Source organism: Amblyomma mixtum, chromosome 8, assembly GCF_055824585.1.
Source record: "Amblyomma mixtum isolate Tamu chromosome 8, ASM5582458v1, whole genome shotgun sequence".
In the NCBI taxonomy this organism is placed as follows: domain Eukaryota; kingdom Metazoa; phylum Arthropoda; class Arachnida; order Ixodida; family Ixodidae; genus Amblyomma; species Amblyomma mixtum.
In genome coordinates this window covers 90,199,163-90,271,251 of record NC_143019.1, presented here as the reverse complement: position 1 = coordinate 90,271,251, position 72,089 = coordinate 90,199,163, and the positions used below count along the sequence as shown (strand labels likewise).

The 72,089-nt window shown below is 46.5% G+C and overlaps 1 protein-coding gene across 1 annotated transcript; it reads left to right on the top strand.

Moving 5' to 3' along the window:
- The first annotated feature begins 34,222 nt into the window (after positions 1 to 34,222).
- Positions 34,223 to 59,552, top strand: LOC149333459 (arylsulfatase B-like). Its single transcript, XM_089556059.1, has 9 exons — positions 34,223 to 34,338; positions 44,624 to 44,783; positions 45,286 to 45,398; positions 49,759 to 49,869; positions 51,779 to 51,904; positions 54,293 to 54,419; positions 55,201 to 55,497; positions 58,229 to 58,752; positions 59,318 to 59,552. The coding sequence occupies exons 1-9, from the start codon at positions 34,246 to 34,248 to the stop codon at positions 59,477 to 59,479; spliced, it is 1,713 nt and encodes a 570-aa protein (XP_089412185.1). The 5' UTR covers positions 34,223 to 34,245; the 3' UTR covers positions 59,480 to 59,552.
- The last annotated feature ends 12,537 nt before the right edge of the window (positions 59,553 to 72,089 follow it).

Here is a 72,089-nt window from a genome sequence, read left to right as displayed (position 1 = left end):
TAGTGATAGTGGTTCGTGTACTGTGAAGTGTCAGTGGATGTTAAGGAACCCCATATGGTTGAAGTTGTTGGCAGCCCTTCACCATGGCATGCCTGATCGCTTGAGTTACTTTGGGGCATTAAACCTCAAAAACCGCTTCCGTTTATCAGTAACTGAGCAGTTTTACACACGGTGTAGATAATTTTTTGTTTTACCCCATGTTTGTGCACGTAATAGGTGCATAGATTTTTCCAGCTATTTCTTGAATGCATTTTAATGGGTTTTCAAACGGTAGCATTTGTGTCACTTGGCAGATTGCATTCTTATGCAATATTCATAATCGCAAGTCGCAATAAATGTTTCACTTTGGCTGAAGTGGAAAAGCTCCTGCCGGAAGCACTGGCGTCTGTAAGCCAGGAAAACTGGCAAAACTGTTGTGTTCATGTGGAGCAAGTTGAGGCTGAAGCATGGCAACGCGATATGATTGTTGACGCTGAAATTGAACTGGTTGTCTTCAGCATTTCTGACTCGTTCAACTCCTCCTCTAATGAGTCGAGCACCGATTCCAGTGATGAATATTTGAGTGGCATCGAGGAACTTGTCTGGCTTCGAATTGATGTGTAATACAAATGCTACCGAGGAAAGAGAGAGGACTCATCGGTTTGCTATGATCACCTTTGTGCGTGTGTGGGTGGAAATGTGAAATATGTGTGCATGTGGGTGTGTGTGTTGATCAGTCTACGGAGGAAATTGTAACATTTTCATCAAATCATTGCATCATTGCAATTCGTTGCATCAAATTGTATTGGGCAGTAACTTGTAGTGTTGGTGGTGAGGTGGTCGTGTTAATAGTGCCTGTATAGAAGTAGAATTTGTAAGGGAGGGCAAATAGTACTTTTCCAATTAGAATACGTATACTGGTACACGTCGTCAATGTGTGCAGTTTTTGGAAGATAAACTGCAGAAAAATACGGTGGAGCTTAATGAAGCGTTGTGTCAATTATTGAGAAAGTATCTAAAAATTTGAGAGAAAACTGGATTCATTTAAAATAATTTTGAACATATACTGTTTGATTCGTTCGACTAACTTAACAGAAATTTATTCAATTATGCTGTCCAAAAGTTCGAACATTCACAAACCCCTAGGCATTGGCCTCATTTTGTGTGTGAGGGTTGGGAAGGGTATGTATGGGTGTCTGATCTTCTTGTCCTGAAGAGGGATTCCTGGTTTGGTGTTGTCTTGCATTACTGTCAATCTCTAGTCGTTTTGACATGTAATGCAGTGCCAGTGTTGAGGTAGCCAGTACTGTATGTTTTGTCCTTAATTTTTCGGAGGTGTGAATGATTTCAAGCTGGCTCTTGCTCAGTTGAGTGTGAATTTGTTTCGAGTCACGTCTTTGTTAGTACATTGGTCAGGGTTTCGTTTTATCAAATAGTGTTGTTCGATGGCTCCACATTTTTTTTTCAGTTTTGGAGCACTTGACTGATTGTGTGTTGGTGTACATCCACTGCGCGTGTCCTTTAATTTGTATGCACTGTGATCCATGCCACTGGCTGTTTCCGGAATAAACCATTTCTCGCAAACACTGCGGGGTCAGCATTCTTTATTGTCCTGTCTCATTTATTGTTGGCTCTTTCGAAATATTTTTTCCTAGCGTTGTACAACTTTTTCTGAATTCTTACTTGACGCTCCCAGAGCTTGGAACTCTTTGTACCTGGCTGCATGAAAATCCTGCCTGAGCAGCTTCTGCTCTTCTAGGAGAGCAGGGAAATCGAGCCAAGCTGACTCTTGAGGCACTACTATTTTTGGTCACTGTGGGAATCAATACTATGTTCAAAATTTAACACAACACGGGAAAACAGGCCATATCGAGGTGGTGTATGCATGGTGTATGGTGTATGCGGTATGCATCAAATGAACAAATGCATGCTGTTCATTTCAGAACACGGAATAATATTCAAGCGATTCTGAACAAAACGAGTTTTCTTATTCAAGTCACACGAAATTCAACTTGCGATGAAAAAAAAATGTGCGTGAAAAAAAATTTAACCATGCGGAATTTGAACCCACGCACTGCCATTGCCTGTCGACCCTCCGGAGCGACGCGTTAGACCACACGGCCACAAAACAGCGCGGAGGGATACACCTCTCTTTATTTTTCTTTGCGGACTACTTCCGTAGCCTTCACAGCGTTGCACATGATGTGGCGTTGGTAGCGTTCCTTCGTGGTACAAAGCAAAATTTAATAACGCATGAATCACTCTAAACCGCTTTAAATCCAAATCTTGCACACTATAAAATGCTTATAAAGGTGTACTAAGTGCAGTATAAAATTCAACAAACCTCGTTTGTCTAATTGCACACGCAATGCACTTGGTGGAGCGACACACAAATGAAAAGTGCACCGGCGGTTGGCTCACGTGACCCGTTCTTTGTAGACCGCCCAAGAAGCCGATGAGGTGGCGCCGATGTGATGATAAAGCAGGGAATACATCCAGATAACCCAATGAAGCTAGAGGCGTGACGATGGTGGAATGTTGTCTTGCTACCATTAGTTCACTCATCTGAGGGCGTCGCCAGAGCTCGGGAAGATTCCGAGTTTCAGCAAACTCGGGCCTTCCAGCATAGCGCCCCAGGACCACCGGAGACGGAGGCGGTCGGTGTATCGTCTGGGGCGCCTTCTGCTCCATTGTGTAGATGTCTTTCGTGCGCTTGCCATGACTTTGTAGAACTGCTTTTCAGGTAATGCTGTCTAGGCTATCAAGTTTGCAACACTATTATTTAGAAAATGTAGCGCGCGCGGTGGTTTCTCGGACTACACGAGAAGTTTGCGCAATTCAGGGAAACTTTTTATCGTGCAGATTTAAAACGACAGCTTCGAAAGAAAGAGGGTACTTAGTCACAATCTTCTTCAAAGAACTCACGAACTGTTAACGAAGTGCACCCGCCAGGGTTTCATTGTCAAAGTGATAAAAAATGTTTGTAACGTTTTGCTTACATGTGTTTCTGTGGGTCGTACTGCCAGCCGCCGGAGACTACCATGCGCACGTTTTGAAGTGTTTGAAAACTACATCACGTTTGAAATGACGCTTGATACTTTCAGAAACTATTATAGGATAAACTTGGTTGTTCTTAACGAAATGATGACATCATAGGCACACTGTGAAACCACAATACTACCTTTAAGCTTTTCATGCCATATATTCCTAAGGACGCTAAACCTACTTTTCAACGCCAAGTTTTCCCTCAGTAATTCCAGCCGGCGACAGCAGCGCCATCGCATTTTGCTGACGTCACACACTGGTTTCGGTCTATACACACCCGTTGCCTACATGATATCCTGAAACGTATATAATCAACCTTCATTGTGAACATCTCAACCGTAGTGGAGTCCAAATGTCCTTTCGTTTTAAGGATCAGTCGGCGCTTCAATCTCCTCCGCCACAAAGCATGCAGTGATATTGGCATATAACTTGTTAAATGCAACCTTTTCTCTCAAATGAAAGCCGTCAAGGATTCTGAAGGGCTGTCTGGGATACTTTTCTGCTGCATGGCCACAGTGAATTGCTCGCCTCTTTCTTTGTTATCCTTAAAGCCCATTTCGTTTAGAAGTAAAGTCGACTCTTCTTTTCGTGCATGCCTTTTCTTTTAGTGTAAGTAACCGAGTCAGCCGAGTGTTTTCTGTGGATAGTGTCGAACTTGCTAATACATCAGGTATCCTAATCTTAAGACTTTTCTAAAAGAAGGCCACGCCACCGCCCTTCTTCAGTTCGCCAATATAACCATAGGTTATCTTGAATTAAATCGTCGTCACCAGAAGAAAACTGAAGAAAATTTCTGGGCAGTGGTGGTGATCTGAGAGCATATAACAACCAATAAATCCTAAACGGGGGTTTGAAATCTCCACTTGTGGTTTCAACTGGATATTCTTTGAGTAATATCCACAAAAGCAGGATGAAAGATTCATTTGCATGCGCTGGTGACACGTGTTGTAACGGAGACCATTGAGGGTCGAGGGTGAAAATGGAAAATCATAAGAGTAGGCGCGAAACACTATGTCCGGCGCTTTCCAATTTATGCATGGCGAGTTGAAATCTGTCGTGACAAACAGATTTTGCAGTTTGTGAAGTAGTTTCTAAAAGTGATCAACATTTTTTATGAGGTCCATCTATCAATCGTTTACTTAAAGTTGCCAGAAAGAGCGAGAGCCTTTTTGCTGGAACTCTGATAGGGGGAAAGGAGAAGGACAGTGCAAGTACAGTATACGCAAATTACAATGCAAATTATGAGCTGAAAAAATAGAAACTTGAGGTTGGATAACATATACAAAGAAAAATAGATACAGGTTCACAGTAGAAGCGCAAGACAAATTACAAAGAACAATAGTAATAATAATAGCAACAATAATAATCAGTTCTTTATTTATTTAACGTGCCCAGGAACGGCGAAACCTTTGCGCTGCCAAAACGCTGGGAGGCAAAAAAGTAATGCAGTGCAAATACAATATATGCACCTAGATACACTACACATAATGAAGAGGAGAGATTGAACATTGCAGTAACATTGCATATACCGGAAATAGAGGAGACCTGTAGTTATCTATACATGAAGGCAGTAAGAACAAAAAAATTTCGGATATAATTTCATAAAAAACGGCTTAGTGTTCAGACACTCATCGAAATGAACTTAAGTTTTTTATATACGACGGCAACAAGAACACGAATAGTTCTGTACCTAACTTCACAGCAAACGGCTTAGTGTTCTTCAATTCATCAAAAATGAATCCACGTGACCTCATTTATTGCTCTCAGCCAAAAGCTTCGTCCTTGTCCAACGTGTTCTTGCCTAATTATGACATGTAACGAGGGAATAATTTCAGAATCAGTGTCACCCAACTTCGACGCACTTTTAAGCTTGAAGTTCCCAGACACCCTTAGAGCGTGTGGAGGTAGCGGTCTTGGACTCAAGGGAGATGCCCTCGACTCAGCGTGGCAAACTCAGCGGAGACCAGCTACCAAGTGACAAGAGGTTTTTGGTCGTTTGGTGTCCACCTTTCGCCGGTCGCAAGCCAGAGAATGGGTCGGAGCCAAAATTTCACAAACAAAACAAAGTTTATACAGCCAAGAGACGATATAGAGGATTACACATTCGCTAGTACAAACACATACAAAGTGATTCACAAAACAATGCAACTCGTGCAAAGTTAATTCCAGAGAGAATACAATACAAAGGCAATATTGCACCTAAAGTGCACTAACACAAGAGAGAGAGAGATAAACAAACAAAACCCAATTTGTTCACCGGGTACTGCGGCAGTCCGACGACCAGAGTTCCACGACGATGCCGTCCCGCAGACTGGCGAACGCTGCCTGGTTGGTCCGATGCTGGCCGAGTGGTGTTTTCCCGGGAGTCGAACGCGAGCGCTTCGATGAAGCTTAAACGGCGGTCCGGACTAATCTGTCAGCGGTAAACGTCCTTCTTTTATAGGCTCGCTCTAACGTCTGTTTGTTCTACGCGCCAGAGTAGGCGCGCACATACACGCAGCATTGGCAGTGCTGTCTCCTTCTCCCCTTCACACCAGCCGCGCGTCCCCATTGGTCAGAGGTCGGGGGTCGCATCTCGAAGGTTCGAGCGTGTTCTGGCGTGGCGCCGTCGCCGACGTCTGAGTGCAGAGGAGGGGGACATGTCTTAGGGCACGCAAGGCTACCACCCTTTTCCCCCGGTTAGCAGTGGAAGCGGCTCGGATGTTCGAGAGAAATCGGCGTGGATGACTCATTCCCACCGCGCACGCGGTGTCGGTGAGCGGTGGTGGAGGGGAGAGGGAGCTACGCAACAGGCTAGTCACTCCGCGGGGGTTTCCTTCTCCCCCGTTCGGCTGGCGCCGGCGAGACGCGTCCGCGCGGCGCTGCTTTTGTTTCTTTGTTCCCAAAATTGCGCCGAATTTTGTGACAATCAGTAACTTCCAGAACCTTGGCGTGAATCTTCGTATCACTAGTTTATGCCCAAACCCACCGGCACTCGGCGTTATAACTATGTTCCGTAAAGAGATATACGACAAGATCTACCTTTAACGATCGCAGTAGTACGAAACTGTTCCTTTATTCTTTCCGATTGTTCTAGCTGCTTTTGGCCCCTTCTCTGTAAGTTTCTTTTTGAAATTTATATTCAGTGGAGCCGAGAGCGATGGTGATTCTCTTCTTTGATGACCGCTGAGAAGCTTTGTTGCTATCGTCTCCGGTGAGTTACTCAGCTGTTAGTTTGCCGACGTCAGCCCAAATGTGTTCAATTTGAAGCTTTCAGCCGACATCCTGACTGCTAAACTGCCGTCACCAACACATGGCATGAAAGTACTGGGCACCCGTTCGTGTAGTGGACACCTCCTACAAGTGGTGACGCCAGCCCTCATTGTTAGACTCCGTGAAACCTGACACCAATGAATCGCGAAAGCGACCGATTACAAGGTGTCAATCCCAAGTTTGGGCCCATCCAGATAATACACAGCAAATAACGCGAGGTCCTGTATCAGCCTTGGCTCTACCTGCTGCTCCTATTGCAGACATTTTGCACAAGCCTAGAGCCCTGCCAATCTTTAAAGGGTGATCACGCGAGGATCCTAAAGGGTGGCTCGAAGAGTTTGAACGTGTGACCATATTCAACTGGGTTGATTTGACAGGAGCGAGCTGCGTTCTTTTAACCCTCGAAGGCGTGCCATTCATAGCACGTCCATGCTGGCATGGACGTGGTAAGAATGCAAGATTCCTGCGCACTTTGCGTTTGTTTAAACGGCAGCTACTGAACGCTTCGCTAGCGTTATGCGGAAAGAAAGAGCGCCGATTCTTCGCTACTGGCCAATTCAGCACTACAATGAGAGGGTCCTCTAATACGTCGAGGAAATGAAACACCTCTTCCGTCACGCCGATGGAGACAAAAGTGAATAAGGGAGAAATTTTGGTGAGAGATGATAAGAGTCGCTTAAAGAACCGATGACAACCGCGGAATTTCCCAGTGGGGCATAATCCATAATTAAGAGAACTTTGAATGCCAGTGCTTGTCAGCTCAAACGACTGCTTCAAGCGCTCCCTCCAAGCCACCCGGAGATTCCAACGATAAACGGGGAAAATACGTAGGGTCTGGTCTATCCTTCGTCCAGGGGAATATGCATATGCCTAGCGCGTTTCCCTCTCCCTACCACCATCGGGCTCACTTTTCGCGTTGCCAGTTGGTATCTAAGAACCGGCAGTGCGCAGTATGTCCGTCAACCCCCGCAGGCGCAAGTAGTAAACACTCTCTTCAGCTGGCTTGCTTTTGGGCGAAATGACGAAGATGTTCCATCGACGACAACACACGGCTAGGCCGCATCCAGTACGACCACGTCAGCAATGACGCGACGCAACTTCGAGATCGCAAGACCTCCTAGTGAAATCGCAGTGATCAGCCCCAGCCGCAGTAACGGTATCTCACGTAGTCGCTACTCGACCACAAGACCAATCTGGAATTCAAGGAGATGAACTGCCGACCTTGAAGGGACTATCAACAGCACGGTAGCTGCTTTGGTTACAGGCGCTGACTATGTTGTCATCAGTGGGCAGCTTGCCACTGAGCTGAAGAAAGCGGCAATCACTTCAAAAGTGACACAGGCTATAAGGGATGCCGTAGTGGAGCGTTCCGGAAATTGCAGCCACTGGGGGTTTTTTAGCCTGCACTGGCATCACGCTGTACTTGGGCATCGAGAATTTTGCCTCCGTCAAAATGCGGCCGGGATCAAACTCACTTCTTTCGGGATAGCAGGGAAGCGCTATAATCACTGTGCTACCGCGGTGGCAGGAGCTGTAGTCGAGGAATCAACTAAGGAACTTATTTTGGCCGGCGTCATTCATTTTCAGGAGCCAGTTCGAACTGCCAAATCCCTGGAACATCGTATAGTAACCCGCGTCGAAGGTCCCTCCAGCTCGATATTCGATCTGGTTTTTCTTAGTGACCATTTTTCTTCAACCCCAGCGGACACTGAAATACTAGAAAAATTGTCGTACCATAAACTTGCGTTGCCCTCACTCCCTTTGACTGTTTCCTTAAAAATAAAACGTGGCAGAACAGAGATACTAGCATTTGCGAAGGCAAATGATGGAGCCATTAAGACATATCTTGTTCATGAATACCGCTCTTCAAAACTGATTAGATATAGATAAAGTTTAAGGCCCTTGTCAGACATTTCCTTGATAACTATATCCTTATCGCAAAAAAACTCACTAGGAAGCAAGTTCATGGATTACACGTGGTGCCATTCGCCTAAAACATAAAATCAAGCGATTAAGGAAATCGAACAAGGTACACTCAATTCCGGACTATCGCTCTCGTCTACAGGCTCCAACCCACTCATTAAAAAGTAAAAAAATTAGAGATCACTCTGGCGACTCGCATTCGGAGCATGCGAAAGCATTGACGCTTCCTCGGCACTGGTCGCATCTCTTTGCCTCTCTTTAATAATTGCCGCCAAATTGAACCAATACCGCTCACATTATATTTATCGATAAATTCATTATTTATTTGTGAATTGATAAAAACTGATCAGTTGAACAATTATTGATCATTTGATTAATTATTGTTAAAGTGATCATTTATCGTCAAATAATTAATTATGAATCGATTGATTAATTGTAGGTCAATTGAATGATTATAGGTTACACAATTAATTATAGGCCTATTGATTTATTATCGATCGATTCATTGATTATAAATTTTTTTCCTTATCGGTCGATGACTGATTACCCATTTCGTTGTTCCAATTCGACTCTTCAATTGCTTTTCCGTTCACTTGCTATATACCCATCCAAACCATGAAACCTTCAATTGCTTTTGCTACTAAATAATTGACCTATTATTCCAAATCAATGAAGTGTTTTTAATCACTTACACTTTGGATTTCACTTACCAAACCCGTTTCAATTCAATTTGAAATTTCATTTTTTTCGCTTATTTTCTACAATTCCCTGCTATTGCTTGCCGTGCGCGCTATTTCGATATTCAATTCCGACTTTTTGACTCAAATTATAGCTTGTAATTAATTACCTAATCATCTTAGAGACATTTTTTTGCGTATGATCCTTATATCGTCCTGTATCGGTCACAACCATTCCTTTGAATGCCATCTCTGCTGAGAACGTTACAACTGCAGCGGACCCGCTTTGCAGACACTGTCTTGTGACACGACCCCGCCGACATATCCTAGAAATACTTTCACATTAAAATAGCTGCTAAAATCAGTACTGTAGTACAGCGCTGAGTGGGTTATTAAAACCTCGCCTCAAAAGTTCTGGAGATATAAAAGTTTACGGCGCTCTAGTGGAAAGACACAATGTACTGCAGAAATAGATGCAGACACCTTTAACACACACCTGCAATCAGTGTTTACACGTTGCATCACCAAAAGAAGTGCATGTATAAACCCACTGACAGATTCTTCAATAATATCAGAAGTGGGAGTGGTTATGATGTTGTTAAACATTATTAATGTAAGGCGGGACTTAAAGCACTGGTAGCTGTCACAAACGCAGCACCGATATCCTAGTTTCGAAGGTCGTAGTTGCCTCGTAGTCTGCCAGGCCGCTGCACTCCTCGTCTTCTTTGACGTCCACGGGTTCGGCGCAACTTCTTCACTACAATCACTCCCCCCTCCAGAAAAGGGGAAGCCATCCTGGCGACTCAGGGCGACGAAATGATGGCGGGGTCATAGTATGGCTTCAAGCGGTCGACGTGAACGATCTCACGGCCACGGCGGCGAAGGTCGCTGGAGTGAGCTAAAGGTTCAACGAAATAGTTGACGGGGGAAGTCTGTTGGATGACACGATAAGGCCCGTGATATTTCGCAACCAACTTGCTAGACAGGCCCGCTGGTGATGAAGGGACCCACAGCCAGGCGCGATCACCAGGAAGGAAGGTATGGGCGGAGGGATTATTGTCGACGAAGGCTTTCTTGTGGCACTGATCTTCTGATGTCAGGGAGCGGGCCAGCTGGCGGCACTCTTCAGCGTGCCTGGCAGCTTCGGAAACCGACGTGTACTCCGAAATGTCCGGTCGGTAGGGCAGGATGGTGTCTAGCGGAGACGAAGGCTCGCGACCATACAGGAGAAAGAACGGAGAGAATCCAGGGGTTGCTTGGACAGCGGTGTTATACGCATATGTAACAAATGGTAGAATCTGGTCCCAATTGGAGTGATCGGAGGCGATGCACATGGACAGCATATCGCCGAGTGTGCGATTGAAGCGTTCGGTAAGCCCATTGGTTTGCGGGTGGTAAGCGCTTGTGGTCCGGTGGACTGTGTGACATTCGTGGAGGAGCGCGGCAACAACTTCAGACAAGAATGATTTGCATCTATCACTAAGAAGCTCACGAGGGGCGCCATGCCTCAAAATGAAGTGGCGAAGAAGAAAGGAGGCGACGTCAGTTGAGGTGGCGGCCGGAAGTGCTGCAGTTTCCGCGTATCGAGTGAGGTGATCGACGGCCACGATTATCCAGCGATTCCCCGCGGGCGTGTACGGCAGAGGCCCATACAGATCGATGCCGACGCGATCAAATGGTCGGTCCGGGCAAGGGAGACACTGTAGCGGGGCAGGAGGATGTGGGGAAGGAGGCTTGCGACGCTGGCAATCGGTACACGAGCGCACATACTTAACGACGAAGGTATACATGCCGCGATAGTAGAAGCGGTGTCGCAACCGTTCATAAGTCTTCAACACTCCCGCATGGCCACACTGGGGATCGTTGTGGTAAGAAGCGCAGACAGCACTACGGAGGTGACGAGGTACCACAAGCAGCCACTTACGGCCATCGGGCATGTAATTGCGTCTGTAGAGGAGGTCGTCACGAAGAGCGAAGTGCTGCGCCTGACGACAAAAGGCACGAGGGGCCGACGAGGGCGACGAGTTGGTGAGGAGAGCGATGAGTGACGCCAGCCAAGGGTCTTTGCGTAGTTCTGCAGGCATGTCGCCAAAGGACAGGGAAGACAAGACGGAGCTGGGGGCAGGCGGCAACTGGACGTCTGAGGGCACCGACGAGCGGGATAAAGCGTCGGCATCAGTGTGCTTACGCCCAGTCCGGTAGACGACGCGGATACATATTCTTGTAGTCGAAGCGACATGCGGGCGAGACGACCGGTGGGGTCTTTAAGTGAAGATAACCAACAAAGAGCATGGTGGTCCGTAACAACACCGAATGGGCGCCCGTACAGGTACGGCCGAAATTTCTGAAGCGCCCAGACGATGGCCAAACATTCCTTTTCGATGACGGAATAATTGGTCTCGGCCTTCGTTAGAGTCCGACTGGCGTACGCCACGACGTATTCTTCAGCGCCAGATTTGCGTTGGGCCAGAATAGCGCCGAGGCCGGCGTGACGGGCGTTGGTGTGAACTTCGGTAGGCGCAGCCAGGTCAAAGTGGCGTAAAATGGGAGGCGAGGTAAGTATGGTGCGCAATTTCGTGAACGCAGTATCACAAGCCGGTGCCCATGCAGAAAGGTCGTTGTGGCCACCAAGAAGTTGCGTCAAAGGGGCAATGATGGTCGCAAAGTTCCGAACGAAGCGCCGAAAGTAAGAGCACAAGCCAATAAAGCTGCGGAGTTGCTTGATTGAAGTCGGTTTAGGGAAAGCAGCGACAGCTCGGAGTTTGGCGGGGTCAAGAAGGATGCCATCTTTTGACACGGAATGCCCTAAAATGGTGAGTTGGCGGGCGGCGAAATGGCACTTTTTCAGATTGAGCTGGAGACCGGCGTCGGTCAGGCAATTCTGAATTCTGAGATTTCTGAACAATCAGATGGAATTTCTAGCTGATTTCTTGAACTGTATGCGGAGCGTCCCAGGAAATACCTGCACCTAATATATCAAAAATCAATCGAGGAGTGTCGCCGCTCAGCTGAGTGGAAAGTCGCAAAAGTTGTCCTTGTGCATATGTCAGGCAATATTTCATAAAATTCTCGACCCATATCCCTCGCGTGTACATGTTGCAAATAACCCGAGCATAGTATTTTAAAATTTATGTAAACTTTTGTGGAATCCAGTAGCACACTCCACAGAAACCAACACGGATTTCGCAGTGGCTTGTCGACGACTACACAACTAGTAGAATTTATTCATGATTTTGCACAAAGTCTTGACATAGAGTTCCAGGTGTGTCCGTACCAGTGTCAACGGCCACTGGTGCGGTGGATATATAATTACCTCTTTGATTGCCATTAATTTGCTCAATACAGTTCCTGTTCTCTCGAAAGTCCCTCAAGGTACAGTTTTAGCTTAGCTGTTGTTGCCACTCTTTGCAAACGACATACCAAAACAAACCAAAGTGAAAATGCGGCTCTTCGCTGATAATTGTGCGCTGCACCATGAAATAAAGGACGATAATGACCCATCTAAAACCAAACAACGCCTTAAGAAAAGTCACAGAGTGGTCCAAAAATTTCAGATGACAATTCACTGACATAAACTCTTCCTATGTGGATTATAAGAAAGACTTCTGAATTAGTTTATGCACACTCGGTGAATAATGTGAATATTCAAAGTGTGTCTGAATATTGGTGCTTGGCTGTTCTGATCACTTTGGCTTAAATTTGACTGCGCATATCCAAAGCATCCCCAGTAAAGCAGTGATCATGTTGTCCTTCCTGAAAAGGGTCCTGCTGAAATCCACAAGTGACACAAAATTTCTTCCTTATGTCACGCTTATACGACCAGTCTCGGAATACTCAAACATAGCCTAGTTCTCATAGACCAAGAAGATAACATTACAACAGTCGAAATGCTCCAAAAAAAAAAGCTGTGCGCTTCTCTTCAACTGCTATAGTCGTATACATTCACCCAAAAAAAGTTTATAATCAGCATGCCCTCACATGCTGTCCAGCCGTACTAAATTACACCGTCAAAAAGTTTTGCATTTATTCCTTAATGACTCATTAATTATGTCGTTTACAGACTTTGCCCATATTAACCATTAAAGAGCTACTCGACACAAGCATGCACTCACTTTTGAAGAAACTCTTGAAGAATTTTTTTGCTCAAATAATCTCTTCCGATATTCATTTTTTCCACAAGAATTCCGAGATTGAAACCGGTTGCATCCCTCAGCTACAGTGCAGCCTACCGTGGGCAAATTTATCAAGCCAGCTGAGAGCTCTGCTCCTACATTTACTTCGGCATGAATCTGTTCTTTTTTACTGCTGTGCTCTGTTACAATAATTCATGATACGCATGATATGCATGTGCCATTCTTATTTTATGAATTGATTCCCTCTTTTATTTTGCCACATGAGTTGCCTGTGAGTCATCGTATGTTAATCTTCAAACTTTAGTCATTCAAAACCCTATTTGAGAACATATGGTCTTGTCCACTTCTGTAAAAATCCCAAAAAGAGATTGACAGTATTCCGAGATAATTAATTACAAGAAGACCAAATAAGTTTAGAGTGCGCTGAAATCGCGAAGCACAAGGGCGTTTTAATTACTTCTCCATTTTAAGGAGACCGCCTCAGCCCGCTATTTGATACAGTGTCCTAGGCATCGGCAGCGGACAGCTGAAGGTATTTAGCTACCGGGTCAGGTAGCAAAAGAAATAGATATAGGCAATAATATTGCCGTTTGATGACTCTTTTAGGGCCGCAGTTATGCGTGTGAAGTACTGAAGATTGTGTTGATACCGCATCGAGAGGCGAGAGCAGTTTATCAGGAGGCCAGTCTTACGGCAAATAACCCCTGCAATCCTAGGAAAGCCGTCGTCATCAAAAATAAGGTTGAATATAGGAATACAACCAGAAGAACAGACGGTAGGTAAATTATTGGGCAACACAAGTAAGTGGTTAAAGTTAACGGTATTGGCCAATTTCTTCACCAAAGAACTGCAGACCGACTAGTAGCCATAATGCGGAGCATCAACACTCCGCGTGAGATCCTGGTGACTAAAATGCTGTTACTTTTTTTTAAGATATACTTGTGTTGATTCCAAATTGGTAAGCTGCACACCACTCTGAAGTGCCTTGCGAGTGTTGTTTTTGTAGTCCAAGTTGGAAAAACTTGTTAGTCTCTTTGATATACAAATTTCTCTGCCTAGAGTGCATATATTAGCTACAATTTTTTAGAACTTTAAAAAGAAAGTGTTGGAAATGTTGTTTTGGGGAAAGCACAGAGCAGTGCCCCTCCACACTATTTATTTTTGCAAAGTTGAAGCAATGACGGCGTATTACATATATTTAAAAGTTATCAGTCAAAATCAGTACATCATACAATATTACGGGATTTAAATGAGCGGCAGGCGCGACACTCCGTAGTCGGGAAGCCCACAGACACGAGGTGCTCCAGCACTGGCAGCAACGGCGTCGTTGCCGACAGCACCGTTACAGCACAGTAATAGTACTGAAGCGGGTTCTTTAAGTCTACACTAAGCACAGCTACACTAATCCACGCTGCAGAATCTAAAAAAAAAACACAATTTGCATTCGCAAAATGCTACTTATTTCTCTCGCTGTTTTCGAAAACTGGATTGCACGTTAGATCTGTGCTTGCATTTCACAAAAAGATGGAGTCGCGATCATTATACTTTTCTAACATGTACATAAAGCAGATAATGCAGAAATGGGCAATTGTTCTTTAGATTCTTTGCATCATCTACCTTTATCTGCCCTGAAATATATGCTACTTCCTGTTCCTTGACCCTGTAAAGGAAAAAGTTAATTGTTTTAAGCGATGCATCTACATTAAAGCATATAAAAAGTTGGACGGGCGTGGATTGTCGGCACAAATGCTCAAGGAAGCAGAGCGACAGCAAGGATATGCTCTTCATAGTGAAGCTTGCAATTTAGTAGCCACCACTGTTTGTCTCTACTGTAGCTCCCTGTCACATATTTTGCTTGTGGCTGATGATTAACGTGCCGTTTTTATCGTTTTACACATGTGACTTCATGAAAATGAACGGTTTTGAAAGCTTCCCCTAAAGGAAAAACGCCTGACAGTGCGGTCGTTAAAAGGTCACATCTTACGAAAAAAAAAATAGACTGCTGGATGGCAACAAATATTTTAATACTTCTTTATTACGCACCGACCATCTTTTTCCTACCACAGAGTCGAATGCCGGCGACCTTCCTGTTGAATTTCATTCCTTTAACACAATAACGATCCGTCCCAGCACTAGAATGCAAAGGGAAGCAATTTAATATCCCTTTTCAAAAGAACCTGATAACTCCAAATAATAAGTATGGTAACAGGAATCTTCGGTGATCGTTTTTATATAATGAGTTACAAAAATGTATACGGCAATAAGTGAAACTCAGCAGTGTCGTGGTTTCTGCATAGCGACCATGCATGTTCTAAAATTTTTACGCAGTTCCTGTGATGTTCGCATATTGTGCGTGGGCTTCCAAATTCTGATCAGTGGTCGAAATGCCTTTTTGGAATCTTCCTCGCCTGAAGTATACTGTGCAATTGCATTAATGAACAACGATACAGCTAGTGAAAAATATTGAAATATCAAACTTACTTGCATTTTCATGCGTCGAGTGACAGCGCGAAAAAACAGTTTGCAGTCTAACTCTTTGTCGAGAGTAGGTGCAAGCCTGAAATGAACTATTATAAGGTGTCACGCTTAATATGGTCCCTATAGATTACAGTAGCCTTACTCGGCAGTGGCCAGGTCCATTGCCTGCTTCAGCGGCCATCGCTTTCATTAGCTTCAGTTCTTCATCATGGGAGGGCGTAGGCCTCCCTGCTTGCTTTCGAGTCTTGAGGAGCAGCCGCTATCAGCCGCATCGCTTCGAGGTTATCTCAGTGAGCGGCGTCCCTTGCCGCTTTTGTTGCTTTAGGTGCCGTCGCCTTAAGCAGCTGAACTTCTTCGCGCTTAATAGCGTGCTAATTTTACTTGATCTGGGGTGCATCGCTCTATCAAGGCACCCTACGCCCTTTTCTTTCGTTGTTTGGTGCTTCATGGTGTCCGGCTCCTCTTTTTCGCGATAAACTACCTGCTCGGCCGCATTCTGAGCTGTTCCGCGACATAGCTGTGTAGTTAGCGTCACCGGCCAGCCGTGGTATGTCGCCACTCAACAGGATGCATTACACGGCCACTGAGGCAGCCCGCCCCGGTGGCTCAGTGGTCACGGCGCTCGGCTGCTGACCCGAAAGACGCGGGTGCGATCCCGGCAGCGGCGGCCGAATTTCGATGGAGGCGAAATTCTAGGGGCCCGTGTACTGCGCGATTTCAGTGCACGTTAAAGAACCCCAGGTGGTCGAAATTTCCGGAGACCTTCAGTACGGCGTGGCTCATAGCCTGAGTTTCTTTGGGACGTTACGCCCCAATTAACCAAACCAAGCAACAGTACATTTGGAAACGCCGAACTAACAAATTCCATGGTAGAGAGAGGGTAGGCAGATGATTTCTTTACACTCACAAAGTAGACAAGGCAGGCGAAAACCTCAGTGTGCTTGCCAGCGTTTCGATAAGACGAGACAGTTAAGCAGGGGACACCTGTGAGAAAAGTTCGCCGGCACTCCGCACCAATTGCCGTTGGCGAACGGCTCCTCTTGCGAACTACCGCCCCATTGCCAGCAGGGACACAAGGAGCGGCAAGCAGCGCTGCGCCGCTCTACCCAAGCTCCGCCCACAACCGGTCTCACACTTCGGCACCGCGCAGCAGTGCTTGAGCGCTGTTTGGCTTGGTGTGTAAATCTCACAAGAAAAAGCAAGATAGACTCGGTTGTTATGACAAAGACTGCCATCTATACAAGAGCAGCGGTAAAGCACGCCTGCTTAGGTTTCGAGCTTTCGGCGACGGCATCACCCGAGGGCGCTCCGGGCGACGAGCTGTGCTGCTGCCTGGCCGCCCTGGTCGTCGCTAGGCATATATCCTCTATCGCATCGAAGCCGCAGCAGACGGCGCTTCGGAAGTAGCCTGCGTTATAATAAAAGGCTTACTCAACACATTGTTTTACTGCCAACATCATCTCACAATAACATAATTAAATTTTCAATTCCATGACGTTTTCGTCAGCGGAGCTAGCGGGCGCCAGTCGAGCCGGACCCCAACGTCGGGCCAGCGGCAGCTGCGAGGCGGTTGTGAGAAGAAAATTGCTTGTGGCACTGTTGTTACTTCTACCAGCAACTCAGTATTGGTCAGCCATCCTAGACAGTGATACACTTTTCACATTTCTTATCCCGGGTTTTTTTATTTAGGTCAAGAACAATCTTCAGCTCATTTTTATGACGCCGGCGGACGGGATCCAGTCTGGCCGCCAGGCAGGCCGGCTCGCCATACTTCACGTGCGCAAAAGAAAATACAGAACAGCCATGCTACAAGAAAGGCTGTCTCCTAGATTCGAGCAACGACTACATTGCCGTACAAGACTGGAGCTATCGGCAACGACGCCGCCTGCAAGAAAGCCGGGTGGCACACTGCGCGCTGCTCCCTGGCTGCCCTGGTCATCGCTTAAAAATAGCTTGTTTCGCATCGATGCCGCAGCTGAGGGCGCTTCGGGACCGGCCAGCGCTCAAATAATGGTGCTACACTCGGCAACTTTTTACTGTCAACCCGTCCCATAATGAAAGGTACTGTAACGTGGCGGCCAGTCGAAGAATGAGGCGTGATGAACGATGGATAAGAGATGATTTAATGGCCGCTGGCCTATCGCAAGCGCTCCGTCCCGCGCCACTGCCAGCTTCGTCGTCTTCGTCACACTACCCGGGGCCACCGAGCGATCGTCCCGATCGGTGACAAACAGACGCGCGAAATGGTAATGAGCTTCAGAGGATGGTGGGACGGAAAGGAGAAAGTGGTGAGGTGCTGGCCGCCACGGTGAATGAGAGGATGGAAGGATAAGTCCCGGTTCACAAAGCATCCGGGCCTTAGGGTGCCAGGAGCTGACGGCCGAGGTCTTTGGACACGCCGGACGGCAGAGGCAGGGGGGGGGGGGTGTCTTCACGTGTGGGTCTTGGGTCGGTCTTTGGTCGGTCTTGGTTCGCTCGGGTCGTTAAGGTCGCTGCAACGACGTCAGCGCATCGTGTTCTGTGGTCCGGGCGGGGGACGGGGCTGGGGTGAGCGGCGAGGGCGGTTCAGGTCGGGCGGGCTGGAGCACGGCCCGGCGGCGCGGACCAGGTACTCACGGCCGACGTACACGGCAGGCGCAGGACACCGAAGCTCCGGGACCAGGATGGCGATGAAAGGACCCCGGCACCTCACACCAAATGTAACGTGGCGGCCAGACGAAAAATTAGGCGTGATGAACGATGGATAAGAGATCACTTAATGGCCGCAGGCCTAGCGCGAGCGCTCCGTCCCGCGCCACTGCCAGCTTCGTCGCGCAACGCCTTCAGCACTGGAGCTAGCAGGCGGCAGGCGAACCGCACCAGCCAGCAGCAGCAGCACGAAAGCGGCGATGGGATGAAATTTGCTTGTACCGCAGTCATCACTTCTACCAGCAACTCGGTATTGGGCAACGATCGTCAGAAATTATGCATTTTTGACATTCATCCATCCCAGGGCTTGGTATGAACGTGAACAAAAAGTGAGTTTTTCAGACGCCGGCGGCCGGCATCAAGGCTGGCCGGCCGGCCCGGTCCCGAGGAGCGCGTCCTACGTCATCATGCCGCTGTCGCTCTCCGGGCTCGCATTGGCTGCCGCTTCCCGTCGTTGCGTTTGCCGCGAGCGGCCTGTCGTTTACATCTTGCAGGTTGCACGCAGGCGACTAGCTGCGATCGGGCGTTGCGACGCCTTTCGCAACGGCACGCCGCAGTGAATCGCACTCACTTTTCACAAATGTGTCCCCGCCTTTAAATAGACGACGATTGATAACACCAGCGTGAGGGACTACCATATCGAAACAAGAGCATTGCGCCCTGCGGCGACGCTCAACTGAATCAAGGCCAAGGGAAATGGAGTTTGGTCAGCTGCCACTCACGGCTCAAGTTTTATTCATTTTTTTTTTGCATGAAAACATTCGGACTGAATATGGTGCACACCCAGAAATTCTAAACGAGAATGTCTCAACGACACGTTCATTAAAGAAAATTTTCGGATATCGTAAGACTCCAAAAATATATCCGCACACCTAACAGCGGGACGGTCGTAGTTTTCCGGCTATTGATTAATGAAACGCTCTGCATTGGTTTTCTCGGCGCGAGCGCGGTACAAACTTTCGAAGCAAGATTTTGCTTTGCAACAGAAAATTATACCATTTGGATCAATATGTTACTAACAGAATCTCACAATACTGTACATATTCTTCAAAATTAAAAAGCGATGTCCAAGAAAGCTGCACTTGAAATCGTTAGAGTATTCTCGGAGGCCATGCTCGGACTCAGGTTTGTCGCACTTTCTGTGCGGTTTCGTTGGGCCCATTGGCACCACTAACCACGCTTTATTTAGCGTACACTTGCCCTTTGCATCTGTATGGTTTGGTTTGGTTTATAGGGTTTAACGTCCCAAAGCGACTAAGGCTATGAGAGACGCCGTAGTGGAGGGCTCCGGAAATTTGGACCACCTGGGGTTCTTTAACGTGCACTGACATCGCACAGTACACGGGCCTCTAGAATTTCTCCTCCAAAGAAATTCTAGCCGCCGCGGCCGGGATCGAACCCGCGTCTTTCGGGACAGCAGCCGAGCACCGTAACCGCTGAGCCACCGCGGCGGCTTTGCATCTGTATGAGTTCGTTACTTCGTTACATAAAACTTGGCAATAACTTGTGCCCCTTAACAATGCACTAGTGTGGTAATCACCCAGACGTGCGCTCTTCGGCAGCCCTAAGGGCAGCGGTAATTTTTCAAAGTACGCGCATATATTTTTGTGACTGACGTTATAATAGCTGCTTATAAAAATCAAACTCTTCAGATATCTCTCGACTGTGGTGTCCAATATATAGGTTTTTCAGAGTAAATAAATTTATTCATGAAGGCTTGCGTTCAAGCCAACGTGCGCAAAAAAAATAATGAAGCCATACTCCAACAGATCTTTATCAATTACCTTATATCACAATTATCGCTCCGACTATCTATGCCTTGTGAAACTGGCAATAACATCTCAGAATATTTAGCCTCGTTGTATCAAAATTATCGATCGTCTCTTAGCGGACCGAAAAAAATGGCGTTGTATAGTTCAGGATTAGTGAGCAAGCTGATATACACAGTGCGACGAATTTGCAAACTTGGTAAGCTGCTCAAAGCGTTCATAGTAGTAAGAAATGCTTAGAAGCTGAATACGTTGGGCAGCAACTATTGACTGCAATTATGGTCGGCAACATTAACAGCATTGAACCTACATGTTCTGTAAAGCGGTGGCTGCCTAGAGCGCACTAAAAGCAGGACTTATGTAAGCCAAAGCTTCTTTCCTTTTACAACAGTGGCATGACAGATGTCGACCTTTCGGAAAAAGTCAACAACTGCAACTACATTGGCATCACGGATATAAAGGGGGGCTGGCTGTTGACACGGAAGCTCAACTTTGTAATTGTGAACGCCTGAACAATCTATAAAATTGCTAGAGACCAGCCTGCTGACTAGTTTTGCTATGGTAAGAACGTTACTCGTCATTACCTACGCCTTGACATGCAGCAACCAGTGCTTCCCAGACACTCTGCCTCACTCTTTTCTGATGCTTTTTGAAAAGGAGAAGTCTTCCCCCGCAAATCAGAATAACTATGGCACCAGTATAGCCATAAAAGTTTCACAGGGGCCTGCAAGAAGTGTCATCGCCCAGCGTAAAAATTGGTGACAAAACAAAATTCACTCGACCAAGTAGGAGTAGTGCGAAGTAGCCACACGCGCTATGGGGAGTACCCTGTGTACTATAAAAACTACGCCTATGTAACTTCGGACCGAATGAAGTAATTGTGACGAAATTTCAGTTGTCCGTTTTCCTATATAAGCGAGAATTATGTTCTAAACAGGAGGAAAACCCCTCCGCTAGATTTTTCTTGGTCCCTGATTGGTTAAGACTGCAGGTTTAACAACGGGTACGAGGAAACTCTTCAACAAGAGCGCCCTCACTTAGCCATCACTCCGTAGTTGGTCGATTTCTCATTTCGTTCCGAACAGTTGCCGGGTTGTCGACAGCAAAGCCGATGTCCTGTGGCTGGAGAAACGTGGACTGCACTTGCAGTATGTTCGAAACGCTTTCGCCAGGTTGCTTTCAGCGGTTGTAGCCCATTGCAAGTGTTCAAACTACTTCCTTCTGCATTTTACCTCGCTCAATGTTCCACGAAGACCCGCGCTTAAGATGGGTTTTGTTGCATACCTAATCTGACCATTATAGCTTTTCTGGTAACTGCGCCAATTCGGTGTCCCTGTCTCAGCAGCCTGCTTGGGCATTGTATCTATTATCTGCGATGAACGTTCATCTCTGCGTCCTGGCGCGATTGTTAAGACGGCCTTCAGGTTTTTGTTGAGATCTTTCAAAAGAGCGAACCGGCCAGTTCGGCCACAAAAAGACACTGGTGGCTGAGGGGACGATGGCACTACGCTAACTGCTCCATTTGCACTGCTGTATACTTGGGTGAAATTTAGCTTATTGCGCTGCGATATGTTTTCATGCCTGTGAAAAATAATTCTAAAGAAAATTTCGGCATCCTTACTGTGTCGATTGATGCTGGTCTCATATCGCTGAGAATGAGATAAAAAGCGGTACATGCTTCATACTTCTGCCGGTTTTACACACCCTAGCTGGCAGCCCTGGATGATTTTGTTGCCTTGGGAGTGCTTGAGGTCTGCCCTCTGTGCAACTTTATCAGGGCTAAAAAACCGGCTGTTTTTGCCGATTTAATTCGTGTGGTGCGGTGTTAAGAGAGCGATAGGGTTCACCTAAAGTTCGTACAGTGTGCATGTATCAAGGGAAGCAATTGGTCATGTCCACGTCTACCTCTGTGACGAAAGCCTCGTGCACGGCTTTGGAAATGTTGCTTTAGATTGGTTCATCAATCAAGCGGACTATGTATAGAAGGGTAGAGGCTCCGGGGCTAGGTTGCTCACGTTCAGTTAGGTCACAGCGGAAAAAGCAGCACAAACATAGAACCAGAGCACTGCGTGTCCGGTTCTCGTGCTTGTGCTGTCCTTTCCGCACTGTGACTAACCTTATGAAATAGTAGAGGTCAGCAGGGTCGCCCACGCGGGTGACACGGACATCCATGTCCCGCTCTAAGCGGATGCGATGCCGTAAATTTTGCTATTGCATCTGATTTATAGCAGCGGCCGACCTGTCCGCTGGAGTAAGGTCATGAATATTGTTTTTATTGCTTTTTTGTACTTTGCTCGCACTTCCCTTTTCTTGCAGCTGAAAGTGTGATCGCCAGCAAAGGCTCCCCTCATGTCGCTCAGCTCCGTTCTTTGCAATATGAAAAAAAAACCTTGATGCCAATGTAAATTGCACTTAAAATGCCTCTTGAGAGCAAGTTTAATACCACCGTGAGAACAAAATAGCGCATTCGCAGCTAGTTGTTCCTTTTGAGAAAAACCTGCCACAAGAATACATTTCAAACAATGAGACCAGCAAAGCGGGGGAACCGAGACCAAGACATTGGTGACACTGGCGAAAACAGCGAAAAGCTCTGAGTGGCTGACGGAATAGCTGTTTTTACCCAGAAGGCTAACGATGATGTCTTAAGTCAGTTGTGTTTAAATTAGCGACCTTAGCTGGTTCGATGACCTCGTGCTGATGTTTGTGTTTGAAAGCATGGCTGATCGGGCTAGTTAGTAATTCATGACTGCTAAAAACCCCAGCTCAACTTCAAGACAAGGATGAAGAAGAGACAGACACAATCGCGCTGACTTCAGCTAGCTTTCTATTGTCTAAGGAAGCGACGCATGGCAGAAATCGTTGAGGCTATTCCTTCAAACAAAATACAAGGTTCTGACGTTGGATCAACCTTTACTTTTGAAGGATTTGACTCAAGATATAGACTTTCTACAATCTAACAGCGGCGCCCTCATGCCATTTTGGATTTGCAATAAAGACCTTTGTTACTCTTTCCCACATGACAGGCTTCTTTTGATCGTTGAAAACTGCATTAACGCGTTCGGCTCCGTCACGTTCCAGAATTGCTGCAGTGTCTCGACGGGCGGGTTCTTAGACGTGGGGCGAGAGTACTGTTACCATAATGAGAAAATTGCCTGTGCATCGGCTCTGCATTGCGCCAACCTTAAGTGACATCGACCTTGCTCATACTTCCTGAAGAATTTCTTCGTGCTTTGTGACAAACGTTTTGAGACTTTTCGATGAATACTTAGTCCTCTCGGCTGGTGAATGTTCCTTTCAATGTACAGTTTCCAATGTTCTTTCATTCTTTGAGCAGTCACTTTGAGCAGCCACACATGAAACACCCGAGACGGAGTCAGTGCGCTTTCTTGTGTTCAAATTCCGCCACTTGGGTCGGCGGTATTAGGCTAGAGGGGCCAAGTCCCTTTTACCTTACAGTTCTGCTCACTCTAAAATCGTTAAGCGCGACGTAGCGAAGCTGTGTTTCACTAACGCTTTGATGCAATCTTGTGTGGACTCTATAGCCTTAATGAGCACACTTCTCGACTGCTAGACGCCCGTGTACTTAGCGATGTCAGTGCACATTAAAGAACCCCACGTGGTCGAATTTCCGGAGCCCTTCACTACGGCGTCCCTCATAGCTTGAGTCGCTTTGGGACGTTATACCTTAATAATCCAAACCTCATTTCAGTAGCAGGTTGCCTCTTGAAGAAACTCATGCGATGAAGTGGAAACAGTGCTCCTCCAGACAAACAAAACGAGGTTGCTGCGGTACTTTGCACATTATTTCTGACCGGCTCAAGAGGATAGGGCAATGGGCATATATCAGAGTTGTGTTTTCCGCCCCCAACAAGCTGTCCAAATTTTGTCACAGATTTAACACCCCTTGCAGTGCGAAATACGGCCTGCACAGTCAATAACCCGTCACCTTTTGTCCCATGCACTGTTGGGATGGTTTGCAAAGATTGCTGGAGCTGAGGCAGAGCCTACGTATGGAAAACTAGGTAGTGCCTTAATAGGAGGCGAATGAAACCCTCAAATAACATTTCCAGCACTCCAAAGGCCAAAACGAAAGACACTGCTTAAAGTGCCTCTCCTGTTCGTGTGAGCCTTTATTTCATGAGTGCACTGTTCTTCCGAGAAATCCACAACAAATCCCTGGTGAAATCACAGAAGCCGCCCACATTTTGGAGCTAGGAGAAGACTGCGTTAGCACTCGCTCGGTTGCTATAACAAATTGTGAACTTTCCACAGGTCCATACAGGAGGTCGCCCATAAACAGTATTTATGTAGAAACTAATGAACCATCCCTCACAGACAGGAGAAGGATGCCCACGTGTTCATACATTTTAAATACCCGTTCACCACCTAAACATATCTGTTACCAAATAGTCACAAAGGGCCCATCAAGAACACTATTTAACAACAAACGGCGGACTACTAGGCCACTGCTCTTACGTTTAGAAGAGGTGTGCGAAATCCTCGGCGTACTAGACACATTAGCTGCCACTGCTCCAAGACGAGATTTATTACCTCCATGGTACCTTTTTCCTGCAAGGTGCCTTTTTCCTCAGTTAGGCGTTTTGAGTGTTGTTTTTCTTCGTGAGATCAGTCCTTTTAAGTTGGAGTTAGCTCAATTCATCTGTGTGACTTTGCTCTTGTAACTTTAAGCTTTTGCCCTTGTATATTCGTGTAAATATATTTCCTCGTCCTCATCATCAACATCCCCGACTGTCTCCTCCTTCATCATGGCCGAATTATCCACGTTTGGAGAGAAGCTGAGCCCCTTTGAAGAACGCAAACGAACCATCCTTAAATTTACTGCAGTTTTCTATGTGCTTGCTTTTAACTCCGCATTCACGGGTTTAGCCATTCTCATTCCTGTCCTTCTGGTAGGCGGTCTGTCTGCCATGGTGGGAAGGTGGCAACTTGTTCTGGGCAGCCTGCCAAGCTAACATAAGCACATCAATACATAAATACCTCCGAAAGTAGGTGATTGGATTGCCTCCGCCGTTGCTCAGTTAGTTTAGTCCCCGACGGGAAACTCGAAGGTCATGGATTCGGAATGAACCGGCGGGAACTAGTCGTTTTTCTTCTCCTTTCTGGCCAGTTATCTTTGAGCTATAAACTAACTACAGTAATAACGTCGCAGTGCTCAATACCAAAATTATAAAAATAAAGAAACATTCCCTTACGCTCCTTGGTTTCTATGATAGTTGGCTTCCTTGAGGTATCCCAGGTATCTTTTCATTGCGGCCACGAATGCAGTAAGCTGGAAATAACAATCACAGAATCTAGCTTCGGCACGCACGACGACAGAGAAGAGCAAGTCTAACAAGATTTTTCGGGACTTAATGAGAGCCAACGCAAACTCCTCTATCTACCTAAATGAGAGCGCACGAAAACTCACCCCTCTACCTAAAGATTAATTTCGTAAATAAATTATTAACTTAGTATTGATATCACGCGACATTCCGATCTCGGCTGGAGCCAGTATAAGTGAGCCAATCCAAAAGATTTACTAAATTCAATCCTTCTTTACTTCATTTGTATTTTACTTTAACCAAGGTTTATTTAAGTATTAATTACTCCTTACCGCCTTAGATGTTTTTCGCCCTGTCCTGCGAAACCGGGTAGCGAGAAGGGCGTGACTTACTGCGAACTGAACTAACAAAACGAAACCACAGGGATCAGTTTTCTACAAATTGATGTTTCTTTCCTCCACTCCTACTCATTCCTATGGGCAAACGTTCCGATTCCCAATGGTTTAGAACGTCAAGCGCACACGCACAAACGAAACAGTACACGGTAATGTCTCAGGCATGAAGAATGCAACTTCCTGGCCACCAGCTCTACTCAAGGAGCACAAACCACCAGAACAACAAACATCATAGTGATGGGATTCCTTGCAATACCCTTGGATACAACACACACCTGCACCTTGAGCACTGACCACACCACCGCATCTGTACTGGCTCCCATCCCGCGTAAAGACTTTTCATAAAAGCACCGTCACACACTATTCGCACGGTCAGCACCGGCCACTGCAACAAATCACCATTATACTTGTACGGGGTATTGGGCATGATAGCATACTCGAAAACTACCAAAATTTATGCGTTTGCGCGCGAACGTATCACTCGGGTGCCTGTGTATGCTCTCCCGAACTCACCGTCATACGGCCACGCCACGACGGAGCCCCTAAGCTACCGTACCGTCATCCATCCCAACAGGTATAGCCCATCATGTACCCTCCACCGCAAATCCAGAACGTACCAGAGCAATTAAAAAGCGCAAATTAGAAGCAATTTCAAACAAAATTATTCGCATTCGCAGTTTGTCCACTTGTTCCACCCAACCCTTTTCCCTGAGGATCGAAACCCGAACCTTCCGCACATGAGGCGAACGCGTGTGCGTGTGTGTGAGGCGTGCTTGCATGTGCACATGCGTGCGTGCGCGTGTATCGTTCTCAGTTTAAGCTGAGTGTCTATTCTGAAACGAGGTACTGAATTCGTCAACTTGTTTCTCTACAATTGCTCGTAATAGCCTTATTTTTCAATAGTTTTTTTTTTGTTCCATCGGCAAGTACAGGCTAATTCGAGAGCTTACCGTTTGGTGGTCCCTATATCCACCTTTCCTAGGACTTTCACATGATTCAAGTTGTCAAAGTGTGCAAATCTACACCACAGTGGCCAGATCCTGTTTTGATGAAGAGGAGGTGGTTGGTCTACCTCTAGGCGATCGCTGCCGTCCCCACCAACACCCCCTCCCTATTTTTGACAGTTAAAAGCTACGAAATTGGAATGTCGCCATTACGCAGCAATTAACAATTGGTCTATTTGAGCACCTAATCCAAGTTTTGTGAAACACCAGATATACGGCCTCCAGCCTTCTCGAAAGAGAGACGGTAAAGAATTCTCGATGCAGCAAATATATTTTTATTTTCTCCGCAACATTTTTGCAGAAATGAGACACTGGTAGTTGTTGGACGCTGGCTGGAAATCGTACATTCGCGACCACGTTTTCTTCACAAAGCCTGCTTACAGTGACGCCAAACATTATGACTTGAATGCTCTTGTGCTGCTGAAACCATGTTAATATCAAACTGTATAAAAGGTCAACGTTGTAATGAGTAAACGGTTTGCAAACCTTATGTCGCGATTCTGCGGCAATAGGCAATGGGCTGTTAAGAACGGAAAATAATCTCCAGTAACTAGGGCGTCATAATCATGAGAAAGTTCTTCCGATGAGCACTGAGTTTCTACCTACAGGTGTCTGAAATGTGTCGCGAGTGGGCACTTCTGCTTCATTTGCTACAGCGGCCTCCTGCAACGCCTCCATCTAGCTACCGTAGTCGCAAGAAAAAAGTATAAATGAGGGAAGCTGACTGCGCACGCGAATGGAAACAGCTTCTGCTCATTGGTGCGCAACGTGACGCGCAGAGCAGATTAAATTCAGTTCAATTAAATTTATTTCGCATTTTTTACAACAGTACAAAAATGCGAGGGCAAGCAACAAAAAGCTGCTGATTAGCAGCTTGACGAAGGTTGCTGCCCCTGTAGATCGTTCCATATAGCTGACCTATGGGCGCGAGCGGGCAGCAACTCTATGCAGATTTGGTGGAATCTAATAGCACTGCATCCATCAGTGCCTTGGAGAGTGCTTGGCTCTTACTATCAATGAAAAGAGTGAGCTTTATAAACAGCTTGATTAAATGCCGTAGATTTAAAATAAAGCATTGCCGCTTCTGATTGCGTCTAAAGTACCATGCATGACTTTGTACTTATTAAAGAGGTCAGCAGCGATTACAACCCAGAAATGTATTGGAGATTTTGTCATCCTTTTTCATTTCATGTCACGACCACTGGAAATTAGTAGCCTAACAATATTACGGCTGAAAGATAGTTGATTAGGAAGCAGAAGAAAAACAACCACATGACGTCAGTGTGATAAGTACCTATGCCACTTTAGGCAGTGCGTAATTTAGATCCACTGTTGAAGTGAGATACGCTCTACGCAAATGCGCATTTAATAAGCGGATGCTCGTGGTATTCCTTTGGACACTTAGCAAATCGTTTTCTGAAACGTTTTGCACTTTTAGGAGGGTAAAAATTTTGATTGAATACCTATTCTAGGCTTTTTATTTATTTGGAACCATAGAAAAAGCAGAAAGTACCTTCGCCATCCGCCAGGAAGCAGTCATCATTCTTAAATACCATAATGTGATGGGAGATTCTAGTCTTTACCAGTATTGTAAAGGGGAAATTTGGTTGCATTCTTAAGAGGCAACACTTGCGAGAAATAGGTCCACCGTTGTTCAGCAGCACACGGAATTCAGGAACTCACGCTCACAAACGGAAGCACAAGCTCACATGCTGTTATGCAGGCACGGAAAGAAAAACAGAAATTAAGGATGCGGACATGTCTGTCACACGCGGCTCACTGAAGAGGAAGCGGGTGACGTTTTTATAGTGAAAGGAAAATAAAGAGGTCGGAAAGTTTGTGTGAAGATGAGGGGGACATCGAACACGTTATTTTCACGGGAGTAGCTTTGGAGGCGTTCCACTGCTGTAGGGCGGAGTGCGGAGAGCCAGTGCAGCGTCCGGGTTCGAGAGTTCCAAGCAGGCAAGTGAACCAGGTCCATGTTTCCTTATTTGTGGTTCCCTTTGTTCTCATTTTGGCAAGCAAGTTTTCTGACTTCGCGTTCGTGTGAAACAAATCTAGAATGTAAAGCTCAAGATAAAATCCTACTGATATTATAAAAGAAACGATATAAAATCGAAGACTCCGACTCGGTACAAAAAATAACATTTCCATGGAAGAGGATCAGTTGGAGCATATTGTCGCGATGCAGATGCACGTCATGTTAGTCCGAAATAATGCCAGTTTATAGCGTTTAGGTGCTCTCTTATTTAACTTCGCTGTTGCCCTTCAAAAGGTTCGCAGCAAGTGCCTTTTCTCGCACTCGAGCCTCGTTTGTTTTCAAAGCTGATTATACTACAATAATCCTGGAAATCTTAGCGCTACATTCTTAGTGAGCAGGTTGGTTTCGAATATATTCAAAAAGCTAGTGAAATCACAATGAATATATGGGGAAACATTGAAATGATGCCTGGCTCTTCTGTGTACAGAACATCTGGAACAGCAAAAATAAGAAAAACGGTATTCGGTATTAAAGGGGGCGTTTTGAATCGGATAGTCCGTTAGCTACATTGAATAAACGTTCACTGAAAAATACGCCAGCATAATTTTTTGCACTGAAAAAAGCAAACAATACATAGCCTGAGGTCATGGCAGGGACAAGGTGGCTTTTTGCATAAAGAAAAGAACATGTGATGCCCTGGAAGAAAATTGCTCTTCTCCGAAAAGAAAGGACAAGCCAGCGACGCGGTGCTTCCGTGCCTTTTTTTTTTGCTTTAAACTGTACGTTTTATCTGCTATGACCTAATTATTGCTTCTATGAAACCGTTTAACCAATATCTGATCATAGATAGAAAATCAGTCATTGAAAATTGTGGGGATGCATAAGAATCAGCCAGAGAAATCTACCGACGGCTGGCTCTTTAAGCTTGGATCCAATTTGGAGCTCTTGGATGCAAGTTAAAGCACGTGGAAACCGGCTTTGCATAAATAAAGGAATCACATGCTTTTTCAAAGACACGGAAAAAAGCATCAAGGGGGATGTTGCAGTCAAGTTGCATGTCGTGAAGAGCCAGAACCAGTTGGCTATTGCAGGAATGGTTTATAAAAGCTTCCCGATTTGGATGAAACAACATAATGGGCCAACGAATCTAGCAGAGAAAGAGTACGAAATGCGTTTGGTTATTTGCAAGAAATGCCAATCGCACCAATAGGGCCATAGGTGGCGTGTGATGAAGGCTAAGAAACATAGAGGGGCCAAGCTATGTTGAGGCAGGGAGCTATCTGCACAGCATTCGCTAGATCTGCGTACACCTTGCTTCCTTTCATGTTGTCGCTTTTTGTAAATTTCACAGAACTTTATCCAAGTGCGCTGTCGCGTGAACCGGTGGCAAGCTACCGTGTCGAAACTGCGCTAAGGCACGAGGACGACAGAGCAAGAATTGCTACCCTGTGCAGTGGCCATTGTTCCCGTCGCCTTCCTAAAGTAGCTTTACCAGCCCCGCAGGGCTCGTTTGGTGCCAGAAAAACCAATCGTTATACTTCAACCAACAAACTACTGTGCCATACCACACGCCCTTCTAATCACATTTATAATTTGCGAAGACATGCACTTTGTAGAGCAGAACGTTGGGCCAGTTGGTGTAGCGACATTTTCAAGAAAACTTTGCGCAGATTGACACAAGACGGAGGGAGAAACACGTACACACACACGAGCCCACTCGTGAGTGTGTACGTGTTTCTCCCTCCGTCTTGTGTTATTCTGCGCAAAGTTTTCTTGAACAAATGTACTTGTTTACTCACGTAAGTAAATAACACGGATTAATCGCTTGTGTGATCATCACAATTAAAAAATAACCTTAATTTCATATAGAGAGCCATGCCTCATTAGTACAGGTCCTGTTAATAAGAACTCAAATTATTGACAGTTTTCTGGGGAAAAAGTTATACGCTTACGCTTACGCTTCGTAAATATGGAAACTCGTTGATCAGAGTGAACAAAATGAAAATGTATACAGCCAATTGCAGCATGTGTTCTTGTTGCATTAATATGTAGAGTAAAAACATTGTTCAAATTTTCAATTTGATTCGATAAATGGAACACTGCCTGAATCATATACCTTTCTTACACTCTGGAATCGATATCACACTGTCTGCCACACTGTCTGCACAAAATTTTTTGTTAACTGTGAACTGCCAGGCACACTGACTTCTCCAGCTCACACAATTTCTGGTTGCCAAAGTACTTCTCTTTCTGGTGTAAAAACTATTGTTAGGGCTCGGCAACTCATATCCCGGCGTAGATTGCTCAGTGCACAAAACGAATTAGGCTGCTTAAAGATAAATGAACAGAGCCACTTGCTTACATTATAACCTCACAGATTCCTACCCACAGCCCATAATGCTAGGTTAGCAGTACTGATCCTGTTTTAGGCATGCGTGGCGGGAAAAAACAGAACTAGGCGCCGGCGCAAAGCGGGGAATCTGCTAATCCGAGCAGCAACAGCCAATTCATTCAATGCTAGGAGTATGAGAATGGGTTCAAATGAAATGTGGTCTCTGCTTCGCCAGGTCAACAGTTCGATTGATACTGCAGGACTCTCTGAAACGGGGTAACGCCGGCATTGCAGACCGAGCTACCATGGAAGAGTGCTTAGCAAATTTCGAAGCGCTGAAATAATCCTCTCTATTGTAGATTTCGAATGTGTGCAGGAATGGTGCTTTTGAGACGACACAAATGTGAATGTAGGATTTTGCCAGGGAACCTGGTCAATCTCCGAGGGAGGTGCAAATATATATCTATATGTGAGCAAATAAGGTTTTGCATGTGTAAAATGTGAGGAGGATAATGAACGCTTGGAAGTGTTCTACACTGCCGACACACAGCTAATTTTGTTCGCTATCGCCGCAACTCAGCAGGCAATTGTAGTGTCATTAGCAAGCAGTCACAGAAAAAGGAAGGTAGCAGATGAAACTGTGCATGTGTATTGATGATGTGTCCTTCTCCAGCCTTCGAAAATGTCTTGTTAAACAAAGAGGGAGCGCCGCTGAAGCACCACTTAATTCCAATAAATCCGAGTTCGCGAGCAGCTCTGCAACAATACCATTGTGAACAAATCATCCAGTTTCATACCACTTACCTTCTGATCGAAAGGAACCGAGAGCAAAATCAACAACAAACACTGTCATTGCCCATGAGGTGCTTCAAGATCACTGCATTCTTCTGGTTACAGTGGAAACCAAGATCCCTCTTCAGCTTCATATTGCCAAGCATTTGTCAATGTTCCCTAAACACTGCTAAGGAAAAAAAACTAATGGTAAAGGTTTTCTTAACACCTATGAACAGTGGATTTATTAGTGGGTCACGGCGACCAACGCACGCACCGGTAAGGTAGTAGCAGGATGGCAGAACCAGCCGAATGAAGCAGCTCCAGCACGAGATTCGCGACCACACCACCAGCGATGAAGACGAAGTGCGCCACCGCGGAGTCGTCCTCTTCTTATTCTTACACCTATTTTTGTTTTTCATCAAGACTCGATATGCCCAACTTGCTTTGTGGACAATTTTGATCGCATAAGCTGCTGTCACGCTTTTATTTGCGTAATATCATTTGAAATGCTCCCGAAAAACTGACTCATGAGTTGGCACATATTACAGATTTGTACACTGTAAACCAGCCATGATTTAATTGCGACAGTGATTGTAGTTTGTAATCGCGCAAAACCACCTTGTCACAACCTAAACCGAAATAGCTAGAGGAAGTGTTCAGTCACCCATTCGTCAAGCAAATTACTTATTGCAGGCGAATGTCCGCACAGCCGGCAGGAAATAAAAAGAAATGACGCTTCGAAGGATACATCTGCACTATACAAAATGTTTTCACACAGGTTAGACAGTGCCGGTGGTCAGTCGTAACCTAAGCAGCATTCTGCGCTTTGGTGCTCCATTCAATACATTTTGTGATGATGGGTGCTTGGGTTACGACTGGCCGGCGGCACTCTGTAACCCAAGCTCCCACCATCACAAAATGCATTGAATGGAGCAGCAAAGCGCACAAGGGTGGCGACTTTGCTGTTGGCCCCGCAGAAGAGAATCCGACGGCCGCGCTGCAAAAATCGTGTCACGTCGCACGCGCGGCAATTGTCAAGCACAGTGCCCACACGATTCGCACATCAAAATGGTGTGGATACGCAGCCGAAACAACGTCGTGAGATCGCTTTGGTCGCGATCACTGTAGCCATCGTAACGAATGCGACTGGCTGCACAATGCCACGTTCGTTTCAGCGTAAGGAAAGCACGGCGTGCGTGGTGAGCTTTTGCAGGGGCACATTTCACTGCCTTCCTGTAAAAGCATTCGCTCCGGTCGCAATCAGGTTGACTATGCGGACACTTGTCACTGCGCTATGCAGCTCGTGCGCCCACGAGAAATTCACCGTGGGCAGCTGCTACTCGCCGCTATCCGTGTGGATCCTCGCAGGAATTACGAAGGCATGCAACAAACGCGAAGAGCTTCACATAAACACTTCGTGACACCGCCAACGCTTAGGTCTTGCGTCTGATTGGAGAGGCGCTATGCAAACTCCATCAGTGTAGATGATTACAGAATTCAATCGGGGAACTGTCGCTCGCCGCTGCTGCACGCGGAGAAGTTTGGAGTCTCTGTGAACACTCGTAATATCAACACGTGCCCAATATAATACGCTTCGTGGCTTAGCTGCCACCACCTATGCCTCACTCTCCGGTTCACTCAAAGGACGGCCATCTTGCCCCAGCAGATGTGTATAGAGTGTACTAGAATAATGTGGAGGTGGAGGAGCCTGTGCATCACCTTACGTCTCGTATAGAATACCCAATAGCTGCAATCCGGTCGACGGCCGGACTCACACATCCGCGCGAAAGTTGTTGACCAACTTTCCCTCCGGTCGCCGGACCGGTCGGACGTCTATTGTCTGGACTGGGTGCTTCGCGGAGGGAGGGTGCGTCGCGGGGAAGCCAACACAGGAGAACGCCGGGGGCAGGTCCCCATAAAATGCACCTTTTCACTGCTGAGAAGCTTGAAATTATATGTTTGCATCTTGATGCTTGCATCAGGGTTTACTTAAGTGACTGTGACTGCCGTAACACCGGTTTACGGCAAATGAACATCTTTTCTTCAGATCTTCCCGTTTGCATTCAATTTTACTCTTAATATGGATGATTTCTAGAATATGAAAATACCTCTTCAGCTGCTGATCGTTTATTCGCCATACGGTCGCATTCGAAGGCCAGCATCACATACAAAACTTTGTCAAGGAGATTTGGTTGCATCATTTTAAACGTCAATTAATGCATTCCAAGAATGATGTGAGAAAAAAAGAGCAGCCTAAACCATGTCTTATACTGCGGCATGAAGCATTACCAACAAAGGACAAAACAGAATAAAAATGGCTGATGTATCTCGCGTACTAAGAAAAAATAACAGAGTATTGCGCAACACGTGATCATAAGTGGAGGTTAATGAAAAGAGCAGTCGATTGCTAGGTGCCGTGTGTAACGGGAGGTATTTCATTTCTGGACTACTGACGCGAAATGCTGTTGGATGTTCGATGATATGCTTATAAAACCCTCCTTTCTTGATCTTTTGCACAAAGGCATTTTTCAGCATGATCCTGCTTCAAGTTGTTTGTCTCGGAATACTGGCAGCTTGTGATGCGAAAAGCCCTCCGCACATCGTCATTGTTACTGCTGACGACTTGGTAAGTAGCGCACCGTAGCAAGTCGCTCTAATTGTTTTGAAGTGTCAATGAAAGTGAGTACTTTTTTTTTCAAGAAGGAAGCAAAGAACAATCTGCGGGTGCAGTGTCACCATTGTATGACGGATAAAAATTCCGAATATATAGAGAGTTTCCACTACCTGCGTATATTCAGGCACTTACGGTAGCTTGTGCACCCATGCCAACTCTATCTGTCCCGCACACTCCCAAACTCAACTACGAGCAAGTGCACGCTGAAGCGGAGACCACCGCGGCCGCCGAAAACATGTTGCAACCAGTTTGGCTTGGCCTTTTTTGGTTGCGCGCTCCCACTTGATTTAAGTTTTAAATTTTGCTGTCGTGGTCACATGAACCAGTCGCTCCATCATCTCCTCGACCGATCAGCCACTTCTGTGAATAGCGCGAGACCAAAATCGCATGATATGAAGTCTAGCACTCTTGCATTAAAAATCGCACCTCCACATCGACAGCTTTAAGCCGCAATGCATACCCGACAACGTGTGACAGCGACTAGAATTTGTGTTTAGCATTAAGTGTAGCTTTTGCAGCGAAGTCTACCTTCTCAGTAAAGTGTTATGGCTGTCATGATGTCTCCTGTCATCCTCTTCCGCTTTCCTTTAGTTGATAATGATCATGATGGTAGATTTTTATGGCGGACGGTCATCTGAGACCAAAGAGATCCAAACACAGCTTTCCTTCAGTTAGTTTTATGGCAAGGATGCAGTTTATATCTTCTCGGTCTATGATACAATGACCGCGTCCATCATATGAGAAATATGGGTACATTTGCGGATGCTTTTCGAATGGAATTCTGTAAGGCTGTCAGGCGAAAAACGTTTCGGTAGACGTGCCCCAAAATCTTGCGCTTTGGCGCTCCGTGTCTACCGTGCACTTGATTGACTGCTTGAACTTGTAGCTTCAGTTTGTTCTGAACAATGCACCATAGCAATAAAAGGTTGATTAATGTGCCGGCAGAAGACAACGCTCTGATTCCAGTCTCGCGAAGAAGCCGGAGAAAAAATAATTTTAAATATAAAAGCAGAAGCGAACAAAAGACAAAAATGTTCGCCCAGGAAGTGTTCACGAACGTCGATGGAGAAAAACCCTGACACTTCAAAAAACGTGCGCAGCGACGATGAAGAGAGCGTATGCTCAATTGAAATGTAGCCACGTGGGTACATATATCCGACGTTATAACTGTAACAAACAAATTGCCGTTGAACATGAACGGTAGTAAAATACATTAGTCTCTAGCAAAAACCGTACCGCCATATAGGCTGCGCTGTGTGTTCGTCACTGTCATACCGAATGTGAACAACCTCGTGAAATCCCGCCCGGACAAATACTAAAGCGTACAAAATGGGTTATTGCGTATATGTACACTCTATTTAGTCAATTTAGTTACGTCATGGGCGCTTCCACTCCAACTGAAGCCGTTACAACAAGCTGCTTTCAACAAAAAATTGTTACGTCTTCATATGTGGTCTGTATTTTAATATTGGTTAGTGTGAACACTGAGAGCGCAAGTACTTAACAGAACTCACAATTCTTAAAGACATACATACTGATCGCCAATACTCGAAGTTAATTTTCCATTTCACGAAGAGTACCAGCATATTTTAATTCTCTTCATACTAGGAAATATAATGGGTTATTGCCTACATATGCACTCCTCAATTTCCTAGTAAGAGGAGTATCTTAACATATCCCAGTTCTCTTCAAGAAATGGAAAGTTAACTTCGGGTATTGGCGATCAGTATGTACGGCTTTAAGAATTGTGAGTTCTGTTAAGTGCTTGCGCACTCAGTGCTCATACTATCCAATATTAAAATGCAGACGATATTTGAAGAAATATCAATTTTTGTTGGCTTCAGTTGGAGTGGAAGCGCCGGTGACGTACGTCTGTCTGAAGCAATCACGGACCAACAACGGGGGGAGGGGAAGAGAGCTTGCGCGTCAAAAAATAAAAAAGGCGACAAAATAAAAGACGGATAGAATGAATTCAACAAAGATCTGTGTTCATCTATAAGCAAATAATGATGACTTCAGCTAATCTTGTTCCGTCACTGGAACCGTAAAGCATCGTAGGGGATTCATTCCTTGCAAAGTGCACTTCAATGTCTACAAATGAGCATTCCGAGTAAGCGTATTTGCAGCACACTTCCAACTGCCGTGGAACAGTCTAGTGCTCGAAATGATGTTTCGGGAAACAGTGAAAAGTCCCCTTTTCTGTAGCCCTTTCACTTATGGTAACTTCTTCCAGGAAGGCAATCACACTTAATTACATTACGTGTGGATAACGTGGCAGCATTATACCTGCAAGGGCACCTTGGGCACCCCCGGGCCCGCATATGCAAGCAAAAAGGACCCCGACTGGCACTGCCAATCGGCTCTCATAGACGCCCATGTATTTTTTCGTTGACAGTTAGACTCCTGACCCGTGCCTGACGCAAGCTACCCATAGCAATTCGGTTCTACATCTCTCCAAGATTCGAACGTGATCAGTCCAGCACTTGTGCGACAATTTGGGGACGCACTTCCACCTCACTGGGCAAAAAACACCTCACTGGGCACGATGAGGCGTCGCCTCTCGGGGGTTACACTCGCATGTAAGGCAAGCTATGTATCACGCTTGTCGGAGCACTTTCTATTTGCTGTCGTCACTTTCTGCAGGCATTTGCTGTGTGGCGACAGTTTTTCCTTTCAACCTCGCGAAATTCCGCCCGGACAAACACTAAAGCGTACAGAATGGGTTATTGCGTATATGTGCACTCTATTTAGTCAGTTTAGTTAAGTCACGGGCGGTTCCACTGTTTTATGAAAACTCCGTGTTGCCTGAGGGATGGGCTCCTTTATGCTTATTGCTTATAGCCGGATGAGTCATTAGTTCTGCTGTTGACAACACTGATCAGTCTCATCAGGTAAAGCCGACTAACAGACATTCTTTAAGCTGACATCAATATATTTTGTTATATTAGCTGCATATTTTTACTATATTCGTAGTCTAATGTAATATATTTAATGCAAATTTTTTGCACTTTTTAAATATACAATAAATAGATTAAGCGGCAAAGGTTGCATTTTTTATATATTTGTGAGATTGTTCAAAATATCGCTCCCAGCTTACTTAGAAATCATTCGTATTGCTATATAAGCATAGGGACAAATTGAAAAAAAGATAACAGGCAATTAATGCAATAAGGTCGAAACATATTTTTAGTGCAGCCAACTTTCGTTAAGGGAACCTACAAAACTTCCTTGGCAGTGATAAAATGTGAGTTTGAACTTTATTGCACACTAAGGTTGACGCTACAACTGATTTATATTTCAGTAACGATAGCTTCTGAGGTTCTTTCCGGCTCTGTCTTCAGCAGCAAAATAATAATTTACTTCTTTTAGGCGCCAATTTATTCTGCTCTAAAGAAAAACTATTTATCGCATAAAGTACGACGAGAAGACGGGTTGAAACATATCCCTTAATGTCGCACTTCTGTAGACGGTGAAAAGGGCTGCTTCGTGAAGAAAGACAGGAAAGAGCCCGAATTTTTTGCATCGAAAACAGCTCTTTAATTTGTAGTCTGCGTTTCCACCGTCGTGAGTTTGGCGTGCCTACATATTAAGGTCATCAATTGCATGCACCATTGCGAATTCTTTTCTCGAAAGCGGCTGAACACCGTGATGCTTCTTTGTCACATGCGTGGGCATTTATTCCTGCGGCGGTGTGCTTATTCGTAGGTGGTTTTTTACCTGCCGATCAAGCTACTGCCAATTTAACATTTAAATACCGAAATACAATGAGCTTTTTGGTCATTTTTCTATGCTTGTGCATTACTAATAGTCAAACGCACTGGAGCAAGAGAGGAGAAAAAAGAAATGCGACATTACTAGCTCGACTATTTTCTTGTTCTTTTGGCCAGTTGTTGACAGACATTAAAACATCTGTCGAATTCACGCCCCTTCCCCCCTCCCCACCCACCCTCCCATAATATCGCTGTATCAAAAGGCATTCAATCTTGATGTGCGGTTTCGCAGCTTCAATCCATCTTTGAACCATAGCAGCTTTAGCTATGTCCATGAAGGTTAAAATAATGCTTTGGTATGAGAGGAGTATGAGGTTCAAATCACGCCTGCAGATAGCGTTACCTTGTCAATCTGCAAAAACATTAGCATTTTGCAGAATCCTTCGCAGAATCCATTGCCTATATTCACGAAGAATGCTTTAGTGATAAAATCATCCAACTGTATTGAGGCTAGCACTTTACTGGTTAAAACTAGCACTACATTGACTAGTTGAAACTAGAATTTCGTGCAGAAGTTCCTCATAAATCAGCACATGGGTGCAAGAAAACGCCAGTTTCAGGCGTTTAGATCTATGCAGGCAAATGTGGAAGCAAAATTTTGACTGCCGCAAGCCGCATTTTTTCTTTGTCAATGGCAAGAAAAATTGAAGCCTAAGGTAGATAATAACTTATATACACATCTCACATGTAAAATTTCGCAATTAATGACGAGATTAAAACAGAACGAGTAATAATGAAACTGTCTGAGCAGAATTCTATGCTCACTTTTTGTCCCCCAACACAGTGCGCAAAATTTAGTCGAGATTTATGCTTTGTAGAAGAAATATGCTGAAGATTATGGCACTTCCATGGTTGAGAGCTGAGCACCTGAAGGGGCGATGCCATAGTTGGTAATGAAGCCTTTATGCACGAAAGCTTTTTTGTCCAACTGTATTCATTTTCGTGAAGCAAGAACTGAGGCCTTCCATCATGATCGTGTTGACATGAGTGATGGTGCAGGTTTCTCTGAATAATATTTACCTAAAAGCTAAATTTGTATAAAAAAATTTTACTTCCATTAAGGGCTGGTGGCAGCGGTACTCGCCGTTTCATCGGACATGGCAGTTGCGCGAAACACAAGCACACACAACACAGCGTACGGGACGGTGTGTCTGTTTCGCGCAACTGCCATGTCTGAAGCATTGAACCAATTAGCAAGTACACACGTTCTACTTACTTCCCCGTTTCATTGTTCCCCCACTAAAAGTCTATAAAGTATCGAATTAAAGTCAATACTCAGAGCTTGGTAGCATTCTCTTTGCGCGCAGACAAACCCGTCGAGGAAACGTTCGGTGGTTTGCGAGTCGCACTTTGGGCGAAAGATCGCTGTCCAAGTATATTAAGTGTCTTAAGCGGAGTACTTAAATTCTCCCCTACTGATTTTGTCCCTGCCATAACTGACGCACCGACTCTGTCACATAACATTACATAGTACTTATCCAAGAATCTGCCGCAAAACCAATCTGTTCAGAGCTTTCGGAGCAGGCGTATTTCAGAAAAAAAAAAAACGTTAGCGTTTACTCCTGCACCCGCATTGGAGAAATGCGTAAGCATGAGTTTTCAAAATTCGCGCCTCGCTTCCTTTTCTCACCAGGCGCCACGCGTTGGCTCCGCCCACACTTTCGGTCATGTGGTGCCACAATTTCGGTGTTTTCATATTTGACGCCACTGCTGCTTCGTCCCCGCCCATTTTTTGGACATTTCTGGCTCTAATTAATTAACTAATTACCGCACCTCAACTCTCGAATTCTCGTACGAAGTTTTTTGATACACTATCCTAAGGCACTAGTGTAATTAATTAACTCATTAACGCACCTCAACACCCCAATTTCTCGCACTTAATTTATGGTACATAAACCCATTCGTTCGGACGTAATCGTGCGGACAAGCTCCGCAAACATAGCCAACAATGCTTACGCATTAAAAAAAAAGTGAGAATGCCAGCCGCAAACCTATGTCGTCTGAAAACGTCGCAACCATCTGCGCAAAACAGGACCGCACCGTTGTTCACAAATAGTCTTCTTGCTATAAATTGGACAACTTACACATGTAGAATAGTCTGAGAAAACCGTTATCATCAGCCCAGTGATTCTGCCTGAATGAATAATATATCTTCCGCACACTTCCCATTTACAGTGCCGTACGCAGCTGCAGCTGCATAATACCGACAAATTTGCTAATATTTCTTAGCTAGTGGACTTTCCACCGCCTGTATTTTATTTAACTTCTCCTGGAATTCATTCCTTTACCATAAAGGACAATTCGTAATCAGTTACCCGCAATGCGCGTTTAATTATTGCCCATCTCCTCTTTTTATTTTCCGCTTGATAAGAAAGTGTTTCCCATATCCACTTGCTCGTTTTGAGTCTTACATCACCCCGGAGGTGCCTTTTCCGTAACTGACTGCGTTGCGCCAAATTCACAGCCTTCCAATTTCTTTTCGTTTTGCGTTGCTGCCCGAAACATGAGCATTGGCAAGTGCAAATATTTGGCAGTATACTTTTGCTGATATTAGTACGGTGGCATTGATGGCGCGTAAAGGCAGTTTCCAGCCATTTTACGCGAAATTCCTCTTATCCTAGCTAATTCCCTGCCATTGTACGGATCGCCGCTCACAGCTTGGCCTAGGTGTAGATAATTGCGTTTTAATTCGAGTAGAATGCTGTTACTGGTAAACCGTCGGTGATTTCTGAAATTCGGAGCTGTACTTTTATTTTTTTGATTTATCGCTCTGCTTTGAATTTTTAGAGCAACAAGGGTGCTGCGGTTCTCCCACAGTGTAAGGTGCTGAGTAAGGTGCTTTTGTTGCCAACAGGGCGTCAATGGAGACTCAACTTGGCAACGTAGAAATAAAACGTATAAGTTACACTGGACTAGCTGCGCTGTTGGAGAAGGTACTGAGCAGTAAATGCGGTGCCCAGGTTGCGGCATAATCGTCACAAAAAAATGCCGGGAACATAGCTATGGCGGTATATCATATGGCGAGGGACAAGGGAAGAATGCTTGATAGTATACATACCTATATTGCTCTATGTGCCGAGTAATTCCGCAGTAGTAAGGTGAGGTTGAGGGGTAAGGTAGTTCAGCCTAAATGATATGAAAGTTGTGTAATTCAGGCATGTGCAGAGATATTGAATGCTAAACCTAGGTGGATGAGAGGTTTTAAGAGGGCGGTGAGTCGGTTGTAAATTAACTAACTGCACAATACGCTGTTGATGGCTGACAACAATGACAATGCAGCCACGCAGCAGTCCGGCCAGCAGGCTGCCATAAACGACGCTTAGATGGGTTCAAAAACGTGGTAGAACTGTCGGGTATCCTTACTTCTGAGACTTTCAAGCTTGTTGGAGCTTTGAAGCTCCAATGCGGCAGACCATGTGGAGACCTGCGGCAGACCATGTGGCCGATTTGGTTTGCCACATGGTCTGCCGCATGGGAGCTTCAAAGCTCCAACAAGCTTCAATCTCTCAGAAGTAAGGATGCGATGCGACTCGCCCATGCTTTTGCGACGAGTCGAATTCTCTAACTTGGTGGCCAACCTTGCGAGGCTTGGCTAGGATTGTGTCAGTGCGACGATTTTGAAGAATAAAGAGTCCGAGGACTCTGATCTCTTCGTGTATGGCTTCATGTCTTCGTGTTTGAGTCCACTAGCCAGACAGAAGTACTAAGGTGAGTAGAATGGGGACGACGGCATTTAGGTAGCGGCAAGCGGCAATGGTCGAATATAGGGGAAGACGAATGGTTAGACCTGGGAGTGGCCTGTGAGCCTCGCGTCGCATAGGGGTCGTCATGGGCGAAAATCGTTTCTGTACATAGTCAGTACGATGCTCGTAATGTGGGATAGATGGAGGTGGAGAAAAGAAATGTCTTGGAGCAGTATCTCACACACGGAGATGTGAAATATTTGGGCTGCTCCTCCGACAAGCACCACTCCGCGGGATTACGGGGCAGAATAGGGCGTCAGGAAGGTCTGAATACGAGGTTCAAAAGCAACCAGCTAAAACGACGGGATGAGGATTAGGTTGTCGCTTAATGCGGCGGAAGTTGAGGCCAGGGTTTGCTATTTTTTGGTGAACAGAGGCTGGGAATCGTAAAATACTAGCGTCGGCCAGTTAGGGCAGTGATTTCGATGGCTGTGGCGGCACCGATTTCCCGGCTGACCGTCCTGGTGAAATTCTCTAGATAGCACTGCTAGCCGTGCTACCTTTAAGTCGCCATATCTTCTCATGATGAAGTAGCAGCCGTGCTCGGAAAGTGGACGTGGCGTGGAGCGATTCGGGGTTGTGTGCCTTGCTGAATGTATGGCCACACCTGAAGTACAGACTCGATCGTTGCATACTCTTTGCATTAGTGAAGTTTGGTTGCACCTTCAGCAATCCCCTTCTGCCTCTGGCCCATTTCATTGGTCTCCGTCATGACCCTCTCCTCTTTCTGAACAGAGCTAATACATCATCATCAGCAGCAGCATCAGCCTGACTACACCCACTGCAGGGCAAAGGCTTCTCCCATGCCTGTTGCGGCCACTGTATCCCCTCAAACTTCTTAATCTCATCCGCCCACCTAACTTTCTGCCATCCCCTGCTACGTTTGCCTTCACTCGGAATCCACACCGTTACCCTTAAGGACCCTTTCTGCCCCATAGGTGAGTACCCGTAAGAACAGCTGTATGTTACCGGTACTCACCTATGGGGCAGAAATGTGGAGGCTAACAAAGAGGGTACAGCTTAAGTTAAGGACAACGCAGCCAGCTATGGAAAGAAAAATGATAGGTTTAACGTTAAGAGATCGGAAGAGGGTGGAGTGGGTGAGGGAACAAACGCGGGTTAATGATATCCTAGTTGAAATCAAGAGGAAGAAATGGGCTTGGGCAGGGCATGTAATGCGAAGGCAAGATAACCGGTGGTCCTTAAGGATAACGGAGCTAATACATCCCGTGTGTAAGATCTGTAGGACTCAATGGACGACTGTACAGTTCTATTTTTCAACACGCTCGGATGCCTAACCTAACCTGACCTGAAAGTTTATGAATTGACAATTTATGTCTAGATAACTTAAGTGAAAGACCACTGAAATCAATTTCAAAATACACTAAGGAATTGTTGGGCGGAACAAAAGTCAGCTGGACCAGTCAGCTCGCAGTGGCACTTTTCATGTAGCGAATTAAAATTTAACAATGAATTTACTGCAGCACACAACAACCTGCAGTGATGATATTTCGTACTTTTCACAAAATGACGTTTTGGTTAGCAAAAATCGCTAAGCGAACTTACCTGAATTTGCCACGAAACATCATTTCTTTACGAACGAAGTCGGCGATTTCAAGGCGGCCACAACATTGTTTCTCGCTTGTTTTACTTTTTAGAGAGACTTTGGGCCCACTAAACAGGTATCAGATAGAATTTTGCATTGACGATGTTCTCGCATTTTCATCTTTGCGTCCAAGGTAACATGCTAGGTAGGGTTACTGCATTGTTACTGCAAAAATAAGAAGATTCCATCTCTGCCCTAAGGAGGTACAGTGTCACCGAAGCTATACTGCACCGCTGCAGTTGACCTCTCCTTTACGCATTAAAATCTCTTTCTCACTGCAGTGGAAACTGCTACGAACAAGTTGTAGTAACCGCAAAATATTCGTCGAACTGAATACTGCAGTGAATGCAAATTCGTTCAACTAGAGAACATTTCCATTCGATAAATTTTGTTTCGGCTGATAATTCCCCGACAGACCGTTTGTCAGAATAGCTGGCCCGTTGGCGGGAACTCAAGCTGTATTTCACAGAATAAAAAACAGCCTTCAAGCTCACTATTTTATGCCGTCGCTGATCAGATCATTAGTTGTTCGTGTGTTTCCCTCATTCAGCCTAACCAACTATCCCTAGCGGCCGATCTGTTACGCCAGTACTTTAGTGCACATCTGTCACTGGCTACAGTTACATTACTAATCACAAATTACACGCACCACACCCCTAAATAGGCGTCATCAAGAACATGTACGGAAAAACCCTTAGCTCATCCCATGGCCTAATTTTCTCTTAAGTTTGCCGACTTCCCTGATGCTAAGAAGTGGAAATAAGGGCTGGTCTTTATCAGCCTCTTTTTTAGCTTTCAACACTGTCCTTAACTTTAGCTGAACCGTTTTCGTTAGCCTGCACGTTTCTTTCCCATCGGTGAGTACAGGTACAATACAGCTGTTGTATAATTTTTTCTTGAGGGATATTGGTAAAGTGCCATTCATGATCTGAGAGAACCTGCCATATGTGCTCCACCCCATTCTTATTCTTCTAGTTATTTCCTTCTCATGATCCAGATCAGGGGCCGCTACCTGCCCTAAGTAGATAAATTTCCTTACTACTTCCAGCACCTGGCTACCAATTGCGACATGCTGTTCCCTCGCAATATTAGCTATAGTCAGGCCTTTCCACCCACAGGGTTGGGCGGACACGAGCCTAGTGGGCTCCAACCAGGTCCCAACACCGAACCTGGATGCACTGGCAGCAAACGGCATCCTGTTGAACCACCACTACACTCTGCAGACATGCAGCCCTTCTCGGGCGGCCCTCCTCACTGGCATCTACCCTATTCGGATGGGTGAGCATGAATCCTAGTGCTATGGAGCGGCAGTATGCGTATGTCCTGTCCCTGTACCTATCGTGCAGTTTCGAGAGTGTGGTCATGTGAATCGCAACTTAGTATTGCACGAAACATGCGTACTACCGAGCGGCAACGCAAAAGGCCACAGTCTGACACTGGAAGTAGTTAAGGTGAAATTCCTAAATATTTATCAAACGGGGGTTATTATGAATAGTGGGAGCTGAGCCAGGAGGAAAGCGCGATTCTACAGAAATTTTAGTGACCTCTGCGGCGATGAAGGTTTTTTTTAACGTTCTTAAACACACTAAAAAAAACTTGTTCGAAACAAGTTCCAGAAGCAATCGCGGATGTTTTCCAATTTTTATTACGCGTTTGGGAATGTGATAACTTCTCATATGCGAGGCCCGCACCCTCTTTTGGGCTTTTTCAATAATCCCAAAAGTCAGTAGGAAGTGAAGGTTTTTCTGCTCAGCCGACAAAATGTGGGCACGTTTTGAAGGTCTCCAGCAAGGCGTTATGCTGCCCGCTCAGCCAGGAGGCCTGGACCCCACCGTTCCCACAATAGCCGAACGCCTTCAGAGCCTTGGATACGTGACGCACGCCCTCGGAAAGGTAAGCACATGGCGTGCGCTCTCAAGCATGTTTATGTACGAAGATAGCCGCCGTGATGAGTGTCAGTGGCCAGAAAGCATGAGTAAGACATTGAGTAGGCAAAACCTAAGTTCTGCCCTCAAGGGCTCGTAAGTTATTATGGAAGGCGCAATAAGGACAACATAAGGGAATCGCAACACTTAGTGATGCAAAAAGCAGTGCACTGCAGTCACCGTTAACATTCCCCTGCGCTGCTACGGCGCATAGGTACAGCCTTTGTCAAAAGCTTGAAGCCCAGGGGGTTTTCTTTTGAGCCACAATGTGTCGTCCTTAATGGATCTCTAGCGCTCCAAATTTCCTAGACGTGAGAAGATTTCTGGTTCTGCCTCCTGCAATAGGTAGGACTTCCATGAATGCTCCTGGAGTCCGAATATAAAGCTTGGAAATGAACCCCCTGGGCTCTAAACTTTTGACAAAGACTGTATATAGTGTGCGCCTTTGAGGCAGAATTAGCATGTCGGCGATTACTGTGAATGCACTTTTTACATGTTTAAGCAGCATGGAAAGCCGGACAAAAGGGAGACGGGAGACGACGCGAGCGCTAACAACTGATTATTTTATTCTCAAAAAAGTATATAAAGGCGCAGGATACAGTGAACACAAAAATTCGAACAAAGTCTGAAACCTATAAAGCCAATCTGCGCATGCACATCATAATCAAGTCATGATATCTTTTTCAACGAAATTAGAAGATTATCTTTCATGGTAGATAGCACTCCCCTATTTCCTGTGCCGCACACAGTTGCCAAGAAATCCTAACTCCTTATCTAACAAATTGGTACATGGTGAAGCAACACACTCAACTGCTTCCTTGGTGATCATATAGGCCTCTACCAGCTCCCTAAAATTCGATCAGGGGGATTAAACTGGACACTTGTCTTATCTAAGTGGGGGAAGCATTCATTTCACTCTCTGAAATGCAAAGCCAAGTTGCACGAACCGCTGCTTTTTTCACCGATTTGCGATGTTCGAACAAACGCTCATTCATACATCGGTCTGTCTGGCGATTGTTTGTGGCTCAGATTTCTGAAAGGATTCTGGCGAGTGAGGTAATAGGCGGAACTCCAGAGACAGGAAAAACTGTGCACTTGGAAGAACGGTGGTGATCCCATACGTACATGGCATTTCGCACAGGATAAAACTCGTCGGAGGAAGATATGGGGGGAAAGTGCTTTTCACTGCAAACACCAAGTTAAGCTAAACATGTGGTGCCGCTCGTAATGAGTTGGAACGTAGGGATGATTGATGAAGTCGAGAGTCTGACGGAATCCCGTCTGGCCGGGGGGATACGTTTCAAAAAACAGAGACGCCGACCAGCAAAATGAAAATATAGATTTAGTAGACTTGAATTGAATTTTCATTTTGCTGGTCGGCGTCTCTGTTTTTTGAAACGTAGGGATCAAAACGCCAGGAATAGGTGCTTGATTACCAAGACAAAATTGCTCGTTGAGTGTGACATCGGTGTAGTGTGCTCCGTTACGCATGTAGTACATCGGCAAAAAGTACATCATTGGCCAGGTAGGCCGTTGTATTAGTGAGCGTTTGTTCGAACATCGCATAACGGTGAAAAAATGAGCGGGGTCATCAAACTTGGCTTTGCATTATAGAGAGTGCAGTGAATGCTTTCCCCACTTAGATAAGAAAAGTGTCCTGCTTAATCACCCTGATAGAATTTGTAGTGAGCTGGCGGAGGCCTATATGATGAGCAAGGAAGCATATAAGTGTGTTGCTTCACCATCTATGAGTTTGGCAGATAAGTAGTTAGGCTTTCCGGCAGGAGATAGGAGTGTGCCGTCTACTATGAAAGACAGCCTTCTAATTCAGTTGAAAAAGATGTCATGAGCCGGCTATGATGTGCATATTGTCACGTTGTAGTGACGGCAGTCCAGCGGTCAGGAAGACACTAGAAATACTTGCAAACGAAGCTCTTTATTTGGGCTGACTTGCGCCCTCAAAAGAACTGAATCACTCGGTGGCGGCGTAAGCAACAAACGTGCTCGTCAGTCGTCGAACTATGAATGTCCGCCGCTCGCGGCATCGCTCAATTTAAAGCCGGCAAGGAAACTTCCAGATAACAGGTCAAGATCATCTACGGTAATCTGGAAAAACCTAGATGCAGCCTTTCATGGCTGCGAACAATCCAGATTAGTCTGGTCGCTTCTCGCGTCACGAACAAAAGTGATAATAACCCTTTCCTGCAGCCTTGAGCGTGAACGAACAAACACTACAATGATACGTGGCATTACCCCCCTTCCAAAGAAGCATCGTCTCGATGCTTTAAAATGAAAATAAACGCGGAGAATGCGAACTTCGAGTCCTTTAGCGTTCGTAATAAGGTTTAAGGGCAGCGGTAAAAGCTTTCAAGTCTGGCTGTGTCGTCGTCGTCGTAGTTGTCGTCGTCGTCGTAGTTGTCGTCGTCGTAGGGGTTGTCGTCGTAGGGGTCGTCGTCGTCGTAGGGGTCGTCGTCGTCGTAGGGGTCGTCGTCGTCGTAGGGGTCGTCGTCGTCGTAGTTGAGGCATGGTCTTGAGTACTCGTCGATGGAGGATCTTTGTCATTGCGCTTAGAAGCAACCTCACCTCCAGAGGCTGCTTTATTTAGTTTAACCTTCGTGGGCTGGGGGAGCGTCCACGCACGGCGTAACCTCGGCTAGGAGAAACAAAGCGCGGGGACGATGGCGACGGGGAACGTGATAGGCGGCTCGGCGATGAGTATCCTTCCCGACGCAAAAAATCCTCGATTTCGGCTGGTCGCTGGCCGGGTCGGGGTCGTGGGGTGCCGTAAGAGAACCCTCGGATGCCCATTCTCCTGTATGGGCAGTACCGGAGAATGTAACCGGCCTCTCCGCAGTGGAAGCATAGTGGACGGCGCTGGTCGGGTGTTCTCCATACGTCGCATTTCCTCAGCCGTGTGCGAGGCTTGTAGGACGGGCGAGTTGGGGCGAGAGGGCGACACTCCAGCGCAGCTGGCTAAGGCGATAGGGGCTTGGGTCCCGTCGTCGAGGTACAGGACGGCGCACTGCTGCGGCGTAACTCATGGCTGGGGGCTCCAGAGGCTGCGTGGTAGACTGGAGTCAGGTCCTCCGGTGAATAACTCAAAGGGCTGGCGTCACGACTTGCAGGGGTTGTCCGGCACCTGGAAGCCTACCCCGCACCTCCACCAGATGTCACGTTGTAGTGACGGCAGTCCAGCGGTCAGGAAGACACTAGAAATACTTGCAAACGAAGCTCTTTATTTGGGCTGACTTGCGCCCTCAAAAGAACTGAATCACTCGGTGGCGGCGTAAGCAACAAACGTGCTCGTCAGTCGTCGAACTATGAATGTCCGCCGCTCGCGGCATCGCTCAATTTAAAGCCGGCAAGGAAACTTCCAGATAACAGGTCAAGATCATCTACGGTAATCTGGAAAAACCTAGATGCAGCCTTTCATGGCTGCGAACAATCCAGATTAGTCTGGTCGCTTCTCGCGTCACGAACAAAAGTGATAATAACCCTTTCCTGCAGCCTTGAGCGTGAACGAACAAACACTACAATGATACGTGGCAATATGCAGAATGGTTTTTTGTTTGGTCTGCTCTTCGCCTTTTTTTTCGGGTTCACTGTGTCCTGCGCCTTTAAACATTTTTTCCGAGAATAAAATAACCAGTTGTTAGTCGGCTCTCGCGTCGTCTCCCGTCTCCCTTTTTCGCTGTTTTCTGGGCTGCTTAAGCATGAACCCGTACAAACTCGCCCAGTTTTCCGTTCTCGTGCACTTTTTAACAGCCCTCTTTCGTTCATGGCTGATTTCACTGAGTGCTTCCGGAGCAGAGTATGTCTGAAGCACGGATATTGGAGTGACGCGGCAAAGGCAACTAATGGCGGGAGGAAAGTCTCACCGTTAAATGGCGAAGTGAGGGAACTGTGTCTAACATACTGTGCATCGTTGGAAAGTCGGGAGATAGGCTTGGCCTTCCATTATAACAGCCACCGCTAGAGCGCATAGCTATGCGGCAGATCCTATAGCTGCGACATAAGGTTGCTACGAGGCGCCGGTTCGTTACCTAAGAAGACGTAGACCTTACATCTAAACCGTTTCTCTATCAAGAAACGGGTATTATAAAATGAAAAATTTTTAGGATAGCTTTTGGTAGGCGGGCTTTCTTGCTTACGCGACGAAAAAATTAATTAGAAGGAATCAGGAACTCACTCAGATGGGATGTATGCAGCGTCAGCAAGCCTTAAGTAGCTTTGCCCTGGGACTATAATGCCCTGAAATTTCAAAAATCCACTTATTATCAGCAGTTTGACTTTTACTGACAAAAGTTACGCATTTGCTTCTATTGCAGTGGCACCTAGGGTACTCTAGTGTGGAGTACTTACCTACGCGACGAGGTTTCAACACTTTCTTTGGTTACTACAACATGGCCAAGTACTACTTCAAGAAAAAGCTGAATTTTGTAAGTTCCTTTGTCTTGACAGCATGCGCCACTTTGTTTGTTCTCCATGATCTCCTACAAATTCTCCAGTATTTTGTAACGTTGATAGCGTTCAATATTTAGAGCATGTGGCGCTTGTCTTTTAAACCTTACAAATACAACGCCGTCGCAAAACAGCGTTGGAATAAAAGGCCCAGCTCTCGATAAATTAGAATGCGTCAAACGACACGTTTTCCTCCGTGGAACATAGGGGCATGCGGGCGTAATAGTACACCGCTTCTCGCTCAAACTGAGCAGATAAGTCTAGGCTGTAGACAGAGATAGAGAGAGAAAACTTTTATTTGAAATTGAGGAAGGTTGCTCGAGCAACTTGGGTGGCACCCCTAGTCCAAGGCGCCACTGGCTTTAGCTGACTGACGCACTTGCTGAACCAACTTAAGTTGCTGATCCAGGGTCTCGCTGGTCAGGGCCACCTCCCACTGCTCATATGTCGGGTTGGATACAGTTAAGTGTTTTGGTTTCGTTGTGCATTCCCACGATATGTGGTAGAGCGTAGGGCAAACTCCACACCAAGGGCATGTATTCTGATATTGAGTGGGGCTAATCTTGTGTAGGATGAACAAGTTAGGGAAACTGTTGGTCTGAATTTTCCTCCAGTCTATGGCTGCGAAGGAGTCTAGTTTTATGTGAGGGGGTGGGTATTTTCTGCGCTCCAGCCGAATATGTTCTAATCTGTCACCATGGGTGCTAGGCATGGGCGTGGGGTAGGGATGAGGATCCGCCGGGTGGGTTAAATCTCGGGCTAGTGTGAGGTAGCTGCAGAGAAGTGCAGCGAATCAAGGGCCTTAATACTGAGCAATCTACACACTGTGTCTGCCCGCAATTTATTATCACTTCCTGGATACAGCCTCACTGGTTAGTTTAGTTTACAAGCTCATAGCAGGCTGCCCAACAATAGTAGTTCTTGCTAAAATACAATATGTTGGGCGAGTTATTTTGGACTTCCATAGCAACAGAGCATTTATTGGCGGAGAAGAAGACGCACAACGAAGCGCTGTAGAGAGGGCGAGTTTCCTTTCAGCCAAGTAACTGTTTTGAACAACGGGAACTACCTCCCTCCGTGTAGGTACTTTGCTAAAACGTACTCACATCTGCGTAGTTTTCCTGCTTCAGTTTTTTCCGCGTGACGAGAAACTTGGCTCACCAAAGCCAAGGGTTTTAAGCTCGAGCGTGAACTTAGTGCCCCGGCTTAGTACCTAAGCAGGCCAAATGCTCTTATTTGCAGAAGTCTTCCCAGAAAACAACTTTTTCCCAGCATTTATTAGCCTCCCCTAGGCAGGACAGAAACAAAGCTGCACTTCTTTAACGAATAACGTGCACTGCTATTTCTTGCTTCCCTCCAAGTGCGTTTGACACGTTCAGGAAATAAACACGAAGCTGGTTGCGGTGGCCGCCGCGCGTGTGCTTGTGGGCTTAATGGCCAGAAGCCTACCTGCACTTTTGCGGTATTTGTTTGTTTATTGTTTAACGAATTTTCTTAGCCTACAGTTCACAAACAGAAACACGCTGGCTTTTTGTTGGGACTGCAAAACCTCTATCGAGCAAAGAAACAGGCAAATCTGGTTTATAAAGTCCACCTTAATGTATTGAGTCCAGGATGTACTGGTAATCTGCGAGATACGCAAGAAAAGAAGGCATCAGAAAGAGGAAGGAAGGCAGAAAGAAAAAGCGCGGCATAAAAAAAAAAACAAGAATGAAAAAAAGCTATCAGCTGCGTGGGAAACCTCGAAGTATTCTCTTGAGGAGCCCGAAGTTCCGCTATCAGCTGCGTTCCTTCCGGAATAAAAATTACCATAACCGCTTGTAGTTAAGTGCGTATTGTTGACAGCTTCAGAACTGTGGTCTGTCATCTCTTTCTGTTGGAATCCAGTACAGCATTTGTGGCCATGATTACTGGGAGAACGAAACGCTGGTGAGCAGCCCTGATGGAGCGTATGACACACACGTCCTCACCGATAGGGCCGTCGACATCATTTCCCGCCACGACACGAACAAGGTGTGTACCTCACAAAGCGTACTGCTGTGATGCCTTGGCGGTTTTTGTCCCTTTGAGGGCTTCCGTATATTTTGTGAACCTGTAATAAGGGAGTAATTACTCATTGACATCCACCAGAGCGTAGGCATGGCATACGGGTACAAAGGAAAGCGATACAGCTTTCTGTGGTGTGCTGAAAACTAAATAAGCAACGCTGCTGCAGCTTGGCCGACGTGGCACCCATATAAACGGTTTCTTTATTACAGGCGCCGCCATAGCGCACAGCTATGCGACAGTTCCTAGCAGCTGCGCTCAGAAATCGCTGCCCGCCTTGCTTTACCCTGCGCCCAAAGCATAAATTATGTATGTATATGTAATTACCGTTTCGGCAAGCCAGGAGATCGATTGAAATTTCTCACTACTTGTGCAAACCTAATGCAAAGATCCATCGCAAAGTCCCCGTAAGAATTTTTTCTGCAGAGTAGCTTCGCGTTAATGCTGGCTCCGATTCCCTACGTCCCAATTTCATTCGATTACATGCGCTTTCTATCTGCTCTTCCTTCCTCTTGTAAAGCACATCGCCATTCAAAACAACAGCAACAAGAAATTGAGAGGAGGAAGTAGCGTAACGGTAAATGGGCAAGGAGGATGAGATACAAAGAAACAGGGCTTCAGCAAGTAAAATATTATACTCAACGCCCCTCGTACACGCGATCAATATGCAACTATGAAAAAAGTTAAACCAAGTAATGAAAACTGACCACGAACCACACGCACGCATATACCATCGCAGATATAAGTAAGAGACTCTAAGCGAAAATGTTAGAGATTTTTCTTAATTTGAGCTTGAAACAGACGAAGCGCAAATGTTGTTCTCACCAAAATGATTGATTTTCGCAGTCTTGACAATCTCTGTTATGAGCTTATTTTTTACTTCTCTATAATTTGGTGCTCCTGAAACGTCCGGCATCAAATATAATTTTGGGACTGAATGCCTAAGTGGAGAGTATGTAGTTCGCTAACATTTTATCACAACTCTCTGAGATCGTCATTCAAACGTCGACTGGGCTGGCCAATCTAAAAGTGGCTACAAGACACATCAATCCAATAACCAGATTGTCATGTCCGTTACATACGTTACGCGTGCATTTTTGAGAACTCAGAGACAATTTGGTGAAATGTTTTAGAGAATCCCCCAACATGAAATACATTTTCAATTCGCTCTCGTCCTGCCATAAGCTTGCCGTCCCGGTTAGCTCAATTGGTAGAGTGACCACTCTGGTGAAGCAGTGGTCCCGGGTTTGAAGCCTGGACCAGGACGAACTTTTCTTTAACTACGCAGTTTCTGAATAAGCTGTAGAGCTTTCCTTTGTAGCCGTATGGCTGCGCCCGCGTGGATGTCAGTGAGTAATTATTCCTTTATTAGAGACAATTTAACATTTGTTAAGAGCCACGCAGTTGATATTCACTCAAACATAGGACAGAAAAGATCTGATTTCGGCGGCGAAACAAAATCTTTGTGTTGGGAACCTAAAAGCAGCATTATTTTTTTCCTTGTCCCCTTTCCCGCCATCGCGGCAAGACAAGAAAAAGAAATATTGCCGCCACCCTTTGGATATTAAAAAAATATTTCGTTTCACCACCGGGATAAACAGGAAGAGAAATAGTGGGAGCATGTTTCATCTGAAATAAACAGCTAAAATCTAAGTTGACCTTCTTTATTCCTCGTTGATAAAGAGGCTTCGTTTCTTGATAATTCATAACGATGAATTATGGTAGAAAGAGGAGGGATGGGGGAAAGGCACGATTTTTGCAGGGGCTCACCGCATGAGAGATGAGCTGATAATGTCATATCGCTTGAAAGTCCTGTGTGCAAGTGCCTAGTCTCTTTAGTTTCACCTGACTCTGATGTATAACATGTGTGTTTTTCTCCATAAAAACGAGTTGCGAGTGAGAGCTCTTCCGAGTCGTCTTCTACTTTTTCTATCGTCTGTTTCGCTCTGTACTACTCACAGTGAACTACTGTTAACAACTCGCACAGCTATCGTCGTTCTTCAGTGTTACATGCAAAGGCTACTCTCTCTGCATAGTGGTCTCTATTTTCATCATCCTGAAATCTGTGTAAGGTAGACCGACGCAGAAGAGCGGGTATTCAAAAAAGTTCCTAAAATACTTAGTGTGAAGCATCCTGCATATAACAAAAGGTTACGCAGATTGTTTTTGCTTTATATTTTTCCTCGACAAACACTATTATAAAGGAAACGTAAATGCGGGAAATTCATGCAGTACTGCATGTCACCGCAGGGCTTCGAAACAATCACTACTTCAAAGAGACAAACAAGTTTATAGCAGCGTTGTTTGTGCAAGTTAAGGCTGAAAAATATTTCTTTGCATACTCTTTCACGACAGCCCCTCTTCATGTACCTGGCTACCCTAGCAGCCCATGGACAAGCGGACAATATGACGGCAGACGCTCCCGATTCGAACTTGGCCAAATTTTCTTATATTGGTGACCGCAACAGGACGCTTCTCGCTGGTTAGTATGAACTTGAAGAGGAAATCTAGCGGCGTTCACTTTCGCTGTGTTTATTCATCATAGGACGTCCCATCGAATGATGTTAAAAACCTCGCTTTCCACACTGAAGACGAAAAAAATAAATGCTCCACGCATCATCGTCGTCCAGACGCAGTGTGTCTTTTTCATAAAGCTTTAGGCCCCTACGGCCAATAACTGAAATGTGTGTTCGTACCTCGAATATCAGCGTTATAGAGGCCCTAGAGCAGAGGTGTAAGCAAGCCTTAAGCTATCGAACATAGAAATTGATACTTCTTTCTTTCCGAAACCTTCTTTGGGTATTCAGTTTTGCCAAAGAGCTTGAAGTGATACGGGCACTGACTGCCGTGCAACTGAAGTCACTTTCTGCTCTTGTCAGGCACAGCAAACTGGCAAAGTTTGCTTCTCGTGTTGAGCGACACCAAGAAATGCACATGTAAAGCATTTCGAACAAACCATGTTACTATGCCTGAGAGAATCTGAACCTTCTTTGTTTTAATTAACTGCAGCACACTTAAATACCTTGAAACGCCTGAGACTGAAAGGCCTTGTGCAAAGTGGGGCTCTTTTCCCGTGAAAGATGTTAAAAGGAATCCAGTCAAGCACTCAGAAAACAGTTTAGGGATGTATCAGTCAATGCCACGTAGTAATTTTAGCTGTGCGTTTTGCATGGGAGGAAAGCATATTCTCGGCACGCTGTTTCACTCAGAGACCAGCGGTTTGCACCATCTTACATACCTTGTTGCTCTTTGCATGCCGCCAGGCGCCATCGACGTCTTAGACGAGTCTGTCGGTCGGGTCATCGAGGCCCTCCACAAGCGCCGTATGCTCTCCAACACCGTGGTGATGTTCACCAGCGACAACGGTGGCATGCCGTGGGGCACCTACTCCAACACCGGCTCCAACTGGCCCCTGCGGGGTACAAAGGGCACCCTGTGGGAGGGTGGGATCCGTGTGCCAGCCGTGGTTTGGAGCCCACTGCTTAAACCTGGATCTCGTGTTGTCGTTCCCGGACTGGTGCATGTGGTCGACTGGTTGCCTACGCTGTATTCGGTAGCCGGTGAGAAACTAGAATCTTCTTCAAGTCAACTCGTCGCTGGCCTCTCTTACCAGTTGTGATATGAATTAAGCTTTCGCCTTAGTTTCATGCTCTTTGCAGTGTTCATAAAAAAGCAGACTTAGTTCCGTTAAGATCCTCACTACAGAATTTAGGGTGTGTTTGCCGCAAGAAAGTTGGCCTTAGCCATCTTTCGTGCCATTCTTCCACGGGGCATTCCTATTATATCTTTGTCATTGCAGCGCAGCCGTTAAACGCCAATTCCTGGCTTTAGAGGTGCCTTGCTTCGTCTCTCGTAAGACGACGAGGAGGAAACCACGGTGATGAGATTCATGGCAGGCGCGTAGGAGAGACACAGTAGGGAAGATAATACCCCAGTTTGAAGGAACAGGTCGTCCGCTGGTAAACAGTATCGACATCCTTCCGGAAGCTTCGAAATTCATCGACCTCGTACAAGGTGTTCACATTTTCTTTCCCAAATTTATATGAGATAAATCATGAGCAATAAAATAACGCAGTGTACTCGCTCTGATTATGCTATTACGATGACAAAGAGTGGTAGGATAATTGCCGCTGTAAACATATTCTTTCCCTAGAAAATGCAAATCATTTCAGTCACTCCGCCTAGCTTGCATATTTTTCCTCGAAGCTTCGAGGCGGTGGCAGTAATAGACTACTTCTTTGATATCATTCGCCGAACACGAGGAGCGTTTTCCATGGTATCTACCTTGGAACGCGCTACAAGGCGGTGGCGATCGACACGAAATTGCTGCCTAGTTTCACGAAGCTGCTGCATAGGATGTCTTCCTCAGCTTGGCAGCGTCCTCTCTCTCCTGGCGCCTTTTGTGCACGAAATGGTATAAAAAAAAGTGTCAATCTACAAGGCATTTTTTACCCATAGACCTCGTCTTGCTTGCACAAATACGCGGAGTGAGCTAAGTGTTTTCAGGGGAGCACTTCGGAGCACGTGCCTGGAAAGAAAATTTTATCAAAAGACCGGTTTCACAAAGACGCAGGCGAGCGTTTGCCGGAAGTAGCCAACCGCCATCTTGGTTGTAGTCCTTCATGGCGTCGTCTGCATGACAGCCCATATTACTTTGCGCCTTGATTTGCATTATACCCGGCCACAGTAGTTTTCCGTCGTTTCGTTTATTGTGTTGAACTCTATACAGAAAACAGAGGCGCCACGACGGAGTTTTAAGCGGTACAATGCTAATGGCGGTAGGAGCAGCGCAGAGAGGGTGGTCAGTTGCCGCATGAAGTGGAGTGACCGCGATGGCGACGCTGCGCCTGTTACTCGAACCTTGTTTTGGAAAATGCTTCAGGTGACAAAAAAAACGCGCTTGACCGCCACTTTCGTTAATTTTGTCAGCTGAACATTTCAACGCATAGCGATGCACGCGGTTTAACGTCTTCGGACAGAGTTTACATCTCTTGCTACCTCAGTTTCCTGTTTCAGTTCAGTATTCGCTGTATTCATCTAGGCATTCGCTAGAGACGTGTCACACAGCGTTTGTTGTCTTTATTTTTCATCATAGCCCTTGTTGAAAACTGGCCATGCGATAGCTTTTTTTATTCAGGTAAATACATAGATGTATTACAGCATTCATGCAGAGAAACATCGTGTGGCGACGCAAGCATGACTGCTTCTTGCTCGTGCGACACGAACCGCGATGATGCGGCCGCCGGCCGGACTGCCACAACACCCAGAGTGAATCGCGGAGGCGGTGGCGTAGCGCAGCTGCTGGTGAAATCGGTCTATTGGAGCAGTCTTACAATTCTACTGCCTTCAGTTGCAGATATGCACGTGAAAGCTGTCTACACTGGCTGCAAAATATGACTTCTTTAGGTCATTGCGATGTTAACTAAAATTCCCTCTCGCTGCGTCCGCCAAGTCGCATAACCAGAGTACAATAAGGTATTGCATGAGTTATTCGCAATATGTATTCGTCAATAGAGAAATCGTAATTTTGAAGACCCTGTATATCTGTGCCAAAGCCTATGTACAATCAATGAGTTGTAACCTATTCATGATGGGCCCGTCTGTACACAAGGGGCAGTGATCCGTGGGCACGGCCCATTGTAGTAGTAGCCCACGTAGCCCTTCCCTACAGAAACACGCGCACTCTCACGTTTCTAAACAGCTTTGTTGATAGGCTTATACAGTTTTAGATACAACACATCAGAAGAATAGCCGCCAAAGTCGGCGTTCGTATCGCTGTCATCGCTACGCTAAAGTCCCACACACCTCGCGTTTGTATCTCATGACTACTCCCAATGTCTGCCTGAGACTCACTCTAATTCCTGCCACTTCTAAGTGCACCGTCCTGATCAATTTCACACTTGTAATGCCCGTTGCTGGCTTGGAGGCGAGGAGAGTAGCACAGGAGAGTTGAGAAGCAGTGAGTTGAGAGTCCAGGCAAGGAGGACCGCAATAGAGAGGAAGGATACAGAGCGACGAAAAGATCGAACTGGAGGCCAAGGACCACTCCACGCCTTAGAGCTGCACTGTAAATTCATGCTAAAGAAAGCGTAGCCGTTCTTTTTTTTCACTTCATTTTTTTGTAGGGAAGAAGTTTCTACTTTTTCCTCCTCAGGACTGTGTCCTTCGAGATTTTAAGTTGCTAAAATGTCATGAAAGCTTCCTTCGTTAAATGCATTGATTCACTGCTGAATAGTGTATTATATAGACTTATTCGCTGCAGTATAACACGTATATATTGTTCACAAGCAGGAGGCTGCACCGATGACCTGGGCGAAATCGACGGGCTCGACCTTTGGCCCGTGCTATCTGCGGCGAAACAGCGCAGCCAGCAGACATGGCCTCGCAATGAGTTTCTTGTCAACGTCGACACCAGTACAGGGATGGCGGCGTACCGGGAAGGTGGTTATAAACTCTTATCGGTTACAAAGTCCAATTCGGCGGCAACTGCAGAAACCTTCTTAGACCCCGCACTCCAACGACATATTCCTATACCCGGTGGTATGCCTCCTCATGAGCGCGGGAAGACCGCGACCCAGCGCCTCAATGAACTCATGACATCATCTTTGGCGTGGAGGACTCTGCAAGAGTTCTACGATGACGGTGGAGGCAAGCTCGGAGGTTTACATTCCGGGTGGCGTAAACGTGCTTCCGTGCGGTGCGGCCGGAACAAGAAATCTACTCCTGGTATTGAGGAACTGCGCGACGGCTACTACCTGTTCGACGTTGACAAGGACCCGTGTGAGCTTACAGACCTGGCTACCCGTCTGCCATCGGTAAGAATGACAAATTATGCTTGAGGACAGGCGGAATCCATAAACCCGAAACCAGCCGTGGTACGCACATTCGTATTTTCAACGGGCCATAAAAAACGTTTGTACGTGCCCTCGTTAGGGGCGCTCCAGTTTTGATTTTATTATATTTTTATCGTCTTTTTATTTCGTTTTAGTGAAAATTACTTATCATCTTGAAGACTGCACCACGTGCTCATGAATTTCATCATGTAGACATAAAAAAGATAGTGCCGCGTAAATTGTTTTGATTTTTTACCATTTTTTATCACACCAAGAATTACATGAGCAACATGTGGGGCGTACCACCCAGGCTTCCTTACTAATTTTCTATTCTCGTTCTTGCATTGTTACAATCTTTCGCACACCTCGCGCTAATTCATTTTGGGAGGCTGCTATTCTTCTCTACTAGCTGCACAGTTCAGCCCGCATAACTGCGCAGTTCTCTAAATTTTGTGTCTTTGCCACAATAGCAGCCACATAAAGATGGACACGTAGTTTGCGAGTTCCGTACAACGCACCCCCCAAAAATGAAGTCCGTCTGTTGCAGGTGGTGTCTGAGATGTCCCAAAAGCTGGACGCTTACGTCGCAGTCACTAGAGAACCGTTGGACGTATTCATAGAAGAGGAGGGGTTGCCTACTGTGAACGATTGCGTGTGGGCCCCCTGGAAAGACAGGACGCAGACGGCTACTTGCAACTGCTCCTGCTGATGATGTCACTGGGTATAGGCATCGTGCAGAATTGTATTTCTTTATTATAGTTAGCGCTTGCTGTAATGTGGCTTCATCCGCTGCATGCTAAAATTTTCATTGTTCATGTTTAATTCGTTGTATCTTGAATTGATTCAATAAACTTTTTGAGGGAAAAATGTCTGTGCACCATCTCACCTCACTTTTTCTAGAAAGCGCAGCTATTTCATCTTAAATGCAGAGGTGGATTAACTGCTAACTCTTGTAGTACACGGTTGCGAAGCTGATGTGTTTCTGTACGCCATCGCGTTGGTTAAACTCGTTTTTCAAAAGCAAGAAGACTCGTCATTGCGGTCGGTTGAATGAGAATTCCTCGCTGAGGCTAGGACACAGGGGCGAGATTGGACCACCGCTTTAAATCTGTCCGTGTCTGTCTGTGACTAGAACCATTGTTTAGTGGCTTGCAAGAGGACAACCTGCGGAATTAACCCATGAATGCATGCCCAGCTTTCCAGGCCGTTACCAACTGGCGCTATCGATCGGCCACCAATAGCGAGCACCGCAGTAATAAATGAAACTACTTTCAGTTCAAAAATAGATACAATTAAAGCTGATAAGACAGGATTAATCGGAGAGATATACGAAAGGGCTTTGTCCCGCCGTGGCGTTTTCAGGTTTACGATGATGATGAAAGCCTTAGTTAAATATGGAATACTACAAAAGCCGACATTACAGCACGAAAGGAAAATGAAAGATAAAAAAACTGGGAAACTGAAAACCATTTGTTCTCCTGTGTGGCGGTTAGAATACTACTTCCCCAAGGTACATTTCAGGAAATTATGCTGTGATAATTTGATATATCCATCCTGAACTTCCACAACCTTGCCTTTTGGGAAATGCAGGTAATTAGTCCACAATATCGCGCAAAGAAATATTCCCATGAAAAGTTTATATTAGGTTTTTGGAAAATTACGCTCGTCCGTTCTGTAAAGACGCGAGATACATTTTTTATGCCAGATGTAATAGGCCGAGCGCGCAGATTTTCCTGTCGGAACACTTGCTGAAATCACTGGATTACTATTCGCTTGCACACGAATTCTATGTAGATTAAATGTCATATACTGCTCGTTTAATCATTGATACATACAACGGCTGCAACATGTGGGCCACGACTTCATAACTAATACAAATTTATTGCTTCTGTTTGAAAAAAAGTAATTCACACTATTTGCAATGCACCATCAGCTGCACATACCTTATCTCCCTTTAGACACTTCAATGTACTTGCTCTATAGCGTCTTTTTAGCTTCAGGCTATTTACTTGCCCACCGTAAGTTACATAAACAAAAAGTCATGCATGAGTCCCTTACCGTAGTTAATGAGCAAAATTAAAATACATTACAGCGTGAGTTCAATATTTTTACGAACTCATCCTTGCACAAACTCCTATATACGGGTGACATTTCCACGGTTTTGCTCTTGTTAAGTAACCTCATATATGATAAAAGTACTTTGACTTGCTGTCGTTTCGTATTGATGCTCTTTTATTTGATTCTTCATACGGAACTTTTCATGAAGTTTTGTTCCAATTTCCTTTACTAATTTCCTTTTTTTACATGACATATTAAAGGCGTTTTAAAGACAAATTCATGTTTATTCTCCCTCACTGCTTATTTCGTAAATGGCTTTGTGCACCTTTGATGCTGCAGTGTATTCAGTGGACTGCATAATTTGCTGGCGCATTTTGTTTCTGGATTTAGTTTTCTCGCTATAAATACAGGCAGTGCCTTGTTTTTATTTTATTGATTTTTTGTCGATCCTGAATTAGTACTCTACTAGTCATGTCCCTTTGAGCACTTTCTCTCTTCAATCTTCCATACGTAGTATGCTTTTGAAAATAAAGGTGACTCAAACTAAACCGTTCTGGTCTTTTCATCTTTCAATAAGTTCGCGAGTTGATGCAGAAGGAGGAAGCGGGTTTTTACAGTTCCTTTAGATTGCAAGGACGATTTGGCTGGTGCGGAGTGTACCGCCCGATCAACATGAGCAGATTCGCATCACGCTTCTATAAATTACACTAAATACACTCTAGTAATCGCTTACAACATCATTATTATGGCAAAGTATCAGCACCAATTAGCCTCGCAGCAAGCTCTATGATTGGGTAGTCTGTTGCTGCGAAGGAATGCAGAAACTGAGTAGGGGTTAGCGAAACACGCAAATTCTCCAAGGCTACAAGGATGCAGCATTTAATAGTCCTTCTATGCATACCCCGGCACCAAAGGAGTCATGTCCGCGCGGCACCGATTATTCGAGAAGGTTGAAGTAAATTCTACTCATTGCCCATGGGGAAGGTGTAGCCTTGAGGGTGATGAGTGATGCCCTCTCCACTTTACTCGCGCGCTGGCGGCTGCGCAACACAGCAAAGAAGTCAAAGGTTCTCGAAGCCAGTCTTCACCCCTGACAGAAGGGGAAGTGGCCCGGCGCGAGACGGAGAAGAAAATTGTACAGTTCATACGGTGTATATGTGCGCGCCTGCCTTGGCGAGAAGAACAAACAAAACTCGGAGCGCGCCTGTATATGAAGGGCTTCACCCCTGACAAAAGGGGAAGTGGCCCGGCGCGAGAAGGAGAAGAAAATTGTACAGTTCATACGGTGTATATGTGCGCGCCTGCCTTGGCGGGAAGAACAAACAAAACTCGGAGCGCGCCTATATATGAAGGGCTTCACCCCTGACAAAAGGGGAAGTGGCCCGGCGCGAGAAGGAGAAGAAAATTGTACAGTTCATACGGTGTATATGTGCGCGCCTGCCTTGGCGGGAAGAACAAACAAAACTCGGAGCGCGCCTGTATATGAAGGGCTTCACCTCTGACAAAAGGGGAAGTGGCCCGGCGCGAGAAGGAGAAGAAAATTGTACAGTTCATACGGTGTATATGTGCGCGCCTGCCTTGGCGGGAAGAACAAACAAAACTCGGAGCGCGCCTGTATATGAAGGGCTTCACCCCTGACAAAAGGGGAAGTGGCCCGGCGCGAGAAGGAGAAGAAAATTGTACAGTTCATACGGTGTATATGTGCGCGCCTGCCTTGGCGGGAAGAACAAACAAAACTCGGAGCGTGCCTGTATATGAAGGGCTTCACCCCTGACAAAAGGGGAAGTGGCCCGGCGCGAGAAGGAGAAGAAAATTGTACAGTTCATACGGTGTATATGTGCGCGCCTGCCTTGGCGGGAAGAACAAACATAACTCGGAGCGCGCCTCTATATGAAGGGCTTCACCCCTGACAAAAGGGGAAGTGGCCCGGCGCGAGAACGAGAAGAAAATTGTACAGTTCATACGGTGTATATGTGCGCGCCTGCCTTGGCGGGAAGAACAAACAAAACTCGGAGCGCGCCTGTATATGAAGGGCTTCACCCCTGACAAAAGGGGAAGTGGCCCGGCGCGAGAAGGAGAAGAAAATTGTACAGTTCATACGGTGTATATGTGCGCGCCTGCCTTGGCGGGAAGAACAAACAAAACTCGGAGCGCGCCTGTATATGAAGGGCTTCACCCCTGACAAAAGGGGAAGTGGCCCGGCGCGAGAAGGAGAAGAAAATTGTACAGTTCATACGGTGTATATGTGCGCGCCTGCCTTGGCGGGAAGAACAAACAAAACTCGGAGCGTGCCTGTATATGAAGGGCTTCACCCCTGACAAAAGGGGAAGTGGCCCGGCGCGAGAAGGAGAAGAAAATTGTACAGTTCATACGGTGTATATGTGCGCGCCTGCCTTGGCGGGAAGAACAAACAAAACTCGGAGCGCGCCTGTATATGAAGGGCTTCACCCCTGACAAAAGGGGAAGTGGCCCGGCGCGAGAAGGAGAAGAAAATTGTACAGTTCATACGGTGTATATGTGCGCGCCTGCCTTGGCGGGAAGAACAAACAAAACTCGGAGCGCGCCTGTATATGAAGGGCTTCACCCCTGACAAAAGGGGAAGTGGCCCGGCGCGAGAAGGAGAAGAAAATTGTACAGTTCATACGGTGTATATGTGCGCGCCTGCCTTGGCGGGAAGAACAAACAAAACTCGGAGCGTGCCTGTATATGAAGGGCTTCACCCCTGACAAAAGGGGAAGTGGCCCGGCGCGAGAAGGAGAAGAAAATTGTACAGTTCATACGGTGTATATGTGCGCGCCTGCCTTGGCGGGAAGAACAAACAAAACTCGGAGCGCGCCTGTATATGAAGGGCTTCACCCCTGACAAAAGGGGAAGTGGCCCGGCGCGAGAAGGAGAAGAAAATTGTACAGTTCATACGGTGTATATGTGCGCGCCTGCCTTGGCGGGAAGAACAAACAAAACTCGGAGCGTGCCTGCATATGAAGGGCTTCACCCCTGACAAAAGGGGAAGTGGCCCTGCGCGAGAAGGAGAAGAAAATTTTACAGTTCATAGGGTGTATATGTGCGCGCCTGCCTTGGCGGGAAGAACAAACAAAACTCGGAGCGTGCCTGTATATGAAGGGCTTCACCCCTGACAAAAGGGGAAGTGGCCCGGCGCGAGAAGGAGAAGAAAATTGTACAGTTCATACGGTGTATATGTGCGCGCCTGCCTTGGCGGGAAGAACAAACAAAACTCGGAGCGCGCCTGTATATGAAGGGCTTCACCCCTGACAAAAGGGGAAGTGGCCCTGCGCGAGAAGGAGAAGAAAATTTTACAGTTCATAGGGTGTATATGTGCGCGCCTGCCTTGGCGGGAAGAACAAACAAAACTCGGAGCGTGCCTATATATGAAGGGCTTTGACCGCTGTCCGTCAGCCCAAGTCACCGTTTAAGCTTCAGAGAGCGTGCCTGCTCGACTCCCGTGTCAACACCACTCGCCCAGCCACGGACCACCGAGGTAGCATTCGCCAACCTGCGGAACGGCTTCGTCGTGAACCTCTGGTCGTTGGACTGCCGCAGTGCTCGGTGAACATATTTTGTTTTCTGCGTTTGTCTCTATCATCTGTTAGTGTACTTTAGATATAAGGCTTTTGTTGCCTTGCAGATGTAAGCGGTGGTGCTGGGTTCGAACCCCGGACCAGGACGAATTTTTCTTTAACTACGAAGTTTCTGAGAAAGCTGTTTAGCTTTCCTTTGTAGCCGTATGGCTGCGCTTTGGTGGACGACAATGAGTAATTACTCCCTTATTACAAATCTACTCCACCTTGTGGGATTCCCCTAAAACAGTTGGTCAATGCCATTATTATTTGCCGTCAATACTTTCTGACAGCTATGGAGAAGAGAATTCGCATATCTTTCAGAGTTCGATACAGACGACCGGGAGAAGGACGTCAATAATTAGCGGGAGAGAGGAAACAGGGGGAAGGAGAAGCAGTGTGGAAGCCAGAAGCGAGGGGAAGAGGTCCGCCTGTGCTTTGCCGCATACAACTTGGTGGCAGCAACTTCAATGCCGATAATGGTGTGGTGTTCGGCGGGGGCGACTTGGTTCTAATGTGCTACTAGCCGATCCGACGCTCCAGGAACAAGGTATTAAGGCGAAAGCCTTTAATGTCTCATCGTTGTAAGCACCAGTTGTCGACAAAAATGTCACGCTTTTCAATTGATTGAAGCGGCCGTGACGTCACAGTGCGCGAATTTCAAACGGTACTTTGGCTAGTAACCATGCAACCAATTGAAGGGATCGTATAGTGATGCTCCAATTGGGACCGAGCTTAGTTAATTGCTTAATTACCCAATTAGCCTACTTAACTTTTCTAGTCAGGCCATATAAATAAATAAAACCGAGTAGGAAATTGGTCGAGCTCGGGAATCGAACCCCGGTCTTCGGCGTGCGAGACGAGCATGCTATCCACTCCGCCATGCCAGCTCGATGGTTTGTAATGAACAAAGGCGCGTCAAGTGAATACGGTGTCTTCGCTCACTCCCATCCTCCTCCCTTCCGGCGAGGTATAGGTGTCCACCGAGATATGAGAGACAGTGCACGTTAAAGAACCCCAGGTGGTCGAAATTTCCGGAGCCCTCCACTACGGCGTCTCACATAGCCTTAGTCGCTTTGGGACGTTAAACCCCATAAACCAAACCAAACCAGATACCTTTCCTTTCCTCAAAAACCAATTTACCGACGAGCGAGGCGTAGAACCGAATGGGAAATGGCGTTCTATGGACTCCCTTGACCACACTATAGATCAAAAAAGTGCCCCCCTGAATTTTGACGGGTGTTCACCTAGATATGTGAGACAGTTACTGCGTAATTTCCTTTCCTCTAATACAATTTTCATTTTCTTCATTACGGGCCCTCTTTGTCTTCTTTCACTCCCACTTCCTCCCTTCCTCTACAATGCGGTTCAGGTGTCCACCGAGATGACAGAGAATTACTGCGCCATTTCCTTTCCTCAAAAAGCGTCGCGTTCAAAGGGCAAGGCATCGCGCCGAACGGGTGGTGGCGTTCCGCGGACTCCCTAGCAGCGCTACAACACGCTGTCGCATTCCACTCCTATAGGCGAAGCTTAAGCGTCATTAATTAACAGTTAATTATTATTCAGGCATTGATCGGTAACTAACCATTAATTAGTTAGTTGCCATCACTTAGTAATTAGTACTCAATTATATGTGACGCCACCAGTGCCACAGAAGCAGGGAAAGTGGTGCGGAAAACGCTTTCGCCTGTACGCACTTTAGACAGTCAAAGTGCCCCCTGAATTTTTGAAACAAACACAAAGTGTGGTGTAAGTAACATCTAATGCCAAATCAAGTAACCATGAGCTTCTTAAGATGTAGGAAGGAAGGAAGGAAAAACTTTATTTTACTCTAGTCCTTTTTCCTGCGGTTTGGGAGCATCTTCAGAGACGTTTTCTCCTTGATTTTACCCCCAGGAGTCTTCTCTGTCGAAGTCGTCCGCCTCTAATCAGTGGTCGGTTGCCCTCAGTCCAGGGCTCCGCTGGCCACTGCCGCCCGTTGAGCTCGCTGTACCAGACCTTCTTGGTCTTCACAGCGGTCGCTGGACAGCAGAGTCTCCCACTGCTCCGCACTCGGGTTTTGTATTTTGGGGACCACGTCTATCTTTTGGCAGGCCCATGTGATGTGATAGAGAGTAGGTTTTCCGTCGCACCAGGGACATTTGTCCGCGTATATGGTAGGGTGCATTTTGTTTAGTATATGTAGGTTTGGGAAAGAGCCTGTTTGTAATTGTCTCCAAGTGACAGCTTCCTCTCTGCTGATAGAACCGGGCGGTCGCTAACAATACTTAAGATGTAGTTGCTCGTTGCGATATAGTACTCCGCTCTAAAAAAGAAAACAGAACTGACAACGAAAAGGAACCGAGCAGGTTGGCAAAATGTTAATGAGCACCAGCTAAGCCAACTTTCTTCTTTAATCACATGTAACTAGATGCAATGGTAAAAAACGGTTGAACTGTGTTCCGTACTACGCAGCACATAGCAACACAAGTTAACAGTGTGTCGCGCATGCGCAGCAAAGTTTCTGGAGCAAAAGAACCACCACATGAGTGAAAGGCAGCTCTCAGCTTTCCCTGAGGTTAGCGCAGTGGGAAGCACGGTCAAGGTGTCGTCAATAGTTTTATTTTGTGCGTTTTTTTTAAGCATGAAATGCTTTTAGCTCCCGTTGTCGGCAGTATGGTGACGTCACGCCGAGACCGAGAGCCAACATCCGGGCACTGAATTATACTCATCCGGGCACTGAAATGAGATCATCCGGGCACTGAAACGAGAGCATCCGGGCACCGTACGAGATTTAACCAGACTCTACGGGAGAGGGCCGTGGGAGGCCGCTTCCGCGCCGTCCCCAAGGATGGCGCTGCGGTCCCCCACTCGCGCATGTAAAAGACCGGCCGCTGGGACTTCAGCTCATGACGTTTGCCCCTTTTGCAGGCAGATGTATACATGATCGCGGAGTATTAGAACGCGCTGCTTATACATTCCTGTCAGGCCTGCGTCTCGTCTTTTCCGCGTACGCTTCTGCATCGTCCTGCATTTCAATGCCGCCGCCATCACAGCTGTTTAAGCCGAGCAATGGAGCCTGATGAAGGGGAGGGAGGAAGCGTCTTGCGGAAAGCGATCGCTTTGCGAGTGATACGCCATAGCAGAAGACTGCTCGCCGCTGCCGACAACGCCATGATTATGCGGCCGCTCCCGAAAGAGACCAGGCCGCCACGGTTCGCGGCTGCCTACCTAAGCCCGCACTACTGCAGGTGATCGCTTCGACGCAACAAGAAGAGTGTGGTGTGGTGTGGTGAACACTAGACCCATTTCAAGATTTTGGCTAGTACCATCTACAACCAATGTGTTATGCCCGTAAACATTTCATGCTTGCTCTACTCTCGATTACGGGAGAGGCAGATTTGTTTTCTTTGCGGACATGTGCAAGACCTCTTGAGATTACTGAATATAAACGCATGGAAGACAGAACATGTGCCTCTGTGAATGTTTCCTCCTCCCATGTGCATGTGCTCTCTCTATTCTCTTAGAACACTTAGGCATTGAGTAACCACCATGTTGAAGTCGTTTCGATTTCTTGCGATTTTTGCATGGCATACGAGAAAAATCGATACGTTGTTAATTAACATGTGAAGGGAGCGGAAGATAGACAAATAATACAGCTGTCGTTTGCGGAACTAAAATGGGAAATGGTCGGCGTTTAAATCCAACATCTGGCCACATCAAACACTAAAACTATTGGCGAAGCAGAAAAAATTCCGACTGTGATCCGTTTTCATGACCATGGAAACAATGCACACTTTTTGTTGTCGAGTAGCCACGTTCTAGATTTGCCCAGGAGACCCGCCATATCATGGGAGTGCTCATCTATTCTGAGTGGTTCCTTGGCTAATAGGCAAGTGATGTTTCTATGGTGACGGTGGTCTTTGATGTGCATTCATGGTGGCACCTTCGCTATTATCAGCGTAGTCTCCAAGATCGGCACTTGCACATCCGTTTTTAGCCATGCGCTGTCCATCTGCGGACACCAAGCTTCATTTATAGGAGATGGCTGGCTTCCTCGTTGTACCACACCCCAAGGGCGCCCGTAATTGAAATGTTCCACCACGTTCACCCTCAAATCATATCGCACCCAAAAAAGTCGACTTTTACTCAGTGGCAAATGGCTGTACAGAAGAAACTTCTCATATTTGTGATCCTTTAATAAGCACGCTCCATAGTTTTCTCTGAACTGTTGAACTAGCGCTCAGCCGCATTCAGTGCCACCATTTATATCCGCATAATTTGGTGCTGCTAAGTTTATATTTTCCTCGCATACACCTGCTGCCTTTCATGAACAGCTGCTTAATGATAATGTTAATATCAACGCGACAGTGTTAATGAACTGGTGACACAGACAATCCGGGGTCGTCGCCAGCGTCGGTAACCATGAGCGAAAAAAAAATGGCTGTGGCTTAGCTAAGGTAAAGCCTGTATAAGCGAAAAGCTCTCGCTGCTTTTCAGCCAACTCCCAAGCTACCAGGGCCGCGTCTCGAGCGGACGCGCCTCATTTCGGCTCCGACAATTTTCGTCCGGATCACCAAAAAATTCTCTACGACCGCGAAAATTTTGCTTGTACTCGACGGTTAACATCACCCGGCACCCCAAGACATCGCGCTGGACCGGGTGCGCCATTTTTTGGGCCTTTTAGGCCCATTTATGTCTCGCCGCGGGTACGATCCCGAGACGATGGCATGGACAGAAGTCGTCGCAGAAGCCCCGTCTTCTCCTGAAACTTCCACTCCGACGCAGCAGATCGTGGATGAAGGCCTCTTCTCGTTGGTGGCACTTCGCAAACGCCAGCAGCGCCTCAACACCTCGGCAGTGAACGGACCCTCCGTGACTGCGCCTGCTTCTGTGCATCTAAATACTTCAAGTTCCAACCATCAGCTCTCGCCAACAGCGGGATCGACGAAATGGCGACCTGCCGCTATGCCTCGACTCCGCAAAGAAGACTTCACGATCGTCATCAAGCCCAGAATGACGGTCTCCCTGAAGACGGTTCTGCAGAACGGTGAGCTTGGTGCTTTGCTCTCCGCCTATGTTAATGCCTCCTCGGTGGACACTCTTAGTATCTGGCCCATCTGGGACCAGAATATCGTTATCGGCACCACTCAAGACGTGAACGCGGCGAACGCGCTCGCTCGTGAATTTACTCTGAAAGCTTCCAAAGGCTCCATCCCGATGGTCGGTCACGCCAAAGTCAACGGTGAAGTCTGCAGGGGGATCATTACCGTCCATGAGCAGGAAACTTCTACCACCCTGAAATCGAAAGTCCAGTGGCGCGGAGGAGAGATAGCCTTCATCCGCAAGCTGGGGAAGTCGACGATTGCCCTGCTCACCTTCGTGGGGCATAAAGTGCCACGTTACGCGCACTATAACAGTGTGGTGACCATGGTACGCGAATACAAGCGGTCTATTCCCGCGTGTTTCCGATGCGGCACCATCGGCCACCGTGTGGACGTATGCCCGGATCCTCAACGCAATCGCTGCGGACACTGCGGCCAAACGGTCGCAGTCCTCGAAGACGGCAACTTGGAGACCCACGAGTGCACCCCTTCCTGCATCGTCTGCGGTGGCGGCCACCTTACGGGCTCGCAAGACTGCAAGGCAAAATTCCGGCGGCTGCAACGACCGGGAAACCCAACCGGTCAACGAAAGCAACGTCAGTGTGCAGTGACCCCGGGAACTGACACCACTCAAAAAGTTCCCCCGCCTGGCAACAAGCTGGTGCAAGGCACATCCGGACCAGCGCCACCGGCGGGCCCGTTGCCCGGGCGTGTCTCCAAGTCCCCTCCATCAACAAGCCAAAAGTCGTCACGTGGTCCAGGCGAATCAGTATTCCAGAACGGGGATTTTCCGCCTCTCGAGGGCCGTCCGCTTGGCACACCAAAGAAGACATCACAGCCAAAGGTAGGCAGCCGAGACGGGCCTCCTCCGTCCCCCCGCATTCCCCTACCTTCTTCCCCACCAACCCTCCCTCCTCCTCTCCCCCCCCCCCCTAACTCTGAGGTTGCGAACCTCCGCCGTGAGCTCGAGACTCTCCGGGCTCAAAATGCTCAACTCCAGGCCAAAATTCATGCGCTAGAAACGGTTCGGTCCTCCCCGCCTATTGCCCAGGTAGCTCCGGAACCGATGCAACAAGTGCCGGTGGACCAGACACCATCTAGCTCTGACACGCGTTTCACCGCCCTCGAAAACGCCCTCGCCGCACTAGCGACTCAGATGTCAAATTTCGGCCAAATTCAAGAAAACCTGTTCAAGTCAGTCACGGCCACGGTTAGGGCCACCGTGACGGCCAATATTAAGACGTGGCTGGAGTCAAACCCCAGGCTTCTACGCCGAATGGGGCCCCTCAAAGACGCAAACCGCCCATCAATATTCAACCGCCCCATCGATCTAACCGAACTCAAGGAAGAGCCGGAACCGATCCAGCCGCAGGTGACGGAACCTGTGCCGGCTCTCCAAGGCAGTCTCCCTTCAAATCAACATGGCTGCGTCCCCTCCCAACCAACACCCTAAAGGGCGCCGCCCCCCCGCAAAGACAGCAAGTTTTTTCCCTTGTCCAATGGAATTGTCGGGGTTTCAAAAACAGAACCAAACGCGCCCACTTAAGGGCGTACTATCAGCGTCAATTGAAACGCGAACAAGCCAATTGAAACGCGAACAACACAACTCGCAGATATTATACTAGGGAGGCAAAATACATGAGCAGTTGATTTTGCCATTGAAGCCGAAAAGACCGCTCTTCTGAAATGTTAATAGCCCATGACTGTATTTCACCTCCAGTCTCTAATATGCTTGATTTTTTGTGCTCGCGTTCCAGTTGTTTTGTTCGCATTTCATTTGACGCTGATAGTACATTGACAACCTCGAACACCCCGCCGCAGTCCTTTCGTTGCAAGAAACCGGAGATGCGGTTAAGCTCACGGGCTATAACACTTTTCAACGAGACCCGTTCACCTGTATCCTAGTCCATAAGGGTTACACAGCGCAGGAGGTTGATCTCGACCTAAATCTGGAATATTCGTACGTGATGGTCTCTAACCTCCCCCTGCGGCGAACAGATAGCCCCGCACACATACTTAATATCTACTGCCCCCCGAAACTCAAAAACATCACTTTTTCGAACATCTTTAGCGCAGCGCCAAGGATCGCGGGTCGCGACCCCCTCATGATAGTGGGCGATTTTAACGCGCCCTGTCTCATGTGGGGTTATTGCAAGGAAGAGACGCGTGGTCGTAAGTTGGTGGAACTTATAACCGACCCGGTCCACCCAACACGTGTAGGGAACTCCGTCACTCGGGACACCTGCCCCGACCTTACCCTCGTGAAACACATCCAGCACGCAGAGTGGATCAACACCGAGGACACCATCGGTAGCGACCACTGCATATTGAACACTGTCATTTACACTCGGCCCTTACGTCGGCCCCTTGCACAAGCCAAACTTCCTGACTGGAACGCTTTCCGCCAAGCCTTCCCAGTAACTTCTCTCATGGAACAGGACTACTCCACTTGGGCACACGGACTCATGCAAACACTCCGTTCACAAGAAAAGCATATCCAGCTTACGGAGCGTGCACCTGACGTGGATAACCACCTAAGGCACCTCTGGGAAGCTCGCCGCAGCCTCACTAAGCGATGGCGGCGGCAGAAACACAACCGTAA

Coding starts and splice junctions, on each gene's coding strand:
- LOC149333459 (XM_089556059.1), top strand. CDS start 34,246: ATGATCCTGCTTCAAGTTGTTTGTCTCGGAATACTGGCAGCTTGTGAT. Junction 49,870..51,778: donor TCAAGAAAAAGCTGAATTTT/GTAAGTTCCTTT, acceptor GTTGGAATCCAG/TACAGCATTTGTGGCCATGA. Junction 51,905..54,292: donor CCCGCCACGACACGAACAAG/GTGTGTACCTCA, acceptor CTTTCACGACAG/CCCCTCTTCATGTACCTGGC.